The following is a 72,089-nucleotide window of genomic DNA, read 5'->3' as shown; positions in this document are numbered from 1 at the left end:
AGGAAGAACAGAGCAGACGAGGTATACAAATTCAGTCAAAGGAACAGCAACCCATCATCGATATCACATGTTTTGAGATAAAAATTCACTTTCCTTGCTCGAAAGAGCAAGCGACGCAACACTGATACACTTTTCACCACGTTCCAGAATTTCCTGAGCTTCTATGATTTCGCGCGCTATCCTCTTTTTGTTTCTCGCGAGCACACGTGTGTGATTGAAAAGCGGCCGGCACCCACAGCGCTGTGTGTCTCTTCTTTGCTCGTCCTCGTTGTATGCGCTGTGAAACCTTTGGATTATGCTGCACCAACTAGCCCAACGCTCAACCTTAGTAAATTGAGTATGAAGGCAACGCGACGCGCATTCTCGCCAAGCTCATAAGCCGTCGGAATTGCATTTCAAGCACACCAGCAACACAGGGTTCGGGGTCGGGGCCGGCTACCCATCTGATCGCTACACTATCAGAGAGGACGGGAGCCAAGCTGCCAAAGCTCACGATCGCGCCCTTTTCTGGGGATGTGTGTAAATGGACGGAGTTCTGGGAGCAGTTTCTCCAGATTGTCCACAACAACGTCACCCTGACTACGACGGAGAAATTCCACTATCTGTGACAGTTTTTAAAAGGAGACGCTGCCTCAGCGGTGGCCGGTCTTCCAACGACTGAAGCATGCTACAAGGACGCTGTAGACCTACTACAGAAGCGCTTCGGGGACAAGACCCGCCAAGAGCAGGAATACTTTGCAAGATTGCGTCAGCGGACTCCTGTTCCAGCATCTGGTAATACAAGAGCGCTCCAACAACACTACGACCACGTGCTCGTAAATATCCGAGGGCTGGAGTCACTGGGGGTGCAGCGGTCTTCATTTTCGTCGATGCTCTGCGACGTCATGCTTAGGGCATTACCCAGAGACGTCGTGGTCCTGTATCGCCGTACCTGTGCCGCACAAGCTGAGAATGATGCCGTGGACAGCGAAGGGCTGGACGGTCTCCTGAAGCTCCTTTCACTCGAACTGGAGAGTTTGGAAAAAAGCGACTCTAAGGATAGCAGAGGACGAGACAGCGGGGCGCAACATGTGGCGACCCAGCCAGCCCGTAGTCGGCCTTGGAAGCAGCCTACGTCATCTATTCTCCATACGAAATCGACTCGTGATTATCAGCACTACAACGAGATATGTGCGTTCTGTTCATCAAAGCATCACTCCACGGAAGCGTGTCCTACCGACATGTCTCTGACGCAAAAGAAGCAAGAGCTGTCGAGTGACAAAATGTGCTTCCGATGTACCACGAAAGGCCACAGGGTCCGCGACTGCAAGCGGAGGATCTCGTGCCCGAAGTGCAAAGGCCGACATGCCTCGAGTATGTGTGACCCAGACAGGATTCCACAGGACTCGCAACAAGCCGCCCGGACTGACAGTGCAAGTGCGACAGTTTGCTCATCACTAGGGAGACGACGGCGAAGCAGCGATGGATACAATGCGTGCGTCTTCCTCCAAACATTCCGAGCCTGGGTGGTAAGCGATCACAACTGCCGCTACGTGCGAGGTGTATTCGACGGTGGCAGTCAGCGTACCTTTGTCACCGAGGAGTTGTCACGACACATGGGCTTTAAATGCCTCGGATCCATAAACATGGCTCTCAACACCTTCGCCAGTGTCTCAAACCAAGCGGCCGAAAATCGACGAATAGTGGAGCTTCGCTTACGAAGTCAGTTTTCTGACATGGAGGTTTCGCTAAGTGCCACTGAGATTCCGCACATCTGCCAAGACATGGACGAAACAAGAATAGAAATCTCATTCGTCGCTTCTTTTAAGAAATTGGGAAGGGATGTAGCCGATGAACTCGCACACGCATCAGTCGTCACACAAAGTGGAATCAGCGTGCTGATCGGCTCTGATAAAATGTGGCGAGTTCTGACCGGTGAAGTCCTACGGTGTGAGGACAATGATTCACTGATTGCCATGAACTCCAAGCTTGGTTGGACGTTTCAAGGACGCACTACCTTCTTGACATCATAGTGTGCCACAGCGAGAATGATGGTTTGCGCCTTGAAGACTCAAGTAGTCGAGTCAGATGAGTTTCTACGGACGTTCTGGGAACTGGAACACCTTGGCATATCCGACTCAGTTGAAACACCTAATGAAGTCAGCAAGGTCATGCAACACTTCGAAAGCACCATACCATACTGCGACGGAAGGTATGAAGTGGCGCTACCTCGGAAGGAGGGATGCGAGCTTTTCGACAACAAGCAAGTTGCTGTGAGAAGGCTCCATAAGCTGCTTACTCGTCTAGCGAAGCAAAAGGGGCATACGATGACACCATACGCGAGTACGTGCGAGCGGGACACGCCGAAATTCTTGATGACGTACCTCCGGAGCCAGACAAGTTGTACTACATGTCACACAAGGAAGTCATCAGAGAGCGGGCGTTGACTACGAAAGCACGGGTGGTTTTCGACGCATCCTCTCATGACAAGGGATGCAAGTCTCTCAATGAGTGCCTTGAGAAGGGAGGCAACCTCTACAAAGACCTTGGGAAGATACTTCTGCGTTTCAGGACACATCCTATAGCGGTAATCGCCGACATAGAGAAGGCATTTCTACAAATATCCATACGGAAACAAGACAGAGACGCTTTTAGGTTCCTCTGGTTTGCCTAAGGTGACTTAATGGGCAGTCAGCTCCAAGAATGGAGGATGACTGGTGTACCCTTTGGAGCTACATGCAGCCCATTCCTCCTCACGGCGACCATCCTTCACCATGTGAGGAGAACGCAAGGTGTCAAAGAGAAAACAGCAACCATACTGGGCGAGTCCTTTTACGTAGATGACCTGGTTACGGGTGCCGACACGGAAGACGAAGCTGAAGAATTTTGTCGTGGAGCGAAACAAACCATGAAAGCAGCGGGAATGGTCCTACGCAAATGGACCACAAACTCACCTAACCTAATGGTGGCACTGGAACGACAGAATGAGTCTTTCAGTGAAGAACTGGTAGTGCTTCATGAGCAATCTGTTATGTTCTTGGCGCTGCTTGGAATCCCGTTGAGGACGAGTTCACTTTCTCGGTCGACCAACTGCTAGACTTTATGAAAGAGAAACTTGACACTAAACGGTTCGTCGTACAGGCGACGTCGAGAATATTTGACCCACTCGGAATGGTTGGACCGTACACCATTGCCATACGGATACTATTAAAAAAACGCCAGGCCTGCGCTAAAACCACAGCACAGTCACAGCGAAAGCTGGAAGAGCGGCGTTTCCAGAGCCCGTTAAGCTCTCTTGGGGCTACATACAAGTACACTAGAAAGGTACCCACTACGCCATAAATCACAATTTTTGTGAAGTTTGGAAGCACCTACTAAGCCATTATTCGTCATTCTGCGGAGAAGCGAGGCACCAGCTACACGTCTGTAAGGCATTATGTGCACTTTGTTGACGCGACGACTGATGACGATGAAGAATTATGGCTCAGCCCTTTGTAATGGGTTGGAATCTTTAAACGGCCCACCAGTTATGTAATTTGCATTGGGTGACGTCCGGTCGCTATTTCCCTCTCCCGTCATACTGTATCACATACGTTGACGTGGGAGAGAGACGGGGGGGGAGAACTTTAGTGAGACCCCGAGGAAATGGATCATGCGCTTATGGGCTTCCTTGGCAACCAACACAAGTGCACTTGCGAGGAACCCACTACGCTATAAATCATTGTAATTTTACTGAGACCCCGAGGAAGTGGATCATGGGCTTCCTTGTAAACCAATACAAGTGCACTTGCGAGGAACCCACTATGCTATAAATTATTGTAATTTTAGAGAAGTAGGGCAGCAGGCACTGTGCCATTTTTCGTCATTCTACGGAGAGCGTTGGTACCTGCTAAACCCATGCAAGTCATTATGCGCACTTTGTTGATGCTGTGCCTGATGACGATGAAGAATTATGGCAGAGTCCTTTGTAATGGGTTGGAAGCATTCAACAACCTAATCGTTGCGCAATTCGCATTGTGTGACGCCTGGTTACAGAATTCGCGTTGTGCGACACTTGGTGCTTATTTTACTCTTCTACAACGCTATTTTCCATATGCTAATGTGGTTCCTTCCCGACATAGAGCCTGTATAGGACCTTTTTGCAAAGCAGTTACAAGCACCGGCATGGCTCAGAGGTTGAACACTGGGCTCCCACGCAGAGGGCCCAGGTTTGAACCTCGTTCCATCCTGGAATTTTTTTCTTATTTCGTTTTTCTTATTTCGAGCGATACTGGTTACGGACACCGGCGGCGGGGGCGGCGGCTGACAACTACGGCGCCAAGAACGGCCGGTGAAATGATCTCATAACAGCTTTCGCTGTAAAACTGTGGACACGTGGAATAAGCTGGGATGACCCACTACCTGATGACCTGCGAGACGAATGGCAAAACCTAGTACGGCAGCTTCCACAACTGCAGGAAATATCGATTCCTCGCTATCTGGGCGGAAGGAGGAAGTTGCCAAGTGAAATGCATCTGCATGTCTTCTGCGACGCCAGCCCAGCAGCGTACGGAGCCGTAATATACGCCGTTACTACCGTGGCCGAACGACCCATCTTGCTGATCTACAAGGCACGTGTGGCTCCCATTAAGAAAGCGACGCTACCACGCCTGGAGCTTTTGGGTGCACTGGTTGGCGCTAGACTGCTGACATACGTGTGTAGTGCACTCAACGACATTCATATTGAGTACACTATGTGGACTGACTCCACGATTGTACTGTCATGGATACGAAGAGACTGCACGAGGCGGAAGCAATTCGTTGCTAATCGTATCACGGACATCAAGTGCAGAACAGAACCATCCCGATGGCGATATTGCCCAGGATTGGAGAATCCGTCTGATTTACTAACGGAAGTTGTGACGTTAGACAAAGATCCAGCTCAGTGTTGTGGCATGGTCCTGACTGGCTACACGGTTCAGCGGGCAAGTGGCCTCTCCAACCAACCATTTCACCGGACATGGGTGAAGCTGCCAGAAGCGAGATAGCAGCAATTCTAGTAGTGACGGCAACGGAGATGTTTAGTCCAGTTATAGACATTGAGCGTTTCAGCAAGCTTCAGCACTTGCTGCGAATCACAGCTTGGGTGTTTCGATTTACAGACCACTGCCGACACAATACAGAAGAAACTAGCCACCTGACTGCGACAGAAGTCCTGCGGGCCGAGCATTACTGGAATAAATACGTCCGAAACCAAGAATTCCATGCAGAAGTCAACTGCCTAACACATGGACGGACACTGGAACACACGTCCTGCATTGCTACCCTTCACCCGTTTATAGATGCTGACGGAATTCTCAAAGTCGGTGGACGCTTTTCGCTCCTGAAGTCACCGCTAACAGTCAAGCATTCAATACTTCTCCCAGCAAAGCATCATTACTCCGCTCTGGTTGTCATCAGAGCACATCAGCAAGTCCTACACAACGGTGTACGAGAGACGCTCACCCAGCTCAGAGAGCACTACTAGATTTGTCGCGGGCGCGTCTTGGTGAAAAACGTTATAGGCAGTTGCAAAGTGTGCAAACGATTCGCCGCCATACCAGGAAGTGCTCCAATAGCACCTTTGCCAAGTCACCGGATAGAGCCAACAAACCCTTTCGAGGTTGTTGGTGTAGATTTCGCAGGCCCGTTCTTAGCACGCACGCAAGACGGCGACGCAAAGTGCCACGTACCACTTTTCACCTGTGCTGTTTCGCGAGCAATTAACCTTGAGCTCATCTCTAACATGACAGCTGAAATATTCATATTATGCTTGCGACGGTTTGTCAGCCGGAGGGGACTGCCCCGCGTTATGTATTCAGACAACGCGAGGACCTTTCAAGAGACGTCAGCGGATTTAAAGCGCCTATGTCAAATGTTCAAAGAAGAGGACGTCGCGAACCATGTCACCGTCAACGGCATTCTCTGGAAGTTTATAGTACCCAATGCACCATGGTGGGGTGGATGGTTGGAGCGTCGATAAGATCGGTGAAGATTTCGCTGCGTAAGATTCTCCGCAGAGCAGTGCTGCCAGAAGTGTTGACAGAAGTGTTGACAGAAATCGAAGCAGTAATCAACTCTAGGCCTCTAACCTTTGTCGAGACAGACGAAGCGGAACCGTGCACTTTCCAGCCGATCTACTGCTTGGACGTCGAGTAACTGCTATGTCATAGGACACGGTCGACGTTGACGCCAACTCGAAACGATCGGATGTCATTCGTCGACATGCCTACAGAAGGCTTCTAACCAAGAATTTTTGGAAGCTACGGAGAAAAGAATATTTGTTGCAGCTCAGGTTTGCACATTTCGCAGGCAATCAACGAGCCACGGACTTAAGGGAAGGTGACATCGTTATTGTACATTCAGAGGCGTCACCTAGACAACTATGAAAACTTGCAAGAATCCTTCAGGTTGTAGAAGTTCAGATGGGCATGTCCGATCGTGCAAGGTTAAACAGCAAGGAGGTCTGATTGTGACAAGGTCCATACAAAAGCTATACCCACTGGAACTCTGTAATTAACTTAATTTGCGCGGCCGGGAATGTTGTTTCCATTGCGAGCACCAGCGAGCCGACAGAAGAGGACAAGGGAGTACCAGTGAGCACGAGGAAAAAAACGGGGACATAGAACGACTAGCAGAGTCTGAATGGTCTCACTCAGTGTCAAATAAAGCCCTCTTTTAATCAACTCGAGGCTATCGAGTTCTTCAACGGCTTCTCGACGCCATATCCCAAACAGCACTGTTTGGCAGCCAAAATCTTTTATGTCTTGGGGTTATGCAGCAATTGTCTGTGTCGAAAAATGCATTCTTATTGATCGTCCTGCTCTTCTGCGTGACGCCTACTTTTCCTTGGGGTCTCACTGCACCGTTGTAGAACACTTGTAGAAATTTGGGTACCCTTGCATCATTGTACTTTTCAGGACATGACCTGCAAAGATTGTGTTTCTTTTAGATGGTGGTGTGCGGCGTGACCACCCTCACTGCGCATGCGCATACCCTCTCCACATACCTTCTCTCTACTCCCCCTCTCCCATCCCCCTCTCCACTTTCCCTCTCCCATCCCCCTGTCCACTCTTCCTCTGAAACGCGGGCTAGACATGCCGAAATTCTCTCCTGCACAACGCCGCGATGAGCTCGAGCGCATGCGCGTCCCCTCCCCTTCTCTCTCCTCTCCTACGCTGCCCCCCTCTCACACGCCTGTCGACCGCGTTCCCCGCTCGCCCTGTGAGAATTAACGGCCAGGCTAGATGGAAGACACGACGCGCGTAGCGTCCCTCTTCGCGTTCCACGACACGAGGTCGGTAGCATGCCCAACGAACGCCAAAGGAACGCGATCGTGCAAGTGCTCCGGCTTCGCATCGCCTCATGGTCCCCTTTAGCGAGAGATGGTGTAATTTTTTACTATAGTCGCAGCGTCATCCTCATTTATTCTGGAAACAACAAACGCGCGAGTCTACAAACACACTGACTGTTCTTTGCCCAGCTGTATTCGTCACAATGAAACACGTTTTTTTCGGCAGGGCACATAAGTATTATGGCGAATGCCCCAAGCGACCACGATTGCGAAGTCGCCTACAACGCAAACTTTTAGTTTGTTAAAACGTAAAGCGATGCAAACAGCGGCATCATTGTGCTCTAGGCAAGAATTACGAGGTAACAAAAAATCCGTAAACAGGGGGTGGGTGCTCGAGCCAACGTTTCGACAAGTGGACTTGGCTTCTTCAAGGCTGGAAGTTCCAGCTTTGAAGAAGACAAATCCACTTGTCGAAACGTTGGCTCGAGCATCCACCCCCTGTTTACGGATTTTTTCATCGCAGCTTCCATCTTCCACTTCCTGCCGTTTCTTGGAGGTAACAAAAGCAAATTATAAGGAGAACACGGAAACACAGTCACGAAATTATTAATATACATGGGGACGGGCGCAGAGAGGATAGAAGACTTATGGGGAAGAACCACTACTCTGCGCAGCAACCGAACAGAATCAAAACAAATTACTGGGCCGGCACAACAGCGCGAGCAGGCAATGCAGGTTAAATTGTAGATTAATTATTGCACACTTTCACATAACTTTGGCACCACGCATCGTACTGTTGGGCTAATTCCACAATCGATGGTTCACATTCTTCGCCGCCCCCGCTTGCCACAGGCTTCGAAGATCTCATGTTCGGAATATGCGCGAGCAAAAGCGATGGGCCGTGCCGGCGTGCACGCGATAACTCGCACCTATTACACAACACCAATGGCGTTGACAACACCAAGCCCAGCGCACACAAAATCGGCGTACGAAACAGCGGCGCGGTCGGTAGCCGCTGTCGTCCACTGCCATTACTTTGATATGACATCAGAGCGTCCTGTGTTGGAAGCAGCCAATCGCGTGCTGGCCTGGTTGCTCGCTCTGCCTCCACTAGATCCTCGATATACGCTTCCCGGCAATGGGGCAGCGCGGTGGTGGCTGGTCATAAAACACTTTTCACTTGACGGCTGCTCCGCCCACGACGGTTCAGCGGCGGTTCCGTACTTTCAATGCCTTTGAAAACGTAGAGGGGGAGGGGGCGAGTTGGCGGGAGACCATGAGACCTCGGAGGATGCTTACGCCTTTCGGCCCCATCTGGCCGGCGGCTACGTTTTGTCAGTCAGAGCCCCTCGTTCGGGCTCCCGGCATCGGCGGGCGCGCGCCCTTCAGTATTCAGTGAGGAGTCATTGGGAAAAACGGAGTCGGATACCTAGACAGGATGACATTCTATGGCGATGCCACATTGAGAAATCAGCTGCCCTGTGCTTCTTCGGACCTGATTAATTTGACTTTAGCGAGTCATCCGCCGATGAGCGCCGCTGTGTTGTGACAACTCGTAAACTTTCCAATGGATTTATGTGTTCGTATAGCGTTCAGTAAGTCGTCTCTTTTCTTTTTCGCATGTTACTTTCCGTGCTTTTCGTATGTAAAATATGTGCTGCGCTAAAACTGTCGACATTATCACGCATTTTCTTTAGTTTATTGGTTTGTGAATACCCATAAGTTGGGCTTTGTAGTGCGCTTTGAAGTAGATTAGGTGCTCGCCCTTAGCGATGTCAGCATTTGCGTGCGTTATTTTAAAGACGATAGTCTTTCTTGGGGAACATAAACGCAGCAATTTTGGTCTGTCTGCCTGTTTGTCTGTATGTAACCCGATTCAGCCACCCGGCCAAAGTTGAACCACTCGCCCAAGGGCCAGCCATTTTGAACTGGTGTATAGGTTCACACTTGTGAACATTGTCGATCAAAAAGCAAACATTACGCATATCTGAGGCGCAACCTCACTACGTAAGTATTAGGTGGTGTGTTCCTTTACCAGAAAATACATAAATGCGTATTTCTAAAGAACCTAGTTCCTAAGCTGGGCTGAAAATCCCACGCTATGACGGCGACGAACGCCCTCTGCCACGGAGGAAGGAAACACTATGCACAAGCTCATGTTTCCCGACGTATGCCAGACGGCGCTCATATCTCACGCAGCGCTCGTATATTCTCCTTCGGCGGGATTTGCTGCGTAGCACGCAGACACGCGGCCATTTTTTGTTCTTTTGTCCCGTTGTCGTGTGCCAGCTAAACATGTGTTTTGCATTTCTCCTTCGCCGCCCGTTCTGCGCAACGATATCATGGATTTGTAACACACACATTTTTATTAGTTGTGAAGTTGTCGATTTCTGTCAAGTTCTAGCCGCAGTCGCCATTTAATAAAAAACTAGACCATAAACTTTCTGGTAGTCCAAGGTGGTTATGGGTTTCGGCTGTATCGAATGTCTGTTGAAGTGTAGATGTTAATTTATATTTGTATCAGGCTTCGCTTTTCACTCAATTCCTTTAGAACGTTCGGTGAACTGACAACTAAAATAAGCGCATTGTAAAATAGTCAGCACACACAAGACAGAACACAAGAATGGAAGGACACAGAACGAGCGCTGTACAGCGCTCGTCCATTCCCGCGCGTCCTTCCAAGAATGGAATGACGCGTCCAGCACGCGTCCTTCAATTCTTGTGATCTGTCTTCTTTGCGTTGACATTTTTACAATATGAGTCAATTTCAACTCGCCCACCTCTCTACCTTACTCAAATAAGCGATAAGAGATACACATTTTGGTTCTGTGTGTTTGTGAGTGGTGCCTTTTCTGCAATTCGTAATATAGCGGTAAGCAGAACAAAGCGCGAAAAGCGAAAATATTTTCAAAACTTGCAATATGTTTGCCCATATGTATACATGCAGAATAAACCTGTATTTACTTTCAACCTTCCTACGCTGATTATTCCTGCTGCTTGCGCAAAAGAAAAACCGTGGGCAACATGCATTTATTTACAGGCACAAAAATCTACCTGATGTTAAACTACACATCCAGTGGAAATCATAGTAAAGATATTGGCACTGACAACAAAAACTTTGGCAAGAACCGGCGTTAAACGCTAGAAAAGAAAGAACGATGGCACAGCCAGCAATGAAGGCTGGCAAAGAATAGTGGAGCTGCCGATATATATATTGTAGCGAAGCGTTGGAAGTTTGTAATGGGTCGCCCTCTCGAGCGCTTTCTAGTGGGTCGTCCCCTTCGGCTCTTCTCTGACAGCACGCTCCTCGCGCTCAGAGTCCGCGCTCTGTCTTGACTGTCGCCGTTGTGCTTCGTCGACTAGTGCCGTCAATAAACGCCTTTATAATTTGGTGGAGAGTGCTGCGCCGTCCAACCAGCTTCGGTCCGTTCGATGCCCCTGGCGCTTCGATCCCGTACCGTGCCCTCTACCATGCCTCAAGACGCCGCCCAGCAAACGCTTCCCCCTGTACCGACACCATGCTCCGGTTCCCCCCGCATCCGCGACCCTCCTATATTCACCGGCACGGATGGCACTGACGTGGAGGACTGGCTCGCGATATACGAGCGCGTGAGCGTACCCAACAAATGGGACGAGGCAGGAAAGCTGAGCAACCTGGTTTTCTACCTCGCGGGTGTGGCCAGCCTGTGGTACAACAACCACGCAACCGACTTCCTCATGTGGTCTGATTTCAAGACCGCCATCATCAACGTGTTTGGCCGACCTGCCGTACGTAAACTGCAAGCCGAACAGCGTTTACGTGAACGAGCTCAGCAGACTGGTGAGTCGTTTACCAGCTACATCGAAGACATCCTCGACTTGTGCAAGAAGGCCGATGTAACCATGTCTGAGTCTGACAAGATCCGACACGTTATGAAAGGCATCGACGACGATGCCTTCACCATGCTGCTCGCCAAGAACCCTCGTACCGTGACAGAGGTGATCACGCTCTGCCAAAGCTACGAGGAGCTGCGCCGGCAACGGTTGCTGACCCGTCGACCTCCATCACGCGACGCCGACCTCGCTGGCTTGTCGGCCATTTCTGATCACTCGGGCTTGCTCGCCGAGGTCAAGTCATTCGTGCGCGAGGAAATTGCCCGCCAGTTTTCTCTACTGACCTTGCCGCAGTCGCAGCATGTTGAACAGCCGTCGACCACACTGCTGCCTCCCTTACGCCGCGCTATTCAACAGGAAATCGCGGAGGTCATGCCGGAATACCACCAGCCACCTCCGGCGCTTGCGCCACTCAGTTACGCGCAAGTTGTAGCCAGGCCACCCCCAGCGTTCCATGTGTCTGCCCCACATCCTTACGCCGAAGTCGTCGCCAGACCACAGGCCTTCCAGGCGAGTGTGCCGGCTGCGTACGCCGACGTCATTCCTAGGCCACGACTGCAGCCCACCATGCAGTCTTATCAGCCGCCACCCCGTCCACCGCGTCTTGGGCCATGGATGGGACACACCCCGGCGAATCGATGGCGCACTTCCGACAACCGCCCCATCTGCTTTGCGTGCGGTTGCGCCGGTCACGTCGCCCGCTATTGCAATCGCGTGCAGTCGCCTCAAGTCGCCTCAACCATGCCAAGCCAGTCGAGCAGCCCGTATTACGATTCACCGCAGCCTATGTCACCGCCGTCTCGCCCAGCGCCCTCTACCCGCCGTTCACCGTCACCACGACGCCGCTCGCTGTCCCCGATGCGGCCACGTCTGGTCCCACGCGACCAGGAAAACTAGTCGTCGCAGTCCACGAGGCAAGGGCTGCGACGCGATCGAACTGCGAAAGCCCTCAGCGAAGCCCATCGAACGTGATAGACGTGTTTGTAGACGGTGTTCGTGCATCTGCCCTTATCGACACTGGAGCCGCTGTATCCGTTATGGACGCAAAGCTTAGCCGAATACTGCGCAAAGTGACGACGCCACTTTCCGGGCTCTCCCTCCGTACAGCCAGCGCCCAACGTATTCACCATACAGCGGTGTGCACAGCCCGCGTCATGATTAAGGACGCTATGTACGCCGTCGAACTGATCATAATTCCTGCCTGCTCTCACGACGTCATCCTCGGATGGGATTTTCTCTCCCGCCACGACGCCGTCATTCATTGCGCACTAGCCGAAATAGAGCTGTCACCATTCTCTAATTTGACGCCGGAAGACAGTCCATCGGCTGCGAGCAAGGTACTCGTCAAAGACGACATCAAATTGCCTGCAAACTCGTCAACGGCGGTGTCCATCTACTGCGCCAGTCTATCCGACACCGTTGCACTGCTCTCGCCATTCGACCGTATTTGCACGAGGAAAGGCTTGCTGGTGCCTTTCGCGACCGTTCAAATCACTCAGGGAAGCACCTCTATTTTTGTAATCAACCCCTCCCCGTACAGTGTTACGTTGGTGCGAGGGGAATGTCTCGGCAGCGTGGAACCCCTCGAAGACGCACAAGTTATGGACGAACCCGATGACATGCTCGGCCGCAGTTCCAGTACGCTCAGTGCTGTTTCGATGTCTGGTTCATCACCCGCTGACGTGTTTGGTTTCACCATAGCTGACAACCTTACGCAGGTCCAGCGTTCCCAGCTTCTGGACCTGTTGGAAGAATTTCGCTCTTCTTTCGATGTCGCTCAAACGTCTCTCGGCCGCACGTCGGCCGTTACGCACGGCATCGATACTGGCGCCCACCTGCCACTGCGGCAACGTCCATATCGCGTATCTCCCACAGAACGCCGTGTAATCACCGAGCAAGTCGACGACATGCTTCGACGCGATGTTATTCGACCCTCCAACAGCCCTTGGGCGTCTCCTGTCGTTCTTGTTGCGAAGAAGGACGGTTCTGTGCGGTTCTGTGTCGACTACAGACGACTCAACAAGATCACTCGTAAGGACGTGTATGCACTGCCACGAATAGACGATGCGATTGACAGCCTGCAAGGCGCCGAATTCTTTTCATCTCTCGATTTGCGCTCAGGGTACTGGCAAGTACCTATGGCTGACGACGCTCGACCGAAGACCGCCTTTGTCACGCCCGACGGCCTGTACGAATTCAACGTCATGCCGTTTGGGCTGTGTAATGCGCCCGCCACCTTTGAGCGCATGATGGATACCGTTCTGCGCAACCTGAAATGGCACACGTGCTTGTGCTACCTCGACGACGTCGTCGTTTTTGCTCCGGACTTTTCCACCCATCTTCATCGCCTACGGCATGTTTTGACGCGTTTGAGCGACGCCGGTCTGCAACTGAATCTAAAGAAGTGCCGATTTGCAGCACGGCAGCTGACAATCATCGGCTACGTAGTGTCCAAGGACGGAATTCTCCCCGATCCAGGCAAACTTCGCGCCGTGACCGAGTTCCCGAAACCTACGTCCGTCAAAGAACTGCGCAGTTTCGTAGGACTGTGTTCCTACTTTCGGCGCTTCATTCGAAATTTCGCGACTATGATATCGCCTCTGACGAAGCTCCTCGGAAGTAACGGGCCCCTCCATTCATGGTCGTCCGAGTGCGACGACGCTTTCGAAAAGCTCCGCCGTTTGTTGACGTCGCCTCCCATACTACGCCACTACGACCCTACGGCTCCTACAGAGGTACACACAGACGCTAGCGGTGTTGGCCTTGGCGCTGTCCTTGCGCAGCGCAAACCAGGGTTCCCTGAATATGTCGTGGCATATGCAAGTCGTACGCTTACTAAAGCCGAGACCAATTACACCGTCACCGAAAAGGAATGCCTGGCGATCATCTGGGCCCTTACGAAATTCCGACCTTATTTGTACGGCCGCCCATTTGATGTGATCACCGACCATCATGCACTATGCTGGTTGTCGTCACTGAAGGATCCCTCAGGTCGCCTCGCCCGCTGGGCACTTCGCCTACAGGACTACGATATCCGCGTGCTGTACCGCAATGGACGCCAGCATGCTGACGCCGACGCACTCTCGCGCTCCCCCTTGCCTGACGACAATACCCATAGCTCAGTGTCTCACAATGCCGTTTCTTCTATCGACATTCACACCATCGCTACTGAACAGCGCAAGGATCACTGGATCGCCTCATTGATAGACTTGCTGACTGATCCATCGGCAACACCATCCACTCGCGCGTTGCGTCGTCAAGCCCACCATTTCGCCGTTCGCGACGACCTCCTCCACCGACGCAATTACGGCGACGGCCGCCAGTGGCTACTCGTAATACCCCGCAGTCTGCGTTCTGACATATGCGAATCGTTCCACTCTGATCCGCAGTGCGCACACTCTGGGGTATCGAAAACCTACCACCGCATTCGCCAACGGTACTTTTGGCGAGGGATGTACCGCTACGTGCAGAAGTTCGTTCGCTCCTGCATCGATTGTCAGCGCCGCAAAACATCAACGCACCTGTCGCCGGCAGTTTTGCAACCTCTGCCTTGCCCTGACCGGCCGTTCGGGCGCGTTGGCATAGACTTCTATGGACCACTTCCTCTAACGTCGGCTGGTAACCGCTGGGCCATCGTCGCTGTTGACCACCTTACGCGATACGCCGAAACTGCCGCCCTCCCAGCGGCTACAGCGCGCGACATTGCTTCCTTCCTGCTGCACCGATTCATGCTGCGCCACGGTCCACCCCAGGAGCTGCTCAGCGATCGAGGTCGTGTCTTCTTGTCGGAAGTCGTCGAAGCCATCCTGAAAGAGTGCAACGTTGTTCACCGGAAAACTACTGCTTACCACCCGCAGACGAATGGCCTCACCGAACGCTTTAACCGCACGCTCGGCGACATGCTCTCGATGTACGTCGCCGCCGATCACACCAATTGGGATGCCATTCTGCCTTTCGTCACCTACGCCTATATTACCGCCCCTCAGAGCACTACTGGTTTCTCCCCCTTTTTCTTATTGTACGGCAGACACCCGTCGCACACAATCGACACAATCCTTCCATACAAGCCGGATCCGTCTGAGTGTGTGCCTATTTCTGCCACAGCCAGACTTGCTGAGGAGTGTCGGGAGCTTGCCAAGACGTTTACTACGCATGACCAAGAGCGGCAAAAGAGCATTCGCGGTGACACCACCACTTCTGCGCCCACGTTCCGCCCTGGAGCACTCGTATGGCTCTCAGTCCCTACCACTGCACCTGGCCTCTCTTCCAAACTGCTGCCCAAGTACAACGGCCCCTACCGTGTAGTCGAACGCACATCCCCGGTCAACTACCTGATCGAGCCCATCGAACCACCTTCGGACATGCGCCGTCGAGGGCGCGACATTGTCAACGTGGAGCGCCTGAAGCCCTATCATGACCCCCTCATAGTGACAAGCAGTTAGGTCGCCGGCGGCTCCCTTTTTCGTACCCGGTGTAATTGCAGCGAAGCGTTGGAAGTTTGTAATGGGTCGCCCTCTCGAGCGCTTTCTAGTGGGTCGTCCCCTTCGGCTCTTCTCTGACAGCACGCTCCTCGCGCTCAGAGTCCGCGCTCTGTCTTGACTGTCGCCGTTGTGCTTCGTCGACTAGTGCCGTCAATAAACGCCTTTATAATATATATATATATATATATATATATATATATATATATATATATATATATATATATATATATATAATGTTGCCGATACGTAAGACAGACAATGTTGGTTACAGCCATCTTTGCCATTATTTGCGATATGGTGGACGGACAATATCAGCTGGAGCCATCATTGGTTTCCGATTTGGACCAATGCACATTTACCCAGGCAGCACGCCGCCATTGGACCGATCTTGGCCCAACGTTGGCAAATGGCGGCAGCAATATTGGCCCCACGTCGGCAAACCACGCTCGCGCTACTTTCACTCGCATCGGCCCGACGTCGGCTAGCCGGCGTTGGGCCGATGCGGGCTTGCCGGCTTCGGGCCGACGTGGGCTAGACGCCGTTGGGCCGATGCGGGCTTGCCGGCTTAGGGCCGACGCGGGCTAGCCAGCGTCGGTCCGAGACGGGCATGCCGTTATTGGGCCGATGATGGCAAGCCGTCATTGGGCCTATGTATGCTAGCCGATGCTGGCATGGTGTCGGCCCCGCCGACGTCGGGTAGCCGCCGGCGTGACCGTTTACACCCGTTTTTATGTTTTAGCAGTGGTGGCTTACCATGCGTTAAGTACGGTAGTACTGTACCGTCGTGGTCTGCACCTAGTTTATATGGGGACACCGGCAGTAGTTGCTCGATGCGTAAAGTAACTTGATCAGGCAGGCTGATACACGTGTTATAAAGTAAAATGGCTGCGTGCCGACCACGGCAGCTCGGTATTACTGTGGTTACTGTACTGTAAATCAGCAGCGCTAAAATAGACTATTCGCGGCCCAACGGCATTCATCGACTACCATTGGTGCCATATTCGAAAAATGCTGCCTAATTAGAACGACTGCTCCACTGATGTCTTAGTGTGCGATTAAGACCCACAATTCTGTCGGACCGTGCAAGGCCGAGAACGAAAGTCAATATTGTCTCTAACACAACTAAATTGATGAAAGGCCTGCTGAACCAACAAATTTATTCACAGATCTGACACACGCCAGCAGTTCCGGAATAATTATGCCATAAAGGAATATCTAAACATCTACAGATACCATAGCCAACATCTAAAACAACCCCACAGCCACCGTATTCCTCAAAAAAAGCAGGACACTCCTAATCGAGAATGGGGTGAGGCGCAAAATCATATGCGTGAGCAGGGTTCCTCTTCACAGGGGGGAGGGGGGGGATGTTGATCGCGGCGCCCCCCCTCCCTATTAAGTCAATGTGTTTGGCAGACCTTGCGCCCACCTCTTCTTAGGTGACTACGGGGGCCGGCCGCCCCCCCTGCCCCACTGAGCGCACGCCTATGCGAAGAGATACAATCTCATCAACGTTATGCGCGGTACATTCACTATAAATATTGAAAGAACTAGAACGCGGAAAAATAGGAATAAGGATTAACGAAGAATATCTTAGCTACTTGCGTTTTGCGGACGATATCGCGCTTTTCAGTAACGACGGTGCCGAATCACGAAAAAAATTCTGGAGGTGTAAACGAAAGCAGCATCAAAGTAGGATTAAAGACGGGCCCGAAGAAAAGAAAGATAATGTTAGGCGGCTTGCCGGAAAAGCGAGATTAAGAGTGGCAACTAGACTAGAAGATTGTGCAACGCGTGAGCTAATTAGGAGCAGAGGAGCACCCCCCCCCCACCTTTATTAAATTCACCAAGGAACGGTAAGCATTCGCAACATATTACTGGCAATTAAATTAGCGTTATCCTATAAGCGGAAATTGCAATTTTTCAGTGATAACTTAAGGGCCAAAAAGATGAATAAACTGCTGCACGCGACGCGAAAAACATTGCGAGCGGTACCACAAGATCCCATGAACTCTACGTCTAAACAAGACAGACACGCACACATTCCTAATCTAAAGGTAAGATTGCAACAGAAAGGAATCGTGCATAAAAACCACTCACGTGTGCCCGTTCGATCGCTAAAAACACGAGCGACTAAAAAATGCAAGCGCACCATATCAGAATACACAAAATACGATGGTCAATAGAAAATACGCGATAAGAAGAGAACAAAAATCTGATGACACGTAACAGTAGTGAACACGTGGCATTATATGAGGTGAGCGAGTTCAACATGGAAGCAGGGGGCCACTGGTTTCTCGCTGCGGTGATCTCTGCCGAAAACAATGCCGGAATCCTGCCGCGTATCCGTCTCGTGCACGATTTTGACTTTCCACCACACATGTCCACACACCGCACTTTTTGAAGAATTCTGCTGGTCGGAGTGAAAAAAACTTGCTCCAGCAGCTACGGTTGTCCCTCCGTCGGGACGGCAACCCTACCCTGCCTGGTCAAGCGAGTTTCGCGACAATGACCCTGAACGAGGGGAAGGGAGGGAGGGTGAGGGGGGGGGAGTAGAGGTTGAAGAAGACGAAAAAAAAAAAGTCGAATTCTCCCTTCTTGAAAGCACGGCTCAGCCTACCACAATGGTGTGCGATCCCCCCAGCATGTCTATGGGCATGCCGTTTGTGAAAGGCGTTCGTCGAATTTTCGATGCATCACTTGTTGCCACATGTCGCTACATGAAAACGTACACCACGTTGTGAGAATGGCAGACTGGGCTTGTTGGTTACACATATTTGAAGTTTTAAGGCGCGAATAAGACACGGACGAAGAATAGGAACACACACACGGGCGCTCCGTGTGTGTGTTCCTATTCTTCGTCCGTGTCTTATTCGCGCCTTAAAACTTCAAATACACTACGTTGGAGCCGCATTTTTCATCGTATTTCACGTGCAATAATAATAATTTTATTCGACTGTTTCTGAAAGCACGTGGGAAGCAATCGTTGAGCGAGATTTTTACTTGAAAAAGATATGTGTCACAAAATGGACGGCAACGAAGTGCAAATACGAACTGACAAACGCGTGGCAAACACGTGTTTGTCAGTTCGTTAAAGTTGGTCAGCGGGCTAGTTGATTTGGGAACATTCAAACGACAAAACGTGTCTTCACTTCGTCCGGTCTTTTTTGCACCATACCTATTTTTCTCAAGCAATGAACCAACTAGCCCAGCAACACGCCTTGCTGAGCTTTTTACTATTTTCATAAAGTAAAATTATGTGACATCACTGAAGCAAATGCGCTTGTTACGCTTGACCCAAACACGCGCGTGAGTAAATATGTGTAAACACAGAGATCGGAAACTGTCCGTGTAGTATATGAGCGCTCGCGCCACACATTCAGCGGCTGAAAGGATATAGCGCTATAAATATGATGACAGGCTCGAGTTATGCAGAGAATTAGTATTCACATAAAACTTCTTCCGCTAAAAGCATTCGTGCGGTAATGTTTGGGTGAATTTTGATGCTGGATACATTAGTCAAGTCGGCCGACCAGTGGCAAACACATTTACAAAACAAAAGTACTTCGAATTTGGCCCATGAAGTTAATGGTATGTGTTATAACGTTTCAACATTTTTTGATAGCGTTGAACAGCTGGTCAACGAAGTGGCCATCTAATTTGAGTCAGTTATTCTTCTAAAGACCACCTTTTTTGGTAGAAAAATGACTGTGCTAGTGATAGTTGTTAGTCATTGTCATAGCAGAAACTAATAAGAGAATGCAAGCTATTCAGTCGGTGATACTTCGCGCCCCGAGTCGTACGTGCGGCATTAGCACGGTACAATATTTGAACTTTGTTATTTGCGCTAGTACAGCAATTCATGTAGCGGCATTCTGCAGCTTAAGCTACAAATATTCAAGCGCCTAATGCTCTATTGCATTACGATTGTATCCTAGGCGGGTGAGCTGCCGGGCTTCTTCGGCGGGCTGAAGGTAGAGCGCAACGTCGAGCTTATTCTCGTCACTGACGGCCGGCAACACGGCGTCCAGCGTCGTTGAGAGGCCTCCGTGTACTACTTTGAACGGCGTGATATGTGCGCCGTTTCTTACACTGCCTTGTTAACTTCAGGTTATGTGCGGAAGATATTATGGCGTCCCATGTCATGTGTTCGACGTACAGTACATTGCCAGCATGTCGGCGAGGGTTTCATTTAGCCGCTCGGTGAGGCCATTCGCCTACGGGTGATGTCCGTCGGTGACTTGCGTAGCTCTATTTCAAGATGGTTTGCGTTAGCTCTGCCGTATCCGTACCTCTGTCGGTGACGAGCACTTTTGGAGCGCCGCGACGCAGGAGGACGTTCTCAACAGGGCATGTATAACTGTCTGAAGGGAGACAAGAAAGTTCCAACATTGTCGATAAGCCATCGGCTCCGCCGATGTCAGCTGAAGCACGGCAGAATGACGGCATGCTCGGCCTGATGTTGCCGGTGAAAACCATCGGCTCGGCCGATGTCGGCGAAAGTACGGCAAAACGCCGGCAAACACGGCCCAATGTTGCCGGTGAAAGAAATCGGCTAAGCCGATATCGGCGGAAGGACGGCAGAACGCCGGAAAACGTGGGCCAATGTTGCCGGTGAAAGCCCAACATCAGATGAAAGGCGGCAAAATCGGCCCAATTTTGCCGGCGAAAGTCAACGGCTCCGCCGATATCGGCGCCAGGCTGGCAACGCTGGCCCGAGGTGGGGCCGCGCACAGCCGCCGTAAAACCAATATCGGCCCGACGTTGTGTGCTGCCTGGGTAGCTGTAGCAAAACCCCAAAAGCCAATGTAGGAGCAATAGTTCTGCCAATGTTTTCCATACTTGGGCCGAGATCGCTCCTATGCCGGCGTGCCGCAGGTGTCGCTATCTGCACAGCATCTTCTGACAGATCACGCTGACATGCACTTTAGCCCCGTTTGGCAACAGCGTGCGTGCTCCGTTTTACATTTGAGGAACCTGCATATTCTCCGCACGCTCTCGTGAAAGACCTCGAAATAGGCGCTCTGCTCACAGAACTTGGCGTTATCCTAAACCTGGAACATTGAGGTGACCGCAATCGTAAATTCTAATGTGTCGTCCACAGCTTGCGGCTTCATTGCAGGTGCGGTGGCGTGGGACACATAAGAACACGGCGATGCGCAATATCAACGTAGTTTGCAGCCCACTTCGCCGACACGCCGAACACACGGAAAAAGCAACAGAATCAGCGAAGTCTGCGTAGTTCACATCACTTACAATAACAAAGACATTGCACTGACCACCACCTACGTGAAAACTGTCAAGAACCCCTCACACGCATGCACACGGGTTCGTGAAACGTGCATGCGCTCGCCATCATAACCAACATGTATAGGCACTACATATCGGCATACCGCGTCTGGTGTTGGTAATGCCTATGTTGCGGTTGGCATCGTTACGTAACTGTAAACAAATGATTTATAACACACGTGCGACTCTTAAACACATGTGTGTGCTCATACCATTTGCGCCTATCTTCAGCGCCATTTCGTAACGTCTCCCTCAATGTGAAAAATTTGCCAGCCTCGCCTTCCCGCTGCATGCTTCGCATTACATCGATTCCCAGGGCACGTGAGATCTGCCGCATTTTTTTTTATTCGAGTCACTACTCGTTACGTTCTGCTACGTTGGCTTTAGTCAAGCGACTAGTTGCCACGTGCTGTTACATGATGTTAAGTCATGTGACTAAATTTCACGTTATGTCACGTGATTTTAGGGACGTGACTACAAGTTGCGGGATGTTAGATGATATTTAGTCATGTGATGTTAAACGATCTTCAGTGAAGTGAGTGTTTCTACATGGTGTTATGTGATATTTAGTCCTGTGACTAGTTACGGATGTTACGTGATTTTAGTCCCGTGATTAGGTGTTACGTGATGTTGCATTCTTTTTAGTGACGTAACAGATTCGCCCATCGTAGTTGTTGCATTCCACGCAGGTGGAATCGGCGCAGGTGCTGAGCGAGCATAGCATAAGTTGAAGAGAACGAAACGAGCACGTAGAGTTCATGATGATGATAATTATTGTTCGTACTCCCGGCTTTACGAACACCTTAAAGAGCTCCGTTCTTAAATACATCCCCTTAAGAAAGTCAATTGTAAGGGTAATGCATCATCCATACTCTGATTTCTATCCTGAAAACACGCGGTTCAACATGCCGGTTGGTTGAACCAGCTAGTGCCAAGCATGTAAATGTGCTTAACAGAGGCAAACAGTCAAAAATATTGGGCTGCATGCATCTCGTCGTGTGTGTTACCTCTCTTTGGTAAATTTATACGTTTTTGTAGGCTCGAATAGTCATGTTCATTGCACATCCAGTGAGGGCTGGCAACGGGACATTTAGGGTAATATCAAGTAGTAATCAACATAACTTCCCAAAGCACTCATTTCATAGCTGGCAGGTGGAAAGTGGCACAGGGGTTACAGGTATGTTTAGCCAGAAAAGAGCAAAGTAATAAGAATACGTGCTAGGTTCTGCGTTGGCATTAGCAAGGCTTTAGGTTTATTGCACAGTAACGTATTAAAGCTGTCCACTGTGGAATCCCAAATATGTTACACAAACCTTTGTTTTGTTACATCTAGCCCCAGCTTTAATTATTCTTTTTGGCAGAACTTGCAGCAAGCTTTCAGAATAAACGAATCACTTTTTTCTTAAATGAGAGAAAACAATCATCAACAACCATTGATAAAACAATCATCAACAGCACAGGCTATTCATCGTAGCTTGTTTTCTATGTGTTAAGACATGGTAAAAACATGAGCAAGCTAACCTGGACTGTTTTTCTCTGCCATATTTCTCTACACGTTGCAAGGATAGCAGTGTATACTGCGCATTGCACATGAAGTGCGAAATTCAGAATGAAATATTTCGGAAGCCGCATGTCCATTTTGCATTGATATTGCATTTTTTGAAAAAAATCTGGAGTAAAAGTCAAGCCAGAGTACGCAGTGAACGTGCAATGTTACGTATGTAAAGCAGTCGCTTGGGCGAGTCCGTACGACATACTTCGCGAAAAAAACTGCGAAGATGTCCTTCTTTTACTGGTCCTCCGTCTTTTCGCAATGTTTTTCACTGTAAAGCAAACATTGAATGTTATGAATTCAGAAAGCGTAATGGACTTCTGTATTTGACAATGCAGCTGTCCGTGTAGCAAAATTTTTTGTGTGCGAAGGGAATTCAAATAAAGGTTGAGTGGGAATCAAGTCGAATAATTTTCGCATATTTCGAAATGAAATTTCAGAAAAAGGTTACAGAAGATCTCCAAGCACGTTCTTAATTATAGCATAAATATATAGCTCCGTAACGGCGACAACGCAATCGGGTGCAACCTGGTACAACTGGTGCAGGCTTTTCTCATTAGCTTATAGTATATTGCCACGCGCGCCTCTTTTTCTCATTTTTATGTAACTAGCCCATTTCACGCGTAGCCGCCGCCTTGCGCGATCCGCGCCCTTATGTCTGGGGACCTTCCAGATTATCCTAGAATCTTCCTATGCCTTGATCGCGCAAATGCGAACAGTTGAGATTATTCTCGAACTAAAGCGGCCACCAGCGATAAGCCTCGAATGTTCCATGCTGCATGTATAAATGCCGACGCCCTGTTCGCCGCTATCAGTGTACAGCGCGTATTGCTGTAGTTTGAGTTTTCATTTCTTGGCGACAAGTTCGGCCAAATAATGAGTTTCATCTTGAACACGCCGACTGCTGCCTTCGTCGACGTCACGACCCCGTGACATCTGGTGGAGGTGCTTCTCGCTCATGTTTCTGACGCCCCCCTCAAACCGTGAACCCAGTCCACATCGCGAAAAAGAGGCCGACATCATCAGCGACAGTCGAGCCAGCCGCAGACTGAAAGGACTACCCCCAATACGGACCCCTACCGGAAGAGACCAGGATCATAACAAAGAACACAACAGCCACAATGACAGTCGCTGTCGCGCCTAAAACGGTCGTCATGCATGAACCGAGGGAGCCGCCGACATTCCGCTGTCACCATGCGGGGATCCAGAATGCTTGCTGGAGGCATACGACCGCGTCTCCACGTACAAGAACTGGAACTGCGACGAGAAGCTACGCCATGCCTACTTCGCCATTGAAGATGGCGCCAGGACTTGGTTCGAGAATCGGGAGGCCATGCTAACATCATGGGACCTCCTGGGCACCAGATTTCTGAGCACCTTCACGAGCGTCATCCGGAAAGAAATGGCTGAAACCCTTCTGGAGACCCGTGTACAGATCCCCAACGAGAACACTGGGCTTTGTATATCGAAGAAAGGACTGGCTTATTTCGCCACGCTGACCCCACCATATCCGAAGAAAAGAAAGTTCGCTTCCTGATGAGGGGTGTGAAGGAAGAACCTTTCGCCGGACTTGTGCGCAACCCACCGCAGATGACCCCTGAATTTGTTTCGGAGGCCACCACAATCAAAAAGGCACTAGAAATCTGCAATAAACAATATAACCGCCGCATGCCCACGTCGAGCTACGGTATGTTCAAGTGCACGGAACCAACGACCTCAGCGAGACGATTCGAGCGGTCGTGCGTCAGGAGCTGCAGAAGATGTTCCCCAGATCGCAACCTTAGGTGGATTCGATAGCCGAGATCGTTCGTGAAGAAATTCAGCAGTCACTTGGGGTCCCTCAGCCACGATAGCCTCAGCGACAAACCTTGAGCTACGCTGCTGCGGGCCGACACACCGCCCCCCTCTCCACGCCCACGACAACTCACCGCACAGCCGCAGTACCGTCGCCAGACGCCGCCGCCATCACCGACACCATACCGCCCGCCTGTCGGTCAACGCTACAACGCCGAGGAAAATCGACGTTTTGCGTGCCCCCGACAACCGACCGCTCTGCTATCACTGCGGGGAAGCCGGCCACATCTACCGCAGCTGCCAGTACCGCCAGACGGGATTACGAGGCTTCGCCGTCGACGCACCGCCTCCACAGCGTTTTGAGCTGCCCCGCGACGTCGCCGACTACTTGGGCACAACTGAATGGGCTCCTGGACGTACGTCGCGTTCGCCGTCGCAAGGACGCTACCGATCTCCTCAGCGACGTCAGCAGTAAAGCGGCTCTAACAGGGGCCGTTCCGCAAGCCCATGTACGACGAACTACCGAAGATCCTCCGCCGACGACGACGACACCACAACAAAGCCTTCAGAAGACGACACGAACCAGAAAGACTTCTGTTGGCAATACCTCGCGCACCGAAGATCTGACGACATGATATGGAAGCAGCGGAACAAACCGACGCTGCTGTGATGCGACGCCACGAATTAACCGCAACGCAAGACTACGAAATAGCGAACTCGACGTTCTTATCGACGGCAACAGCGTCACAGTTTTCGTCGATACAGGAGCCGACTGTTCCGTCGTCAGTGGGCCCTTCGCCGCGAAGTTGAAGAGAGTTAAGACTGCTTGGGAAGGCTTCGAAATCCGTACCGCTGGAGGCCATCTAATAGCGCCGTATTTAGGCTGCACAGCAAGAGTCACAATCAATAATCGCACGTATCCTGCGAGTATCGTAATCTTGCAACACTGCTCCAGGGATGTCATACTTGGCATCGACTTCTTAAACCATCAAGGCGCCGTCATCGACTTAAGAACCAAGTCGATAACTATATCGTCGGACAAAGCGACACCGCCGGATACGAACCCATGTCAACATGCCCTGAACGTAATCGAGGATCAAGTCACCATTCCTCCTAGATCCCGCGTCATAATTACCGTCAGAACCGAAAAAGGTGAAGACATCGAAGGTGTCATCGAGAGCGATCAGCGTTTCCTGATAGACCGTGACATTTGCGTCGCAAGTGGTATTGCTCGGTTGCATGAAGGAAACAGAAGCGTGATGCTAACGAGCTTCAGCCAAGAATACAGACACCTTAGCAGGGGCACGACGATTGCGTACGTCGAAGAAATGTTGGCCGCCAGCGATGCGTTTGCCTTTTCAGGTTCTGACAAAGTTACGACGACGGCACCAATACCTGAGCCACCATAAGACGTAAACGCAAGCCTACCCGCTCGCCAACAGCAACAGCTTTGACGCCTTCTGCAGGAATACAAGGACTGTTGCTTGTCGTCATCACGGGTTCGACAGAAGCCCCTTGCTTGGCACTGTATTATAACAGAATAAAATGCTCGACCTCTCCGTCAGAATCCCTACCGGGTTTCGACGCGGGAACGGGAGGCCATTAAGAAACAAGACGACGCAGTGCTACGCGACATCTTCCAGCCGTCTAAGAATCCGTGGGCGTCTGCCATGGTGTTATAGAAGAAGAAAGATGGGACCCAGCGCCCGTCCTTGTGTCACTTTCCTTCGTCCTGTCTTTGCGCTGTCTCTCAAGTTTTAAGTTATGTACCAACTAGCCCGCCTTTCGCCGCTTCTCCAGTTTGTGACCCTACGTTTCAGCGTCGATTATCGTCGCCTGAACAGTATCACAAAGAAGGACGTGTACCCTCTCCCACGGATAGACGACGCCCTGGATCGACTTCACAACGCGATGTACATATTGTCCATGAACCTCAAGACCGGCGACTGCCAAATCGAAGTCGACGAGAGGGACCGAGAAAAGGCTGCATTTATAACACCGGACGGCCTGTTCGAGTTCAAGGTCATGCCTTTTGGTCTTTTCTCGGCATCTGCGACTATCCAACGCGTTATGGATACAGTGCTGGCTGGCTTGAAGTGGCAGACGTGCCTTCTTTACTTGGACGACGTCGTACTTGTCGGAAACTTCGACGAACACCCCCGGCGCCTTGAAGCTGTACTTCCAGCAATAAAGACGTCCGGACTCGTCATGAAGCCTGAAAAATGCGCTTCACGGACGAGGAGCTCCTGTTCTTGGGCCACGTCATTAGCAAATGTGGAGTTCGCCCCGACCCTCGGAAAACAGCTGCCGTCGCTGCCTTCCCGCCGCCCACCGATAAGAAGGCCGTACGTTGATTTCTCGGATAGTGCGCCTATTACAGACAGCTCCGTAACGGCGACAACGCAATGGGGCGCAACCTGGTATAACTGGTCCAGGCTTTTCTCATGAACCGTATAGTATATTACCCCGCGCGCTTCTTTTTGTCGTTTTTATGTAATTAGACCGTTGCATGCGCGCCGCCGCCTTGCTTAAGCCGCGGCCCTATGTTCGGGAACCTTCCAGAATCTCTTGGAATCTTATTATGGCTTGAGCGCGCGAACTCGAACACTAGACATTATTTTCAAACTGACGTGACCACCAGCGATAAGGCTCGAATGTTCGATGCTGCATGTGTAAATGCCGACGCGCCTTACCGCACAGCAGTTTTATCGACGGCCGGCGCCCTGTTCGCCGTGTACAGCGTGTATTGCTGTGGTTTCACGTTCTGATTTCGTGGCCACAAGTTCGGCCAAATAAAGAGTTTCATCTTGAACACGCCGACTGCTCTCTTCGTCGACGTCAGGAACCCGTGACAAAATTATAGAAGACAGAGAGACTGACGTCCCTTTCGCATGCGGTTTATTGATTGAACTCCACTTCATCTTCCTTTTCTCTAGCGGCGCTGTCCCACGCCCGTGCCCACGCGCTCTGCCGCGCATCGTCCTCCAGTTTTCATCACATATCTCGCTCCCTGCCTAAAATTCCAGGTATCGAAAAAGGCAAACACCGAAGGCATCTTTTGGCGGTCATACAACGAAGTCATTGAATAGCATATAAATACGTCGAATAAGAGGCTTGTAGCCTTAGGCGTCCAAATTATGTTCGAATAGCTTATATGAGACAATACAATACCGCAATGCGCTAGACTCACGCAAACGTACTCACGCAAATGACTCATCACAGTACGGCACTTAGGTGGAAATTGCCCATCACAAAAGGAAGCAGCTTATTACCCCACCGCTGCCCAAAAATGTGCATCCTGGACATACATCCCGTGTCCAACCCCGGTGAAGTATATTCGGTTTAATGCGCTTTAATTCACCTTAATTCACAGAACACTATTCGGCGAAGACGTAGCAAGCTGCTTTCTGTGCGAGCTTCCGCAGTGGGGTGAACGATTTAGCTCCGTGGTCAGTTGAGTGTGCAATCTAGCTATATTGGCTTTTTTTTTCATTTTGACAGGGAGAGTGAATTATTTCGAATGAAAGTAAAAGAACTGGATGGGCCAATCACGTCGGAAACTATGGGCGATGCGCAGACAGTAACAACGCACCTGTGACGATGTTCTTCGTACTTCTTAGGGAGAGCATTAAGTCGCCTTTTTTACACAGTAGAACCAATTCAGAAAGGGTAAAGGCCTTCACGACAAGGACCATTGCCATGACTTAACAAAGTCCAATGTAAATCCCTTTATAGTTTCTTGTAAATCCCTTTGCAGTTTCCTTTAAAAAATTGAAGCACCGACAATTCTACGACCTCTCACAATCCACGACAACCGAAGCACGTCATTCACTTTATAATCCGCACAGCTCCTACTTAACACTCTTATAGCGATGGCTAATCCGGCCTTGGACACACCCACTCACGCAATGATTCGAGAGTTGTTGGTTATTTGTTCCACACTCGCCGTACAGGATCAACCATTTTTGAAAATTGTGATCGCTCATGCAGTCACTCTAAGCAATCCGCGTGCGGCCGGGGGACAGTCCGTCCCACCACTTTTTTTTATTAAATCACTCTTCGATGACCACACTGACATTTTTTAATTCTGCCACCAGCATTGATTCAAAAGTGGGCTACTTTGTTGGAAAATAGGCAAAACAATATTCATAAATAAAAAAAGGCTGGCCCCCCAACTTGTAATCTTCTTACCAAATTCACTTTCGGGAAGATTCATGAATCTTTCATGAATTCACTTCTCGGGAAAATACTTCAACGCTTGCTCACATCACACCTCCACTTTTTTGTCGTTGATACGGTTCATTCCAGAGTAATAAATTTGGCTTCACGCAATCAGCCAGTGCGTGCCTAGATCTTGGTAACTATCAGCGCTAATTGGCATTATTGAACAGTACGAAAAAGCCAACCATATTATTATATCTTGATTTTACCGAAGATTTGAACATTGTATAACATGATGCTGTAATACAGTCTAAAAGCAGAGCTGCCCGAACAACCTAGTTTACTTAAATACAATCTTTTTTTTTATCAGACCGAATGTACTTTTGCCGTGCTTGATCGGCTTCAGCCAATTCTACTATTGCCGTTCTGAAGGGTTGCCCTAGTAAGATGTTTCTTATAAGCAAGAAAAAGTGGAAGCGAATAACAGGAAGCGAGCGCACGGGATAGACACGAACGTGAAGCTCGTGAGCTTCGGAACGCCGACAGGCTGAGCGAGCGTGGTCAGCTAGCCAGTAGCAACACGTTCGACCTGAGGAACCAGACGGACCGCGCTGGTGCCACCAGACCAGCTCGGAAGAGCTTGGCGTCTCCCTGAGGCAAACGCGTGTTCCGGAGCGGGCCTGTGGTAGATGAGTGTGCGGGCCAGGGCGAGCAGCTGATCCTGTGGAAGGTGAGGTGGCCGTGACCAAACCGCTGCCGAAGTCGTGTCCATAGTGCTGCGTCTTTTCGCGCGAACACAACCGAGAGCTGAGGGCGTGGTCACGACACTGCATGTGTTCCAGTCAGTCAGAACATATTGCTGATGACGTGGCCTCTGGTGCAGCATAGACCTGCACGTTCCTGAGCGAGCAGTTCATGGTGTTGTCGTGCCTCTTGAACGACTTCATCGTGTCCTCTCCTGTTGCAAGCTTGGGTCCCCTGCACCTCTCGGTACCGTGAGTGACGTCCGACTGACTTCATTGGCTGGAGTCAGGTAGTGGTGATGCGCCGGTTACTCGCGTGGGCATAGGTGTGGACAGCAAGGAATAAACGTTATAGGCGAAGTTATTGTTTGGATATTGAAAGTGTGCGTCTTTGTTTCTTCGTGATGCCGATGAATGGTTCCTTGTCCCTGACTTGGCTGTCGGTGTCTGAGGCCCAAGAACCACTACAGTCGCCTAAAGCCCCCTTTTGTGGAATATTGTCATATGCCATTTGCTAAACTTGCACTCGAAGAAAGCGACTGAAACGTTGAAATAAGAATAAACTGAGGCAGTAACATAGACATTGACACAGAGCTGGCTACAGGCAACTAACATTTATTATCAAAATGTATCCTCCTAAGTCTGTACAGAACATGCAAAATATCACCCTAATAAACCACTGCGCCAATGTTATCCATATGAATCATCAATGTTGAATAAAGCGCCAATTTTTCTTCGTGAAAAATAGAGGAGCGCTTACACGTTTTCAGCGCCAAGTTTCCAATTACGGCACGCCTCTATGAATTCTCCTTTAAGCTTGGCCTTACGCTTACGCACAATTTATGCATTTTTAAACATGGGTATACAAACACACTGCTTCCAATAACCAGTGCGAGAGGGTAAAGGATTCGCATGTTCCCGCACACGAACATTATACATCAGCCAACTTGGCCAATGTATTCGCTGTTACAAGTAAGCGGAGTACTACACACAATATATTTGTTACGCGTACAGTATTTCTTGACATGTTTGCTGTCGCATGTTTGTCTTTTTGTAGCGAGCTGCGAAACCCTATTACAGAGATTTGCAAGTTTGCTTGGTGCAGAAACACTATGTCGGCTATTATTTTCGAAGCAACCTTTTTCAACCCGTGTAAAATACCATGTATATACGGCATAACCGCCAGGTTCTTTTTCTTTTGGTTCCGAACATCTCAATCAGTTCTGTGTTTCAATTTCAAACGCTTAAACAAAGATTCAGCCACGGCCGTGATCAAAGTTTGAGGATAGCCTGCCGATAGCAGCGTATTTTCCTGCTCAACAGCGCCATCTAGCATTTCGTTGTTGCAGTTCTTAGCGACGACATTTGACAGGCATAGATTGGCAATAGCGGTCCCTAATATTTTTGAGTGGAAGGATTGATCGGGTAATCGCCTCTTTTTAGCCCTTGAACTATATATCAAGCAACCATGAACATGAGCACGACAAGTGAGATTCAAGTATTGAAGCCTAATGGAATTATATTGAGGCGCTTCGCGACTGAAACTGAAATGTGGACAACATGACTGAAACACTGCCATGGTGCTACCAATGACGTCATAGATACAATCACTCCTAGTATTAAAACAACCAGAAACACATTAACATATCTGAACACATTGCTTGCTGGGTCATCAATGAGGTTGTCCTATAAGATTCTGTCAAAATTAGATAAGAAAATACAGCAAAGTACCGGTGCAACACCTTCGGCAGTGGTCAGCAAGATGGCCAGCGGCGGCACTGCCGAAGGTGCGCGTGCACTGCCGAAGGTGCCGAAGGTGCGCGTGCAAAGCACAGTTTCACTGCGCTCGTGTGCTCAGGCGGTTGCGAGGGCAATCAGACAAAGAGATCTACGAGGCCTTCTGCATAAAAAAGCGGGTGATCGGTGTGTAAGCGCACCATCGCTGGCCCTCAACAATAAGGAGTGCGCATACTTGGACCGTAATCTGCGCATAGAACCGTTGGATTAGTTATCACACGATTCATCAACTTAGGGCATGTGAAAGGAAAATAATGTAGTGACGTTTATGGGGGCGTTTTTTGGTTGTTTTCTTCAGTGTGGCGCAGCCTCCTGCGCAGCTTGTGATTTCTTGTGTCTTGTGGAAGTAAAAGATCAGTTGAAGTTTAGCGCTGCGTCCAGTCTGCTGTCTTTACCTCGTCCTTCGTGTTTTTAGCGCTAGTAGATATGTCCACAGTTAATACGCACCAACTAACCCAACTCGCTTCTCTAATACATACAATATGCTTACGACAAATATACGTGGCATCCCAGCGTCTTATATACTTCACGTTGCAAGGAACTTACCGCCAAGGTTGCTCAACGCATGTCTTTACGACACGCAATTCACTTGTACACAATAGGACGCACGCGTGTTCTGGTTCCGGCGCCTCATTTGTTCATTTCGATGAGTAAGAAAAATAAGGAAGGTTGCAAAGTTCAGATTCAACAACGCTACCGCATTGTATTCTTCGGAAATCGTTGCTTACAACGAGGCTGTGAAATACATACACCCTATCAAACCACCGTGAAAATAACGTGTATACCGATTGCTTGTCTTCACTGCGCACCATTGCTACCAATAAACTTTCCGACTACAGGATTACAAATAGACCATTTTCAAGCAATCCCAGAACCCCCCGCGGGCGCGCGAAGCACTGTGGGAAAAGTGTGTACGGCGAGCCCGCCGGCTGTTCCGTCGCTCGCTGCTCGTTGGCGCCGTGGGAGCACCAAACGAAAAAAACGCGTCGCTCATGGCTGACTATTACTAAATCCTAAATACTACACGTCTGAACGCACCTGCACGTATCTCTACGCATGAAATGCGAAAAGAATGATACAGTCAGTGTAGGTGTTGCCGAGCGGATGTACACCGGATGTAGCAGTTAAGCGGCATGCAAGTTATCACGTGCTGATACATGCAGTCAAAACGTGCTATTGTGAGCAATGTGAGCGGTAACACCGAATTCGTATTTATGCAATGATTACTTGTTCACAAGCCGCTATGGCATTTAATGGCATTGCGGCTTGTGACCGTTTTTAACCAAACTGTAGAGGTGTTACGGTGTTCAGATATAAGATGATTATTTGATTTTAATTGACAAGTCACGCGATGCACAAAGAAGTGAGCACATTCTAAACGTGTTTAAAGAAAAAAAAAAGGGAAGGGACTAGAATTCACTTGCGAGATGCTTTACTCTGATAATTGGCAGTTTCTTAATTCATGCCTCTAAGTTTCACTGCGGATCATGTCTGCTGGCAGTATAGTCCGCGTTCAGCGAAATCGGCGTTTAATTTAGCGTCGTCGCATTAGAATATTGTTAAACGAGGAGTCATGATGTCATGGTTACGCACTGTATTGGAAAAAGCTTGCGCACATAAGATGAGCAATAGTTTCGAGCTGCAAAGTGATCGCCTTAAAGAGGCAGGATATCCTGCGTATCGTTGCATCCGTTTGCGAAAATCGGTTCTTATGGCAAAGAAAGATTAATACGGACGTCCTCCATCCGTGAATAATGAAGAAACTATAAATATTGCAGTTATTCCACATATTTATAAGAAGTCGCATGGCCTGAAGAATTTAGGGAAGCAATGTGGCGGTGAAGGTTGTGTTTGCCGCCCCAAATAAGCTTAGTCGCAATTATGCCGCCAGGGTTCTGCAGGGGGCAAAGAAAAATGCGGTCAGAGGCATGCCAATTGTTTTGTCAATTGTGTAGGAGTTCACCACAAATTTCTCTTTCTTGTGTCCACATGTACATTGACCAGACTGGTCGATGTATTAACATGCGCCTCAGCAAGCGTCGAAATTCATTTATTGGAGCCGTGTCATCTTACATTGCTATGTCAGTCATGCAAATGTAATCCCATCTACGAAAGCACAGTAATTTTGTACCATTAACGTAATCAGACAACGCGAGAAATTTTGGAGGCATATCATGTCACAAATAACGCGACACGATGTGTCAGTCAACCATCTCAGTCATTAAAACACAAGGAATTCAACTTTATTAATCGACCGTGAACACGCGCCTTGGTTCTTTGACTGTTTGTGCCTCATTATGGAATGGGCAATGCACCCCCATTTTTGTATATATGCTTTTTTAAAATAAACTTTCAGCTGTGGGTGAGTGCTAGATGGTTTGAGCGTTTTCTTCCTTGTACTGATTTTTATTTCTTTGTTCTAAGTATTATTCCAACTTGTAGTTATAGAGCAACGAAGGTTAGTAGGCAGTTATTGTTGTTTACATATATGGTGCGAGCGACGCAGGGAATGTATCTCATTTCCACAAATGCCGACTACACGATGTCGATAGAAGTTGATTCCAATTAAACGCATCTTCGAATCATACACCGCTCCTGCACTTCACAGGCAACCGAGTTGTGCTTTTTTTTCATTTATGCCGTAAGGAGCAACGGCGCAAAAAAATAAGAAAAATGTGCCGATGCTGAGCCGCTCAGCTGGTCCAATAATGGGACAGATGGAAATCGTCGAGAGGCCGTCGCGGCTAAACACTGAAGTTCGTGATTGAACTGCGCAGTCACATGTTGCACCCTGCCAAATTTACTGCGTCTAAGATGTCCTGGCACGGCGCAAGCGCAAAGCGAGAGCGCGAGGCCCGCGCGCTCGTCGCGGCGGCTGCTGCGGCGTACACACTTTTCCCATGAGCGCTTGCGCGTCCGTTGGTGGCGCTCGTGTGCTTGAAAATGGTCTATTAAGAATTGCAGGCTGGCCCAACACCTGCAAATACCAAATTGACTTGTACCATAGTCCTGTGTATAGTGGTGCTTATGGTGACGAGCTGGCTGATCTCACCGCTTCTTCTGTCACTACAACAGGCTCCCCAAAAACGGTGCAATCTACTTATTCCTTCATAGCTCAAAACTACGACAACTTACAAATGATAAAATGACATTCCTATTGCCAACAAACAGGCGCTCGAACTGAATTATTTAAGAATATTCTTTGTGTATTCAGCATTCCAAGTTGGTTCCTATCAAACAAGCATATCACTCCATGCTGACTAGAAGTACTATGTATATCTTCAATATTGCTGCAGCGAATTGCTGTCATTGTGTTATTTACGCATGTAGTGACCATTATTTCAACGTCAGTCCATTAACGCGCAGCATAGTCACAAAACTCTAGATTAATAATCTCCAGGCGTACTAACGCCTGAATACGCGGCATTCTAAACAACCCGAAAAAGCGGGAAGGGATTCAAGAACATGCTTCAGGTATTAAAAGGGAAACAACCATACTTTCATCTCCGAACCATGACCCCAATGCCTATTAGCATAATGCGACAATACATTCACTACACAAATATGACTTCCTCCTTTACCTTTCCCATGCTGCACGTTAACTGACTGGTGCGTTGTTTATGCAAACTGTGACGATGCTGTCCTCACAAAAGTTTTTGACTGGAGTATGCTGTCCCCACATTAACACACTCACACTAACTTTTATCATTTCCCTGGCTCACCATGCCACTTATCTTTTTTCGGACTATTACAAGCGCTTCTTTTCTTCTAATAGTGCACATCTACTCCCAGCCACCTGGATAAAAATTCTGTCATTTTTCTTGTTTTGAATACTTTTGATCCCAATAAACTTTCTAAGATTTCAGTAATACAGGTTCAAAAGTGCCTCATCGGCACCTGCCGGGCCGTACTTCATCGGCATGAAGCATTGTCCTACCAGGTTAATTGCAAGGTTTTTGGTACTACTTCGCCTCTGTGTCGTCACCTACTTATTTCTTTGACCTTTATCAGTAATATATCGGCGAAATCTATAACATCTTTAATTCGGGACTACGTTCACTACATCAAACCTCAATTCGCCCATTCATAAATGGCAAAGGACTGTTATTTTGACCATTTTGGTACAAACATTGCCTGCAAGCTTCCGGAGTTATTTTATATTGCAAATTGTCTTTCACTAAAAATAACTTTTGAGTATCCCTACCTCTTCTTTTTATTTTCATGATTCGCGCCCAACGGTCGCGGGTTCGATCCTTGCCTGAGCGGTTGCGTTTCAATGGAGACGAAATGCTAGAGGCTCTGGTTCTGTGCGATGTCAGCGCGCGTTAAAGAACACCAGATGGTCAAAATTTCCGGAGCCCTCCACTATGGCCTGTCCCATAATCATATTGGCGTTTTGGAACGTACAACCCGTGATAATAATATTATTTCACGATTGGGTATATGCCACTTGAATTGGATTGTACCTTCGGGTGGTACGGTTTTCTCTCCTATTATTTTTTTTTCCTTTGTGCAAGAGAATCACACTCAGCCATAAAGGTAGAGGCGAAAGGCTGGCGCAGCCCACATGAAGGCAAGGCACCCCTTTTCGTTTGTGAAAAAAGCTCCCGCATTGCATAGCGGCCGTTAGCATAACTGATAACCCTTTCTAGTCCATCAGGCATTTGCTCTAGCAAGGCGCCGAGTCCTACGCTGCATGCGTCGCAGTGGATTTCTGTATCGGCATATTCGTCGAAGTGTGCAAGTATCAGAAGCATCTGCAGGCGACGTTTCAGCTCATGAAATGCCTCGACTTGCGATTTTTCCATATGAATTCCTTTGCAGAAGGACAGACTGCTGGCGGAATTGGTAACTTATCCTAAAGCGGATGTATGTGCGCAAAAAACAATAACTGGAAAAAGGAACACGAACACAGCGCGAACTATAAACTATGAATTTTCTAATAGCATTCCAGTCATTTCTCGATAGTATGACGCGCTTGCGTAGACGTGACATTGTCCATGTTACCCGCCGCCGCCCTGGTCATGAGCCTCTGCCTCAAACGTATTAGGTCGCCAGGATGGCTCCTTCTGAGCCAGGGTATCAAGAATAAGGCGTGCCTCCGACCGTCATTATCAGCAATGCTCTATTTACACTGCTCGTGCGTCAGGTCGCTCTGCCTTCTAGACGGTGCCTCACGATAAAAATCCTCTGATAAAGACACCGATCTTGCACAGCCAATGAGCTTCTCTACAATATTAATGTTGCAGCTATTATTATTTTCTATATCTTGCACACCATCTAACCTTTTCTGAAAATTTCTCTTGGACCTTGGTCATCGTGTAGTCGTGGATATGTCTTTACTGACACAAACTGCATGGTCAGCGACATGTTCGTTCGTCTAAACATTTTCTCTGCCAAGATAATTTGATAGCACTCATCGACGTGCCGCTGGAGCTCCGTGTTTGCGAAAGGAAGCGGCACGTTATATGCGATGTTTATTGCTTTAGAAGAGCTTGAATTGTTTCCGAAACTTCAATTTCACGCGGCACAATGTGGTGGTGCTGAAATTTTACTGTGATATATGCCCTCTTGAAGTCGGGCCTACGAAATATTACGGAGGTGTGCTTTAAGCAAATTGAACGTCTAATTATTACGTGTCCATTTCCATAATGAATAGGCATCACCTAACTAGGTTCTTGTATGTTTCTTGTATCACACAATAATATATGCTAAAAATAATGCAATAACAAACTCAGTATTTACGGGTTCCGTGACGCATTCCAACGTCACTTTTATCGATGAATGGTTCATTGTGTTTATTAAATTTTTAGTTGATTAGTATTTATCAATTTTTTCAAGCGATTCGAAACCAACAAAACAGCACTCTTTAGCTTTGTAGAGTACAGCTAAATTGCGTATGTCACCGATATATTCTTCTAGGCTTAGATGATTATACGGTCGCGGATCAATATTTCTCTTGAAGTCCATTGTTGCTTTTCCTTTATCAATGGCGCAAAAGCGGCTGTCGTAAAACATCATCGTATTCGGTACAAAAGGCCAGTCATACACACGGGGATAATGAGTATACCTAGTATAGTAAGGAGCACATTCTGGAAAGACACACGCACCAAAATTTAGACATGAACAATACGCAAGCATATTCTTTTTATTTCATTTTGCTGCACGGTTTGTTCATATATACATGATCAGCTTAGAAAACATAAAATATTTCACTTTTGAAGCCTAAGTATTGTCAAGGAGTAATAAAAATGAAACGCTCAATCAGCGAAATGTGATTTTGTTTACGCGTAGTTTACGTGATGATTACTTAGGCTATTTTTTACCATAGCAATTTATACCATAAATCACCATGAGTTCTTCCAATTAAATGGGCTTGATTCTTTCGATAATATTTGCATAGTTGATAAGATGGAAGGTAATGTTTTGTAGTAGCTGTGGTTCTAATTTTAACGCCTTCAACAGTTTTATAACGTACCCTATTCGCTACATGTGTTCATGCTCGTAAATATGATTTTCTAAGCAAATTCCGTTATAAGAAACTGAGCAATGTCATTGAGATCTGGAACCTTCATCTCTCAGAGCGCCCTTTTTCAACGTTCTAAGACAAAAAAACGCCAGGCCTGCGTTGACACCGCAGCACTGTCACAGCGAAAGCTGGAAGAGCGGCGTTTCTAGAGCCCGTTGTAAGCTCTCTTAGGGCTGCAATACAAGTACACGAGAAAGGTACCAACTACGCCATAAATCACAATTTTTGTGAAGTTGGGAAGCGCCTACTAAGCCATTATTCGTCATTCTGCGGAGAAGCGAGGCACCAGTTACACGTCTGTAAGGCATTATGTGCACTTTGTTGACGCGAAGACTGACGACGATGAAGAATTATGGCTCAGGCCTTTGTAATGGGTTGGAATCTTTAAACGGCCCACAATTATGTAATTTGCATTGGGTGACGGCCGGTCGCTATTTCTCTCTCCCGTCATGCTGTATAACATACGCTGACATGGGAGAGAGACGGGGGGGGGGTGGCGGTGAATTTTACTGAGACCCCGAGGAAATGAATCATGCGCTTATGGGCTTCCTTGGCAACCAATACAGGTGCACTTGCGAGGAACTCACTGCGCTATAAATCATTGTAATTTTACTGAGACCCCGAGGAAATGGATCATGCGCTTATGGGCTTCCTTGGCAACCAATACAAGTGCACTTACGAGGAACCCGCTACGCTATAAATCATTGTAATGTTTTAGAAGTAGGGCAGCACGCACTGTGCCATTTTTCGTCATTCTGCGTTGGTACCTGCAAAACGCATGTAAGGCATTATGCGCACTTTGTTGATGCTGTGCCTGATGACGATGAAGAATTATGGCAGAGTCCTTTGTAATGGGTTGGAAGCATTCAACAAGCTACTCGTTGCGCAATTCGCATTGTGTGACGCCTGGTTACAGAATTCGGGTTGTCCGACGCTTGGTGCTTATTTTACTCTTCTACCACGCTATATTGCATATGCTAATGTGGGTCCTTCCTGACATGAAGCCTGCATAGGACCTTTTTGCAAAGCAGTTTCAAGCACCGGCATGGCTCATCATATGCCTGACTTCTTTGTATCGTCAGAGAGGGGGGAACGATACTCCTTGTCGCCATTCTTCCGCGAAGTTGTGTTGTCCTATCGATTCCTAAGAGCAAGGTTTCCTATGGATTACTTATCTAACGTGAAAAGAAAGCGCCTTATGAAGGACCTAATTCAAAATGTATTCCCTGTCCCCGTTTATCGGTTAATGTTTAAAAAAGCACACGGCCAAGACGTTCTAAAACGAGTTAAAAACATGTGGATACCGCCTAACGTAAAAACCTTCTTCTTCAAGCTTCATACAGGAACCTTGCCATTGAAAACGTGGCTGGAGGATAGAGGGATTTTTGTACCATGGGGAAGCATGTGTTTCCTCTGTAATCGGCCTGAAACTATTGAACATGTATTCATTGACTGTAATAATGCCATATTCTTTTGGGACATAATGCAGAGGACCTTAAAGATAGAACTACCTCTTAATCGACACGGAATTCGCTTTTTGCCCTTTGAATACTCTGTTCCGCATTTGGATGTTATCTTTTTACTGGGTCTCCATTCGGTTTGGCGCAGCATGTTAGCGTAGACAATGTGATGTTAAAGTTCAATCTTTTCATGAGTGTTTCGTGGAAATTGTTGTCAAAGTTCGTGAGGTGTAAAAGACGACTGACTGTGATGAAGATATGATAGCTCTGTTTGATGCATTAACGCACATGAAACGGATATGATGTGTGCTTGTTAGACGATCTTGACCTGTAGTCAAGAAGGCAATAAGGAAAAAAAAAACCGGCATGGCTCAGAGGTTGAATACTGGGCTCCCACGCAGAGGGCCCAGGTTCGAACCTCGTTCCATCCAGGAATTTTTTTATTCCGTTTTTTTTTTCTTATTTCAAGCGATACTGGTTACGGACACCGGAGGCGGCGGCGGCGCGTGGCGCGCCTGCCTAGTCCTTACCACACAATATTTTGCAAATAACGTTTCCTTTTTCACAAGGAAGTGTGAGCGAAAGTTATGTTATTTTTATTCGGGGGTCATTTAAGAAACATTTAAAGCAGAGGAAGCTAGAATTAGCGTTTATTGGGGGTGTCCTTGCGATTTATTCATAATGTTCCCATTTAGAGACGGCCATTTTAAGCTTTGAAAAATTCAATTTATGAGGGATGTTTTTGTTTTGCGCTTGTGGTTCAAGAACCGGTGCAGAGCTCGCACGCATGCTTTCGGAGCTGGGAATCAAAGTGGCACGAACGTCATTTTCTCGCTCGCCCACTTCTTTCCGTGGACAAACTACACGCCGCCCAAAGACAAAGCGCAGGGGCTGGAACATTTCATTCCATGTGTGGACTGCGAATACGACTTGAGAAATGAAATAATGCGACAGCGTTCCCAGGAAAACTCCTCTTGTTTGTAAAAGAGATATATAGTTTTTGTGATATCTAGCTTCCTCACCGACGTAGACCTCCACGAGTCTTTCGTCGGGATCGAGGTGAGGCCGAGGTGAAGCGCCGGGTGGAGGTGAGGCCAGCTTCAAAGCCACGCACCCAAGAATTATTCCAGTACACCACCGCGATTATAAGCCGGCTTCTTGGAAATATTTGCCAAGATGGCCATACAGCTGAGCAGCGCTGTTCGTGTTAACTTTTCGAAGGACCACGTATATACACGTGTTTCGCACCGTCGTTCGAGTCCGTTTGAATTTCGCGTTTGAACGCGCCACACGCTCCTCCCACGCACCGGCTGGCTTGGCGTTCGAAGTTCCCGGTGACTTGCATGTCCGGAATGGTTTCGCAGCTCTTTCATATTCTTTCCCGGTTTGTTTCGTTTCGAGACAAAGAATTCGACAGAAAGAATGCTGCCGAATTCTTTGTGTCGTTTTTGCATTTATTCTGTGTTTTTTTTTCTCTTTATCATTCTTTCTATGTATTTTTGCTCTCTATATATCTATCTCTTTCTGTATAGTTGGTAACTCACCTTCTATGTGTTATACGTTTCTTCCACTGCTTACTTTTACCCCATTTATATCTCTCTATCTTTCTCGCTGTATAGTCGGTCTCTCGCGTACCATCAAATTCTCTGATACTTCCCTTTCTATTTTACTTACCTCTCTATTTCTCTGTAGTTGGTATCTCACGTTCTGTCTTTCTTTTTGTCTCTTTCTATGTTTCTATCTCAATCTATCTTTCTCTATACTCGTTCACACAACCTCCTTTTCCTAATTGCATGCTGTGACATCACTCCTCCTGACCCTCACTTCCATTTTCCACTGTGATGGGATTGTCGTGAATAGAGTAGTAATGCAGGAGTGCCTTGTGCTGTTGTAAGCAACGTTCTCCGACACAGGTGGCGAGGTCGTTTATTCTTTTCCATGTATTGACGAACATAAAACGTCCATCAAGTGACGCTATACGGGAAAAGGATGCTTTAGGGCATATAGAAAACCACTAAAAAAGAACACACAAGCTTAGTCTGAACAATTGATGTTACATACGCCTTCCTGGAGGGGGCATCGGCACGACAGCGCAGTTGTCGCACAGGCAGGGCGAGGAATGCTACAGCGCATGATCGGATGCTGCCATGGGATCGAGAGATGAGGGAAACAGCTGACAGCGGGCCCGGAAATCGTGCATAGCGTCGCGCGTCGTCTTGATTGTCTAAATAAACTATAGGAAGACTCGAGACTACACTTGACCGTGTTATGGATGGACCCTGCAGCTGCCCCGGAGATCCACGGTGTCGACGTCAACACTTGAAGCCAAGCGAAGCAGTGCACTCCGACCCTTCGCATCCGCCGTACACTCGGTACTTAGCAAAACCGTGATGCAGGCTTCGTCATTCTTCAATGGGCTCCAAAAAGGAACACTGGGGAATACGCCCGCTTGTGTCTCTAACAGCGGAGATCTTCTGTCGCTCCCGAAACAGCTTAAGTTGAGCGATGAGGCCATGCGAAGGCGAGATGGGAGCGGTTCGACATTTCTGCCACTGTGAATGATTCCAGCGAGCTGCTATGACAAATCGTGAGGATTTATGACTTCGCTGTAGATGTGCATATCCAACCACACCTGTCTGCTGTTTCGTAAAAAATGTAAATCTGGTCTTTCCAAGCACAAACAACATGCAGCGCCCGCTGCATGGACCGTCGAAGTTATCGAAAACTGCGGCGCATTGTAAGCATATTCACTCTGACGAATGCCGGCACCCGCCACATGACTTAATAATTTATGAGTTGTTTTTATTTGTTGCGAACGTGCGAATGTTCATTTGCGAATATATCTTCCCGTTTAGCGAGAAAGAATACTTCTTCCAACCATAGATATATGTTGTAAAGGTGTTTATTCAGCGGTACTTGTCGACGATGCACAACGGCGACAGTCAAGAGGGAGCACCGACTCCCAGCGCGAGCGGCATTTGCTCAGAAATGAGCTGACGAGGAGGACCCAGTAGAAGCAGCTAGAGAGGACGACCCATTAAAGAGTTCCAACGCTCCGCTACAAGTACCCCGGGTGCGAAATGGGAGCCGCACGGCGACCTCATAGCTTGTCAGTGTGAGCGGGTCATCGTAGGCCTTGAGACACTCCACATTGACAATGTCGCCCCCTAAACAGAGAGTCTCCGAAGACGGTTCAATTGGTTCGATCACGTAGCTGACCGGGAATGTAAGTTGGACGACATGGCAGGAGACTTCGTATCTGGGGAACAGTTTTGAAGGGCGCCCGTTGCAATGATTGGGACCGAAAGTCATACGAACAATCCAGGGAAGAACGTGGGCGCCAGAGTGTTGGTGTCACCGCGAATGCTCTTCCGCCGCCCTTGGTCATGCGTAGTAAAGGTCTTAGCAAGTTCGCGTCATCTTCAGCAAATCTACCTGTATCAGAAACAGGGGCACACTCAGATCAATCAGGCTTGTATGGAAGGTTTGCGTCGACTGTGCACGACGGGTGCCTGCCATACAATAAGAAAAAGTTTGAAAACTAGTGGTATTGTAGGCGGAGGTGACGAAGGGCAGAATGGCATCCCAACTTCTGTAATCGGCGGCGACGTACATGGAGAGCATGACACCGAGCGTACGGTAAAGCGTTCGTTGAGGCCATTCGTCTTCGGGTGTTAAGGAGGAGTTTCGCGGTGAACATGGCACGCATTGAGAATGACTTCGGTGATTTCCGACAAAAAGGCAGGGCCTCGATCGCTGGGCATCTCCGGGGGTAGACCATGACGCAGCATGAATCGGTAAGGCCGGAACGAGGTAACATCGCATGCTTTAGCTGGGAGGGCGGCGGTTTCGGCTTGCCGCGTAAGGTTGTACAGCGACATTGGCCCAGTGGGTGCCAGTCGACATCAGAGGAAGTGGCCCATACACATCAATGCTAACACGCCCAAACGGCCTGTCAGGGCAAGGTAAAGGTTGCAGAGCTGCTGGCAACAGGTGCGTTTTGTTTTGCGTCGCTGGCTGCCGATGCAGGAGCGAACGAACTTCTGCACGTAGCGGTATATCCCTCGCCCAAAGTACCGTTGGCGAATGCGGTGGTAAGTTTTCGATACCCTAGTGTGCGCACACTGCGGATCAGCGTGGAAGAACTCACAGACGTCAGAACGCAGATTGTGGGCTATTATAGTAGTCGCTGGCGGCCGCTGGTGTTGTAATTGCGTCAGTGAAGGAGGTCGCCGCGAATGGCGAAATTCTGGGCTTGACAACGCGTGCGCGAGTAAATATGCCAGTATCGCGATCGCAAAAAGAGAGATGAAAAGACTTCTGCCCTTTCGCGTCGTCAATTCGCGGTAGTGGATAATTGTCCATACGAGTGATCTTGTTGAGTCATCGCTAGTTCAAACAGAACAGCGTAGAATCGTCCTTATTCGCAACAAGGACGACAGGATGCGCCCACGGGTTGTAGAGGGTCGAATAACATTGCGTCGAAGCATGTCGTCGACTTGCTCGTTTATTACACTGCCTCTGTGGGAGATACACGATATCAACCTTGCCGCAGTGACGGTTCGTGTCAGCGTCTATACGATGCGTGACATCGGACGTGCGTCCGAGGGAAGTTTGTCCGACATCGAAAAGAACGAAATTCTTTCAACAGGCAAGAAGCTGGGAGCGCTGCAGTGGCGTGAGTCTCAGCAATGGAAGAACCGAAAGCACTGGACAGCTGCTGATATGACTCCATGGTTGGCTACAGTCGGGACTTATCGATGACGTCAGCGTACGCAGCCGGCACACTCGCTTCGAAAACCTGAGGTCTGGTGACGCGTTCGGCGCAAGTAAGTGGGGTAGCCACTGGGATCGCTTCGGGCGGGCTGGGTACAACTTGCACGTAACGGAGCGACGCAGGCTCCGGAGGGGTGGGGTGGTATTCCGGCATCACCTACGCAATTTGATGCTGAATAGCTCGGCGTAAGGGAGGGATCATGTGATCGACGGTTGTTCAATATGCTGCGGGTGAGGGTAGGCAAGTAGAGAGGACTGGCAAGCAACATACTCAGGCACAAATGACTTGATCTCCGCGAGTAACGCGGAGTGATCAGGAACGGCCGACAAGCCAGCGAGATCGGCGTCGCATTATGGAGGTCGACGGGTCAGCAACCGCTGCCGGCGAAGCTCCTGCTAGCTTCGACAGAGCATGATCACCTCTACCAGCGTACAAGGGTTTTTGGCGACCTGCATATGGGTGAACGCATCGTCGTCGATGCTTCTCACAGTATTCCGGATCTTCTCAGGCTCAAACGTGATCGTGTCGTTTTTCTTGCAAAAAATCGAGGATCTCTGTCTTCGACGAAGCTCCAATAAAGTTTCCGTTCTTCTTCTTCTTCGACGAAACTCGTGAAAGACTCACCGGTCTATGGAGCTCGTTCACGTAAATATTGTTCGGCTTGCAGCTTACGAACGGCTAGGCGGCAGACAACGTTGACGATGGTGGTCTTGAAAGCGCACCAGGTACGAAAATCAGATGCGCGGTTCTTGTACCACTGCCTCGCCCCACCTGCGTCGAGAAAACCAGGCTGCACATGTTGCTTGCCGCGTCCCACTTATGTTTAAAGAACAAAGCTTTTAAGCGCACATAAAACGAGGACTGAAGGTTTAGGAACTTGACAGAGCAGCGGTCCTCGTTTTATGTGCGTTTAAAAGCTTTGTGCTTTAAACATGAATGATCACTAACTAGCCCATCTCATCGTCTTGCTGCGTCCCATTTACTGAGTACGCTCACGCGCTCGTAAATCGCGAGCCAGTCCTCCACGTCGCGCCATACATGCCGGTGAAGACAACAGGGTCATGGATGCGGGGGCACTGGGGAATGCTCGCCGTGCAAGAGGAGCCGTTTGCTGGGTGGGGTATTGGGTCGTGGCAGATGGCACGGTACGGGATCGTAGCGCCAGGGGCATCAACGGGGACCGAATTTTTTTAGGAGCTGGCTGGCCAGGTTCTAAAACTGGGGCATAGTCCCGCGCCCTAGGCGTAATCTCAGTTCCAGAGGCGACCTCTACAGGCGCAGTCCGCGCGAAAGAGAAGTCTTCTTCCTTTTGTTCTTCGAGCGCCTTGATAATAATATTAACGCTCGCAAAACTACATATAGCATAGCTAACTGTAACATACGCACGCTCACGCGAGAGAGAAATCTTGTTCTTGTTCTTCGAGAGCCTTGATGATGATTATAACGCAGAAAAAACCATATATGGCATAGCCAACTGTAAAATGTGGCGCTCGCTCCACTACAGCAGTGCGCTTTGTACTAAAAAATTGGGGGGCCCTTAAGCTTCGCCTTTAAGAGTTGAACGCAATAGCGAAATCCGGCCGCTAGTGCGCACTTCAGCCATTAAGTGCATACTTATTAATGTGTATTGTTACACACACACGCACACAGACACACACACGCGCGCGCGCGAGAATGGCACATACAGGTTTTTGATCTAAAGCAAAAGTCGCATGGCCTCCAAGATACACGCCGAGCGCTTGCCGTCTCGGAGGCCATGAAGTCTCACAATGCCTCACAGATGGCAGCACATTATCTAGCGCTTTTTGTTTGCTTGATTAACGCCTCCTCTGGAAAGGCGACATTGGTTTGATATGTTTTCCGCTAGATGGACATAGTTGTCCATTTTTAGAGCTGTTTGAAAGTTCGTGTGTTTTAGCGGCGATGGCTGCACTATCCCGGCCTTTTTCGACGTAGTTTTATGGCCTCCCAAATGCGCCTACAAATCGCCGAATGGGCTCGTTTTCGTCCTGACACCTGTCGAACAAAATGCGTTAAGGAGACTCCTTCCACTACATGGCATTTATGTAGTGTTTTTTTTTTCCGAAGCAGCTGCAAGTAACATCGTGGCTTTGTGATAGGACACCTGCTTACCACGCGAACGGCCAGGGTTCGATCCTCAATGGGACCGAAAATTTTATTCTCTATTTTATTTGCTTCTTTTTCGATTTTTCGGTCACGGACGATTTTTCGCTCACAATCAACGGTCCCGACGCCGACGGCGGAATTTCTGCGACACGAGCTCTCTAACTCTATCGCGTTAATAACATGAACAAAGATGACTAGGCGGCGGAACGGACGGCTCGCAAGGCAGCAGCACCACAGGCTCGCCGCCAAGACCCTGCAGTGAGAGCTCGCGAGGGAGCAGAGAGACGTCAGCGTCGTGTGGACCCCAAGATAAATGTCCGCGAAGCCAAAGCAGCGCGGAAGCGGTGGCAAGAGAACCTCGAAGAGGTACGGACGCGGAATACAGCGACCAAGCGCCGAAAGTGAGCGGTCGCTAACTGAAGTTGCTGGCGCCGACGCGCGCTTCAAGTGCGATTTCCTCGACCACACGTTCGGCCACAGCTGCAAGGTGTGAGACCGCTTGTGGTTCGACAACCTGACCACAGTCGCTACTATAACAACATGTGACGTCTTTATATGACAGTAGAGGAATTGTACGGAGCATTGATGGTTTAGCCGATTATCTCCGAGCCAGCTCCTCAATCGTCATTCAGTTCGTGGATATGGCGTGAGTTTTTTGGCGGCACAACACGCTCCACGAGATTGTAAATGCGTTCGTAGGACGGCGCTCGGCGACGATGCTCAACGTTGACAGTCGAGACGGAGCACGGACAAGCGGTGTTCTCTCAAAAGACAGCCGAAGAGGGCGATTACAGAGTTCCAACAGGCCGCAACAAATATATATATATATATATATATATATATATATATATATATATATATATATATATATATATATATATATATATATATATATATATATATATATATATATATTGCAATGCAGAGAAACAAGAGACAACGCCCGTTCGCTGGGCCTGCTGTTCTTATTCTACCTCGTCTTTCTCTTCTACTCACAAGCCGATCGCGCGCCCGTGCCCTGTGCCGTTCATCATTACACTCGGCCACGCTTCAAGTATGGCATCCTGTCAACAATGTCATGTCTGTAGCCATCCTGGACACTTCACCGTCATTTGCAGCACTACTGTCTGGTGGTCTGCACTGGCTGCACCTCAGTGGTCGGTCTTTCCAACGCTGCAGCCTGTCTGGGCGTTCTCTCAAAGACAACTCAGGGGGCGGCATTGGCTGTACCGCAGTGGTCGCTGCACGCTCAGTTGACAATTTTGTTGCAGCAGTTTGGGGCGCTGGTCTCCATCTCCGTTTGCGCGCTGGGCAGGCAAATACTTGCACAGCGAAGAATGCGTACAAGCTTGGACAAACTGCGGAGCGTGGTCGTGACTCGACGTAGCAGCGTCTGTGTTGCTGTCCCTGCAATCGTTAGTTCTGTGGTAACAAGGACAAAAGGTGGTCTCTGGTGTCTCCGAACCGCGTCCGTACACGTGAACGCCCCCGTAGCTTCGTTCACGTCGAAATTCTTCAAGTTTTCCGAAGGCATCTCGCTATATTGTTCGAGCTGGTCGCCGTTCGACCGGCCAGTGGTGGATCCCATGAAGGCTTCGTTTTGATCGGCGCGGCGCTCAGGTGGTATGCCAGGTGTCAGAGTGGAGCACTTGCTGTCGTCAGCAGACTCGCACGTGGGACTGCCGGAAAGGTCGATACTGGCTCCATCGGCCTGGAGCGCAAGGCTTCCGGAATGGCCGATGCCGGCTACGGCTGCTCGGGTCGATCGATGGTCTCCGTATTGGCATCCTTGAGCGAAGCGTTTGCACCCTCAGCCACTGACTAATCGTGAATCCAGCAGATGTTTGTCCGACTGGTCACAGAAGGTGCTTTTGGTATCAGCAGCCACTTCGGGTTCTGGTCTGTCGACTTGGGACCTTTGGGGCGATGCGGTACTTGGAGTCAAGAGGCTGAGGTTCACTCCAGAAGAATTTACAGTGAGGCGAACTTCGCCAGAGAGGAGGTAGTCAGCCCCTAGAATCATATCAGCAGGCAAGTCCTTGAAGACGGGAACGCCGGCAAGGAACTTGCTCCCGCCTTCGGTTTGGAGGTACAGGTCTAGCGACCCGACAGGGAATGCGCAACCATCGAGGCCACGCAGGGGTGCCTCAGGCCATGGTTCGAGGTTCGCAGGGGCATGGCGTCGGTGCAGCTCCGTGCGCGGAGCGCCAGTATTCACAAGAGCCGTAAGCTCGCCGATTCCGAGGACGTGGACCTGTACGCTTAGAAGCGGCCGCGTTTGTTGGTGTTTGGCGTGAGGTGGTGGATCTGGTGATGTAACGTCGATCCGCCCACCGATATTCGGCGGCAGGTCCTTTCTATGGAATGGCGATGAGAAGAAGCGGAGTCCGGTGCTATAGCCACCAGGCGGTCTATAGTCACCGAAGGCGGTCTATAGCCACCAGCCATTTCTGGTTGCCGTGCCAGGCATGGCGAGAGACGAAAGAATTGATGGCTTCAATCCACAGGACAGCGTCATCGTGGAATCCTAGGAACCCCAGCACTGCCCAGCCAGCCGATGAGTAAGCGGTAGATATCACATCCGCGGAGTACGCGGCGGTCGCAGTACTCACGCCGGCGAGATCCACGGCCAAGGGAGCGTGGACGGCGTCTCTTGGCGGCTCAGATGTTGCTAGTCTTTGCTACTCGATCCACGCCTTTGGAATCGTGAATAGCTTTCCCAGAAAAGAGCCCGTGCGCCGTGAGGTCGTGAACTGGTAGCGCGGCGTATGTAAACTGAAGAGGCATGGAGGCCGTCCCCAGACGGTGCTATCAGCGCCGGCAGGTTGACAGGGACCGAGGAGGCATGGACGCCGTCCCGGAAATGCGCTTGGTGTGGCGGCAGGTAGCCGGGCTCCATGGCCACCGAAGACGCACGAGAACAGGCGGTGTGGGCCTTAATGATTCATTTTCGACGACTGCGCCATTGTAAACGAAGAGAACAGAGCCACCGCCCTTGCTGCCGGCCGGCGGTTCTTATTCTCTACTTCATCTTTCTCTACTTCGTCCTAGCCCCCCGCGCGCCGGAGCCTCGGTGGTGGCGCTTTTCGTCATCAATATATATATATATATATATATATACATATTTAAGAAGCCTACTGCCCGAAAGCAATAGCTTCATTTCAATAGTACTCACCTTAAACATGGCAAATCAAGCATCCCATACAGTCAAGCAGTCCGTTTTCAACGTATTCTCTCTCAGCAAGCAAACTTCAGCGCCAGCTAAGATACACCACGTGTTTTCCTTCTAAAACAGAAGTACCCCACTCAAATTATCGATGTCGCAGTGGCACACGCTGACAAGCTTGACCGTAAACCCCTTCTCAACACAGAGGAACATCTCCATGGCCTCAATAGCGCTAACCTTGTACTCACGCATAGCGCGCCAGCACCTAATGTAGCAGCAATTCTGAAGAAAAATTACGTGTTGACTCTAAGCGAGTACCAAAGGCGAGATGCGGCGCTAAATGTCAACTTTTGAACTGCAGCACTGTTTTAACGCGATAGAGTTAAAGAGCTCGTATCGCAGAAATTCCGCCGTCGGCGTCGGGGCCGTTGGTTGTGAGCGAAAAATCATCATCTTGTACGTGACCGAAAAATCGAAAAAGCTGCAAATAAAATAAATAATGAAAATGTTGGGTCCGAGTGAGATTCGAACGCAGGCCGTCTGCGTGGCAAGCAGGTGTTCTACCACACAGCCACGCCTCTGCTTGGAGCTGCACTGAAAGTAACTTTCATGCTTCCCAAAAATACGCGTCCTGTATCCAGGTGTCACAGTACGAGATGTAATATCGCGGTAATATTGCGTGGTACAAGCGTACATTGCCATCGGGCGTCAGATCATGTCAATATCATAACGACTTGGTGGTTTAAAGACAGCCACCCATTACAAAAGGCACACACATTACTGCGCGTATTCCCTTAAGACCACGTAGTGGGTGCATCGCAACTTCGAAAAAGTTTCTCGCGCATAATTGCTCCCGGTTTAAAGCATGCTACCCATTACATAAGGCACACACCTTAGGGCGCGCATTCTGTTAAACACTCGTAGTGTTGGAACTGCGCACTAGGAACAGAATATCGCGATCGCGTTCAACTCTCAAAGGCGAAGCTTAAGCGTCCTCCAATTTGTTTGATGCAAATTTCAGGGATAGCTCTCTGTCTCGATGTTACGACATATTTCAATTTTCAGCACCGTAGCATGAATACAAAAAACCTACCGCTGTTATAATTGTTATAAAGCACATACATGGCTTTGTCACACTTGGAGGAACTGGACGACTTTGAAACAGAAAAAGAAACACACAGGGTGAAGCGAACAAGTCATGTATTCGGACCAACTATCTCCTATAGCAGCTTTACTTATAAAGCACGACACTCAATCAACGAAACATCTGTGGCACTTTGTTCCACATCAGCATGGATTACGGCAAACCCGAGTTGCTTCGTAGTGCGAGCGTCACGAGCCGAACACGCAGCCGGGCGAGCCGCGCTCCTTCCTGATGATGATGATTGCAGTCTCCAATGCCACAGCTACTTTCCGAAACGTATGTGATTAATAAAAGTGTTTCCACGTACGTCGTACTTTTCGCTTCCGTTTTACTATGGAGCCAGTGTGCTTCTTTCACCGCCACGTCTATATATACATATATATATATATGTATATATATATATATATATATAGTTGAAGGAGTGGTTGCCGTATAAGTATAAGTATAAGAGGTGGCACTTCAAGAAAACTTCATTTATTACGTCGACGTTTCGGTCAGAGCCTGACCTTTCTCAAGACGAAATGTTCGTGCATATTTCCGTGTTTATATGGACATCAAATGAGAGGGGAAGGAGGTGACAGAGAGAGAGAAGGAGCGGGAGGGAGAAAAAGTTTGCTTAGGGCCCATCAGGAGCGAGGAGTACCACGCCACCGCCGACAGCGGAGTGCTTCGCGACAGAGCTTATACTTATGCGGCGGCTATTACTCATCGTTAAAATTCGTCGCTCTATTCTGTCCCGTAGGGCTGGACGAAGAGCCGGCTCGAGTTAAAAACAGCCGGTGTGCGATTCAAACAGGCTGACCGGAGATAAAAAAAAAGAAGCAAAAAAAGGGGGGGGGGTTAAGTGGGTGTCGGTGAGCACTGTTGACGCCGCCGCGTATTGTACTTTTGGGCCATGCCGAAGGAGTCTTGTATACCATCTGACTTGTTGCCGAGCCTGCTCGTTTGTCTGATAAACGACGCCCGCTTCCAAAGCGAGAAAGAACACGTTGAGTGACATTAGCGACTTCCGGTCAAGGATCTACAGAACGGGGGAAAAGGAAAAAAAAAAAGAGGTAGGGGCAAGAAGGAAGAGGGAGGGCGGGCTTCCACTTAGATTGATCGATAGCTGCTCTTTCCAAGCGCTGTACAATACAAAGCAGGGGAAGGTAAAAGCCGGCACACATAAAAGGGTGAAAAACACTGCAGGTACGATCACCGAAGGCATTGGCTTACACATGCATCTTTGCTGCGTATTTTGTTGGGTTGATGTTAGTTTCATTTAAAGTACTATTTGCGCTTTAAGGCACGTAAAACAGGAAGAGCACCCGGATGTTCATTTATTCCATGTTCAACGGTGTTGAATTTGTGTATTAAGTATGCTTCACGCTGTTCACGTTCTCTCTGAGAGCGGAAAGTTCCTTGGAGTAGTGTTACTTTAATGGAATCGAAACTGTGACCTTCTGATTTAATATGTTTGGAAAAGGGAAGGTTCGGTAGTGTGTTCACATGCGAGCGGTGGTTGTTGAATCTGATTCGAAAAGGTGTATCAGTTTGTCCAACGTATTGTTTAGCGCAGATTCCACATTCTAACAGGTAGACAACGTTTGGGGAGTCGCAGTTAAGGTCACCATGTATGGTGTGTGTAAAATTACCATGCGTACTTTCAGCTATCGTCGTTGTTTGCATGTGCTTGCACACCTGACATCTACTTTTCCCGCAGGGATGGCAGCCAACTTGTCCTGTTCTTTTTGTTTTAGAGTGTACTACATAGTCCCTCACATTTTTCGGGCGTCTGTATACCACCCGCGGCGGGACAGTGAAGAGCTTTTTGAGGCGGTCGCTTTGTTCAATGATATTGAAATGCTTTTTGAGAATTTTGTTAACATTCGGCGCGTTACTAGTGAATGTAAGAATTAGGTTGCTTCGTTCCCCTTTACTTTCTTTGTTCTGATTGTGTAGGATTTGGTGGCGGTTCAGATTCGCTGCTTTTTGTATTGCGTCGTCGATGATTGGAGGTGGATAATGCTGCTTTATAAGGACGTTACGTAGACGGTCCGTGTTCTCTTTGAAGTCCTTTGTCTCAGAGCATATTCTCCTAAATTGGTGTGCCTGGGAGTATGGGATGCTGGTTTTGCAATGCCACGGATGACAGCTCTTGAAGTGGAGGTATTGTTGCGCGTCTGTAGGCTTCCTGTAAACACTAGTTACCAGTTTACCCCCTTCCACCCTTACGTTAACATCAAGAAAGTTAATTTCAGTTCTAGAGTAAGTATGCGTGAAAGAAATGTTTTTATGAACGTTGTAAAATGCATCAATAAATTTAATTAGTTGTTCTTCAGTGCCCGTCCAAATAAGAAAGATGTCATCGAGGTACCGCTTATAGAAGGCGGGGCTCGTGGGATATGTTGACAGAAAACTGGATTCGATCTCGTGCATAAATATATTGGCATAGTTCGGCGCCATTCTTGTTCCCATCGCCGTTCCATTTATTTGAAGAAAATATTGGTTGTCAAATTCGAAGCTGTTTAATTCGAGGGAGATCTTGGCTAGAGTTTCAAGGACAATCGGGCGTGGAGAAGAGGCCGGTGCATTTTCCCTGTAGGATTTCACAAGAGCCTGAATGCCATCATCATGTGGTATGTTTGTGTATAGTGACGTGACGTCTAGTGTGACGAGAAAAGCACCTTCCATTATTGTAAGATTTTCAATTTCTCTCAAGAAGTGGTTTGTGTCAAGCAGGTACGATGGATGCCGAGGCGGAAAGTCCCTAATCAAGAAATCAATGTAGCTAGATATTGGTTCAGTAAGTGTCCCCGTTCCTGATATTATAGGTCTTCCAGGGTTGCCTTTTTTGTGTATTTTTGGTAGCATATAGAAACGTCCAGGTGTGGCGCGAGCGGGAATGAGTGATTGGCAGAGCTTGATGTCTATTGCACCCTGTTTTACGAGGTCCTGGAGGGTCGCAGTAATGAATTCTTTGTGCTGTTTTGTTGGGTCATAATCAAGGGGTTTATAGAATTTCCTGTCCTGCAATTGCCGTACGCCTTCTTTGATGTAGTCCTCCTTGTTGAGAACGACTATTCCACCGCCCTTATCAGCTGGTTTTATAACAATATCCTCACGATTGCCTAGCGCTAAAAGTGATTCCTGCTCCTTTCTAGACAAGTTAGAGGTGCCGGGTTTACTAGCCTTATAAGCTTCTATAATATCCCTTTGTACCGCTTCAATGTATATATCTAAGTGTTTGTCTCTCTGGGCGTCCGGAGTCCACTGTCTCCCTGTGGCGTGATGGAATTCTGGTTTTCTATTCTGTGATTGGTTGGAGAAGAATTCTGCTAAGCGTAAATTTCGTGCAAAATTATCAAGGTCCCTTAATAGTGCAAATTGTGCGTATCTTCCATTATTTGGACAGAATGTAAGTCCGCGAGACAATACTGAGCGCTCATCCGTGGTGAGTTCGGTGTCGGATAAGTTGATGATGTTTTCGCCCACATTCTTATAATCTTTTTGATGTCTGGGTGAGTTTGGTTTTTTATTGTGGCAGCCTAATGCTGGCACAGGTGGCGTGTCTGTGTGAGTTGATGCCCTGTGTGAATATATATATATATATATATATATATATATATATATATATATGTTGAGAGAGAGAGAGAAAGCAAAGCCTCGGTACTCTATAAAGGGGTCGTCCTCTACACCGTCTCATCGTGCCGTACAATCACCGTTGTTACAAATTGGTGGATAATGCTGTGCCTTCAAAACGACTTCGATTCCTACTGACGCCCGCGGAATATCTGTCCTGATCACTGCTATATGTAATGAAAGTGGTCAGGATGCCGCCCAGGAAACGCCTCCTCCAACAATGACCAAATGTCCCGGTGTCTCGTATCCGCGATCCACTTGTCTTCACTGGCACCGAGTGCTCGGACGTGGAGTACTCGCTCGCAATTTACATGAGCGTACCTAAGAAAGCGGACGAGGCAGCCATGTTCAGCAACTTGGTATTCTACCTCGCGGGTGTTGCCAGCTACCGGTACAACAACCACGCATCAGATTTTTTGATGTGGCCAGATTTTAAGGCCGAATCATCAACGTTTTTGGCCACCCTGCCGATCGTAAGCTGCAAGCAGAACAGCGTTTACGCGAACGAGCTCAGCAAGCCGGTGAATTTTTCTTGAGTTGTCTCGAAGATGCCTTCGACTTGTGTAAGAAAGCCAATAGAACCACGCCTTAGTCTGCCAAGATCTGGAACGTTATAAAAGTCATCCATGACGATGCCGTGGTCATGCTGCTTGCCAAAATTACTTACAATGTGGCCGAGTACGTAACGCTGTGCTAAAGCTACGAGGAGCTGCGGCGGCACGTTCTATGACGCGTCACTCTCCATCCAGTGACGCAAGCGCACTGTCTTGTCTTCCACTTATGGCAGAAGTGAAGTCAATCGTGCGCGAGGAAATTGAACGCCAGTTCTCTCTCCTAGCCTTTGCTCACCCGGCGCACGTTCAACAGCCATCGACCACACTTCTTCCTCCCCTGCGCCGAGTGAATGAGCCGGAAATTGTGGAGGTCATGCCTGGTACCACCAGCAAGTTCCAGCTCCTGTGCAATTGAGTTACGTTCGAGCTGTTCCCAGGAAGATCCAAGCAATTCCTGCGTCTGCCCCACTGGGTGACGCCGAAGCCGCCGCTAGGCCACCGTCCTTTGAAGCAGCTGTGCCGGGTGCATGTGCTGACATCATCCCTGGGCGCCGACTGCAGCCCACCATGCAGTCATTTCAGCATTCGTCCCGTCAATTACGTCCTGCAACATGCGTGGGACCTGCCCCGGGGAAACGATGGCGCATACCCGACAGCCGGCCCATCTGGTTTGCATGCGGTTATGCTGATTACGTCGCACGTTATTGCAATCTCGTGGAGCTGCCTCGAGTCGCTCAACCGTCACCAGCCAGTCCAGCCACCCATTCTACGACTCGCCCCCGCGTATGTCACTGACGTCACGCGCAGCCCCGTTTACTCACCACTCTCCGTCTCCCCGACGTCGCTCAATGTCAATGATGCAGCTATGTCCGGTCGCATGAGACCAGGAAAACTGCTCGTAGCAGTCCACGAGGGAAGAGATGCGAAGTTATCGAACTACGAAGGCCTCAGCGAAGCCCATCGAACGTAATAGACGTGTTTGTGGAGGGTGTTCGCTCATCTGCCTTTGTTGACACTGGCTTGGTCGTATTCATTATGGACGCTAAACTGAGCCGTTTTGAACGAAAGCAAAGACACCACTTTCTGGGACGTCGCTTCGTACAGCTAGTGCCCTAAGTATTCATTCTACGGCAGTATGCACAGCTCAGGGCATCATTCCTGATGCTATATATGACGCCGACTTCATCATAATTGCTGCATGCTCTCACGACCGTATCCTGCGACGGAATTTTCTATCCCGCCACGACGCGGTGATTCATTGCGCACCGGCCGAAATAGAACTCTCACGTTCTCAGAACTCTCAGTTGACGCCGGCAGTCGGTTCATCGGCTTCCAGGAAAATGCTCGTCAAGGACGATACCGAAGTTCCTCCAAACATGTCAACGGCTGTGCCAGAATTCTGCGCTGGTGTCTCAGACACCGTTGCACTCATTTAGCCGTCTGACCGTGTTTGCACTAAAAAGGCTTGCTGGTACCATATGCGACCGCGCAAGACACTCAGGGCAGTACCGCTATTTTTGTTTCTAACCCATTTCCGTAAGTTATTAGACTGCAGCGCGGGGAGTGTCACGGCAGAGATCCGCAAGTAAGGCATGCACCCGATGACACGTCTGATTCGTCGCCCGCTGATGCATTTAGTTCCTCCGTTGTTTACAACCTTGCGTCACTCCAGCATTCCAAGTTTACAGTCTGTTGGGAGAGTTCTTACGATGTCGCGCGGACTTCTCTCGGCTGCACGTCTCTGCACGTGTCGTGCATCGCATCGACACTGGCGCCCAAACACCACTGCCTCAACGTCCAATCGCATATCTTGCGCAGAACGTCGGTTAATTAACGAGCAAGACCGCACATGATTCAAGGCGATGTTTTTCGACACTGAAACAGCCCGTTGGCATGTCCTGTCGCTCTCGTAATGAAGCAGCATGCTTCTGTGTGGAATACCAACGACTAAATAAGGTCACCCGCAAGGACGTTTATCCGCTACCTTGTATAAATGACACCACTGTCAGCCTGCAGGGAGGTGAATTCTTTTCATATTTTTAATTGCGCTCGTGGTAAGTGCGAGCGTCCTCAGCTCATGGCTGATGGCGCTCGACCGACCATAGTCTCCGTCACGCAGACGGCTTGTACGAATTCAACCACATGCCGTTTCGACTGTGTAATTCGCCCGCAGCCCCTGAGGGCATAATGAATACCGTTCCGCGCAACTTAAAATGACACACATGGTTGTGCTATCTCCATGACGTCATCATTTTCGCTGCGAACTTTTCAGCACATCTTCAACGCCTGCGGCATGCTTTGACGCATTTGAGTAAGGCAGGTCATAACTGATCCTAAAAAATCACGCCATCTCCCGCTAAAGGGGACCATGAGGCGATGCGAAGCAGTGTTTCGGCATGTCGAGACCGCGTTTCAGGGGGGGAGTGGAGAGGGTGATAGGGGAAGTGGAGAGGGCGATATGGCGAGTTGAGAGGAGGAGGTGGAGTGGAGAGGGGGAGCGTTATGGCCCTTACAGAGATGCACACAAACGCCAGCGGTGTAGGCCTCGGTGCTGTCTTCGAGCAGCTGAAAGAATACTTCTCTGAATATGTCGTGGTACAGGCAAGTCGCATGCTTAGCAAAGCCGAGAGTAATTACACTGTCAGAGAAAAAATTGGCCGCGTATCTGCGTGCTTCGCTGCAAATGCCGTGTAAAGACGATAGAAGAGGCGCTGTGTGAGATATGGACGCCATCTGGCAATACGTCGGGAAACATGAGTGTTGTGTTGCGTGCTGGTAGTCCCGGCGCAGCAGCAGGCGAAGACCGGCGGTGACCAACGCGACCGGCGGGGACGCCAGCCAGCCTGAAAACGCGGTTTGGCGCGAAGCGCTGAAGCAGAGAAACGTCCGCCCTCAACGAGTACTCTCCACACACTCTTTTATTTACACGTCGCCTGGGTAAAACAGGAACGCCAGAGCGGCGCCCACAACCGGCAGCCTGAAGGCCGCCCACAACGCTGCTTTTTCATTTTTTAAATATTTTTTTTCACCTTCTTGGCCTTCTCAAAACTAAAGTTTTTCAACACCAACCCATTGCATTCGTACAGTGCAATACGGAACCGAAACCGAAACACAACAATGAGCTCGTGCGAAGGGCACGGAGGAAGGCAAATTTCAGCGCAGTCGCATTTTCAGCTTTGTTGAAACAGCGCTGACTAGACGACGACAAAGTAAAAGAAGGCACAGGACAGGCAGCGCCTGTCCTGTGCCTTCTTTTACTTCGTCGTCGTCTAGTGAGCGCTGTTTCAACAAAGATGAACGCATACCAGGCTCGCTCAAGCTTCAATTCTTATGCATTTTCAGCGCAGTTTAAGAAACTAGGGTCCTTAAAATTACGTATGTATGCATTTTCTATTAAAGGAACACGCCACCTAATACTTACCTAGTGATGTTGCACCTCAGATATGCTTGATATTTACTTTTTGATCGACAACGTTCACAAGTATGAACAGCCATACCAGTTCAAGACGGCTGGCCCTTGGGCAAGTGGTTCAACTTTGGCCGAGTGGCTGAATCGAGGGACGTGCCGACAAACAGAAAGACAGAAAGACAGACCAAAATTTCTGCGTTTAGGTTCCCCAAGAAAGACTATCGTCTTTAAAACAATGCCTCGCGATCGCCTACGTCCTTAGGAAGTACCGAGCTAATAGTATGGTCGCTCATTTGCTGTCGTCACCTACCATCATGCACTATCCCAGATGTCATCCTTGAAGGATCCCTCAGGCCGTCTCGACCACTGGGGACTTCGCCTGCTGACGGCAGCACCCTCTCGCGCCTCCCCTTTGCTTTGCTTAACGGCAAGGCGAGTATCTGACCTTGCTGTTATTGCCACGGACATTCACACCATTGCTACCGAACAGCGAAAGCATCAATGGATTGGTTTGCTGATAGACTTGCTGACTCATTCGTGGGCAACACGAACCACTAGGGCGTGACATTGTCAAGCCGATCATTTCGCCATTTGTGACTACCTACTTCCCCGACGCAATTGCAACGCCGACGACTGGCAGTCGCTTCTAGAAGCACCCCGCAGTCTGCGTTCTGAAATATTTGAGTCATTCCACTGTTATCTGACTTCCTGATCGAACCCATCGAAGCATCTTCGCACATGCGCCGCAAAGGGCGCGACATTCTGAACGTGGAGCCCCTCAGGACCTACGATGACCCGCTCATAGTTACAAGATGTTGGGTCGCTGGGCTGCTCGCTTGCGTAACCGGGGTAACTGTGCGAAGCATTGGAAATCTGTAATGTGCGGTCCTCTCCAGGGCCTTCTTGTTGGTCGTCCTCTCTGACTCCTTCCTAATACGCCTGTCACACGGGCAAGCGTGAACTCCGTTTAACTCCCTCGTCTTTTCCTCGAGGGAGATGGGGTTCATGTCACACTGTCACCATTTCGCTGAGGAAGTTAAATGGAGCTTTTGGTGGAGGGAGTTCGGTAATGACAATTTCGGCTCGATGGAGTACACTCGTTCCCAGCCAGCTACTGCTACGCTGAAAGCCGCACTAGCAAACTCTTCCTAATGAGCTCAATTACAATTTTGCTCTTTTTTGCGTAGCATTTCACGCCCCGTAGTGGATCTTTTAGTTGTATTTTTTCGGACATCAGCGCTTGTACTCTCCACACCAACGCCCCACCAAGCCGCCGCTGTGAAGCGCCGCGCCATATTTGTTTCTGCACGTGTGAGGCGCACGCACAAGCACTGTGACAGCAACGGTAATTCCGAGCACTTCATCAACATACAAAAACACGTTTTTGTTGCTCTAAAGGCGACTACACAGGCAAAAAATTGGATGTTTCGACGAGCGCAGCAGCGCTGTTTCTGCCCCATGCGGCAACCGTCGAAAGCTTGCACCGAGCCGTGTAGCACGGCCACAACTCCATTCTGGTTAAGCTCCATTAAAGAGTTCAATGCGGAACGGAGATAAACGGAGTTCGGTGGTGGCCGTGTGACAGGGGTACAAGGCAACACCGCTCGGGCTGGGAGTGTGTGCTCCGCCATGACTGTCACCATTGCGCATGATCTCCGAACGCCGAGCAATAAACACCTTTATACTAGTCTGCAATAAACGCATTTATACTAGTCTGCAATAAACGTATTTATACTAGTCTGCAATAAACGCCTTTATAGTAGTTAGCGCATGCCTTGAGGCCGATGAGCATGCGAGTGCAAGACCCCTGTTAGCATGCAGAGTGATTAAGTGCCTAAGGGCGTAGTTTTTAGCCATAAGCAATGGAGAGCAAGCAGTTCTCACATTCAGGCATTGGCACATACGGAAACGACAAAGCCTCGCACGTTTCCAGAACTTCTTGCAGATGCAAGCGAGTGGCACATGCTGTAGCCCCAGTGCCTTCGAAGTGTGTTGTCCTATTCCCGTGTGAAATCATACTAGCTCACGTTAAGTGTGCAACAATTTGGAACAGTGGCGCTCTCTCGAAGTTAAACATCAATTGCCTAGGCTACGGGCTTCGACATTTCCCTCATCATCCCTCATCTGCTACAAGGCAAGAGTTCGCTCTGAGAAGAGAGGAGAGCGCATGGTCTCTTGCGACACACTATATTCTCCGAGGCGTTTAAGTATTCATACGTTCAGCTCTACACACACTTTGCCGTTGTCATCAATGCTGGCCAACACGATCAATTATTTAGACAATCTTTATGCTGTTGTCATCTGCTGAAATAAGGTCAAAATTAAATTGCCTTTTCAAAAGGGTCCTACGGATATCACATATTCAACCTCGAAGCAAATTTGAAGAATGCGAATCCAATGGGTCATTTCGCAAATATTTTCGGACAGAAATAGTGCAACTTAGTGAAGTTTCCCAATTTTTTTCCGCCAACCAGGCGCGCAAATACGTTCCTTGTAAAGTAAGGAGTGTACAAGAAAGTTGTGCATTGTAGAACCCTGTTGCTTTCGCGCTATCGCACATACGAGGTTTTTTAATGCTGTCATGAAGAGTGAGCAGTTGCACAGTAAGTTCGGGAAGCAGCGACACTATCGTAGATCTCATTATTCAAGACAACGAAAACAGCCACTCACTAGACGCACGATACTGCTGTGTGAATGTTCTCCACAAGGCTTAACACTGCAATCATGCTTTTTCGAATGGAAGTAAAAGAGAAACCTTATCGCAACGTTGTTCATTGGACCCGCTTTCTCATGAGATACCAGGTGATAAATTTGGGTTTCCTGATTTGTAGACTATTTCTTTTGCTTTGTAATGGGTGCTCATATGTTTCAGCAGTTTTCTTCAATATATTTTCCATACTGTCGCATGAGCGTGCTCCGCCTCATACACAATGCGACGCTGTGGTTTCTACACTTAAATACAGCCGCAATATCTGCAGATGCCCATCAGTGAGGCGGGGGGGGGGTGGAAGGGTAATGTGTAATCTGAAAGTAATTTCTCTATTTGTGCAAGTTACGGCAAGTTTAACACAGGCATGAAATTATTCCTGCACATTTATTAATTGCTATAAAGTTTTGTGGTCTTCGAACATTTACTGTAGTTAAACTGTCTTGCGAGCCTTACCGTATACCTTAATATTCGAATCGAATATTCGAAGTTTCGAACATTCGCAGGCCCTTATTTAGTACAGTAAAACAGTCTTGCGAGTCTAACTGTATACAGAACTATGCGAATCGAATATTCGATGTTTCGAATATTCGTAGGCTCTTATTTATTATATGGAGAACTTTACTGTAGCCTGTGATCCTGCATAGACCGATAAAGATAACAGAGGTCGACCTGGGCCGTGCCAAGTTACTTTGCTGTACCATATCAGAAGAGTGGCCGAATTGGAGTGGCGGCAGCTGCGGTGTTCAGTTCGGCCGAGTAACAGAACATTCTGATGTTTTCTCTTTATTTCATCTGCTTCGCCTGCACCTAGAGAGATGTTGTAGGATACGTTATTATAAAAACAAAGCTACCTTACCATATTCAGTCAAGTTGATGTTATCTCGGTGAAAGTCAATATAGTCATCAGCATCGATGCGATTCTGCAATTCTAATAATCCAAGAACCTTCAGTATTTCTCTGTATAACTGAAATTCAGTAATATTGGGTTGTATATAAACCACATTAAATGGTCCATTAGGCCTTCCAAATCTCCGATTATACGTTATGTTGTTCCTGTATAGATTGAATATTATTTGGGCTGGTATTTACACGAAGGTCGGTAAATATGTAATCAAAACATTTTCAGACTGTCCAAACCATGGTTTCCCTCACTAATAATATTCGATCTTTCTCAATTACTTCATGTACCTCTCATCATCTAGGAATATCTTATTTTACAGCTAACCAGCTCATCAATCGGCTGTGAAGTAAGCAGCGATCATCAACAAAACTTGGTTGAACAACCACGGTGAACACCTTTACTGCTGGTCACATTTTGCTGCTTAACGCAGTAAGCATACATCGAGCAGCGATGGCTGCACTACGCTATACAGTTATTCTTATCTTACTTACAAAGTTGACACTTGTGACGCGCTGTCTAAACACAATGAATGACACACAAAAACACACACATAGCATATAGGATGAGCGTGAAAACTCTTATTTGATGAAAAAATGGCAAATATACACAAGGTGAGAGAAAGAACAGCGGTGATGTGCGCAAAGCACACAGCAAGTGAAGAACCACCCACGTCCAACCTCAAGTTTGCCCATGATTTATGCACAAAGCTCCTAGTAAAAATAACACATCATTAGTCAAATGTATCAATGGCGCTCTAACACACAAATCATTGCCTGTGTTGCGCATCGTGAAGACTTCGATGATCACCTTTCTCTTGTATCTCTAGATCGCGATGCAAATGCGGTGCTTTCAAGATCTGGCTGACATTGCCATCTGCTGCGACGGGTAGCTAGGTTATCAGGATGGCAAATGTGTTTATTGTTGTAATTATGCTCACGTTACCGTGTGTTATTGCACCTACCAGTTTGTCCAACCTACGCTTTCGCATGACGTCACGCTCGCGTTGTGTACTACGTGTGTGTTTTTTGTGCGCGTTTCTTCGCGTTCAGAGAGCGCGTCACAAGTATCGCCTATGCGCAACCAACCAGCCCCTACTCTGGCCTTTCTTACAAAAAAAAATGAGCAACCTTTCATTCAACATTTTATGTTTGAATGTGTTTGGAATGAACAAAATATCTCTAACATCGTCAATATCGTTCTGCTTCGTCAGAAATCAGCTTCCTTGAATCTGTCCGCTGCTGTATGAAAGCGTGAAATTCGAACCCAAGTTGAAATGATATCATCATCACCAGCAGCAGCAGCAGCATGACGATGCCACTGCAGCGCAAAGGCATATCCGATGTTCCAACAATTAACCCGATGCTGTGCGTGCTACTGCCACATTATACCCGCAAGCATCATAATCTGCTCAGCCTACCGAACTTTCTGTCTCCCCCTAGCGAGTTTGCCTTCTTATGGAATCCAGTCAGTTACCCTTAGTGACCAACGATTACCTTGCCTACGCGCTACATGCCCTGCCTATGTCCATTTCTTCCTGATTTACACACCGGTTCCTTCCCTGACCCACACTGCTCTCTTGTCTTCTCTTAAGGTAACACGTATCATTTTCCTTTCCAATCCTCGCTCTGTCCTCCTGAATTTAGGTTGAGCCCTATTTGTAAGCCTACAGACTTCTCCGTTGGAAAGCACCGGTAATATGCAGCTGTTATATACGTCCTACTGAGGGATAGTAAAAACTATCATTCATGATTTCAGAATGCTTCGAAAATGTGATCCATCCCAGGGTCCTTATTGTCACGGGTTGGTGACGTCGACAAACGCAGCAGTCGGCATGTCCAAGATGAAACCCTTTGTTTGGCCGGACTTGTGGTCCGGAAACGGAAAGTCAAACTGCAGCGATACACACTGTACACTGATAGCAGCGAACAGAGCGTCGGTCGCCAAAAAACTGATCATGGCTGGGACGCACCGTATTTTATACATCATGCATCGAACTTTCCAGTCTTATCACTAGTGGCCGCGCAAGCTCTGCAATAATCTAGATTATTCGCGAGCTGCGCGCAATCTTAGCAAAATGATCGACTACAATCGCAATGCTTCTCAAACGATGCGCCGCGGTGCGCGTCCAGCGTTGCTAACCGTCCTTGCGTGTCAAAGCCGTATACATAAACATAAAACAAGAAGCGGGCGTGGCAGTGCCCCCCCCCCCCCTCTGAAGAAGCATCATCCCAATGCCCAATACAAAAGCGGAAAGTACAAAATGCGTGTAACTTGAAAGAGCAACAATGAAGCAAGCAAAATCAGTCCTCAGGTTCCTCAACGCGCGTAAAGCGACCTGAGGCGCACGACTTGAACGACTTCAGTTCGTGCACTGCGGCGCTGAGAGTTTGTGACGTCGTCCGGAACAACCTCGTAGTTCAGTGCACCGAGACGCCGTAGCCCCTTGTATGGACCGAAGTATCGCCGAAGAAGCTTTTCACTGAGTCCACGTCGGTGTATCGGTGACCAGACCCACACACGGTCACCGGGCTAATATTCCATGTGGCGTCGTCGAAGATTATAGTGACGGTTGTCGATCCTCTGCTGGTTCTTGATACATAGGCGGGCGAGCTGTCCGGCTTCTGCGGCACGTTGCAAATAAGTGGCACTGTCGATATTGTCTTCGTCGGTGGTAGCTGGCAGCATTGCGTCGAGTGCCGTTGCTGTGCTCCTTTCGTAGACCAACACGTAACTCGTACGGCAACAGCTGCGTTGTTTCTTGTACTGCCGTGTTGTATGCGAAGGTCATGTACGTAACAATGGTATCGCGTACATGGCCAGCATGTCGGCGATGATTTTGTTAGGCGCGTGGTGAGGCCATTGGTGAGAGGCCGGTAGGCGGTGGTCCGGCGGTGGCTTGTCAAACTGTATCTCAAGATCGCCTGAGTTAGCGCAAGTATAAGGACATCGCATTCGCGAGTGGGGGGGCTGGCGTCACTCACTATTTCCGCCGTTTATATATATATATATATATATATATATATATATATATATATATATATATATATTATAAAGGAGATTTATTGGACGTCGAGCTTATCGTTGGTCGCGTAATGCACCGAGCACAGTCCGCTAGCGCGAGGCTCTGCTGCACACTCGATGCTGCTGCTTCTGCGCCGGAGTACTTCGTCTTCGTTACAATGGCCCCGGGGAAAAAATCACAGCATATCCACGGAGTGAATGATGATGAGTGGGCGAAGCTGCGGAGGTTCATCGGTAAACCGTGAATCTTCCGTGAATTCTGCCCAGTACATCATCACCGACGTGAGATCGGGCGCGTTTATACTAAAGGTTCGATGAGTTATGACGACTTGCAGCGCACTTTAATTTTACATGTACGCTGTGAATTTTCATTGTTTAGAAAACCATTGCTTAGAAAACATCTGGCGTCTTTCGTTAAGCAGCTGGCGTCTTTTCGTTTTGCTTTAGAAACATCTGGCGTTCTTTCGTTTTGCTTTTACAAAACATCTGGCGTCTTTTGTTGGTTTATTTCATCAATCAACGGCGTTTTGAACAAAATTTTTATTGGTTAATCACGCACAGGAGAAATCTCACCAGGCACTACCTAGGAGGTAAACAATGGCTGCTAATGGGAATGAGAGACAGAAGCTAACGCTGCGAATTTTTTATTGTTCAACAACGCACAGGAAAAATCTCCCACCGGCACCACCTTGCAGGTCAAAGCGTAAGACTGGTTACATACTACGCTACGAGGGACGAACGGGTGCCGCTATAAGGAGCTTCGCCCCTAAAAGGAGCCATCCTGGCGACTTAGTCGTCTGGAGGGACCGTAGAATCATGATAGGGTTTGAGTCTTTGGACGTGTACAACCTCGCGATTACGGCGCCGCAGGTCAGACGGCGGCGTGAGAGGTTCAATAAGGTAGTTGACTGGAGAAGTCTCTTCGAGAACGCGGTATGGCCCATCGTACTTGGGAAGAAATTTAGAAGAGAGCCCTGGTGTGCGATGCGGCACTGACAGCCACACAAGGGCACCCGGGAGAAAGACGGGAGTCGAGTTCTGGGCATTGTGGATGGCTTTTTGGCGGTTCTGGTCATCGGAGGCAAAGTGGCGGGCCAGCTGGCGACATTCTTCTGCGTGTCTGGCGGATTCCAAGATCGGCGGGCACTCGGACGCGTCCGGTCAATAGGGCAGAATGGTGTCAATGGTGTGGGAAGGGTGACGGCCATAAACGAGGTAAAAAGGGGAGAAACCAGTTGTAGCTTGCGTCGAGGTATTGTAGGCGTAGGATACGAACGGAAGAACTAGGTCCCAATTCGAGTGATCAGGTGTGACGTACATAGCGAGCATGTCACCAAGAGTGCGATTAAAGCGCTCTGTTGTGCCATTGGTCTGCGGATGGTAAGAGGTGCATGTGCGGTGTACAATAGCACATTCAGCGAGCAATTTTTCAACGACCTCTGATAAGAAGACGCGGCCACGGTCGCTGAGTATTTCTTGAGGACCTCCATGACGCAGCACAAAACGGTGCAGTATGAAAGAGGCGACCTCTTGTGCTGTGACAGTTTGAAGAGCAGCAGTCTCGGTATAGCGTCTTAAGTGGTCGACTGCAACTATTATCCACCTGTTGCCGGTAGGAGTCAATGGAAGCGGCCCATAGAGGTCTATACCCACCCTCTCGAAGGGTCGGGAAGGGCATGGCAAAGGTAATAGTTCACCGGCGATGTGCGGTGGAGATTTTCGGCGCTGACATTCACGGCAAGAGCGGACGAAGTTGCGGACGAAAGTATACATGCCACGCCAGTAGTAACGGTGTCTAAGTCTCTCGTACGTTTTGAAAACTCCTGCGTGGCCACACTGTGGGTCAGCCTGGAAACAGGAACAGATCTCCGACCTCTAGGCTCGCGGTATGACGAGCAACCACGTGCGTCCCTCTGGTGCATAGTTGCGTCGATAGAGGAGCTTGTCTCGAATCGCAAAGTGCGGGACTTGGCGCCGGAGCATTCGCGACGCTGGGACTTGAGAAGGGTCGGAGAGGAGGTCTAGCAGAGACGCAGTCCACGGGTCATTGCGCTGTTCGGCAGCAATGCTGTCAAAGTCGAGAGATGATAATGTGCTCTCACACGTGGAATCAGCAGTGACTTCCAGAGAGAGAGGGGAACGGGAAAGCGCGTCAGCGTCAGCGTGCTTCCGTCCTGAGCGATAAACCAAGCGTATATCGTAGTCTTGAATTTTCAACGCCCAGCGAGCAAGGGGGCCGGATGGGTCTTTTAACGTCGAAAGCCAGCACAGCGCGTGGTGGTCAGTCACGATGTCAAAAGAACGGCCATATAAATATGGGTGAAACTTGCCAAGCGCCCACACAATAGCCAAACACTCCTTTTCTGTGACGCTGTAGTTACTCTCTGCCTTGGTGAGCGTGCGACTTGCGTATGCAACGACGTATTCTGTGTGGGCAGGTTGACGCTGTGCAAGCACAGTACCCAGGCCTACACCGCTGGCGTCGGTATGGATATCAGTTGGAGCTTGAGGGTCAAAATGGCGAAGAATGGGTGGCGTCGTGAGAAGCCGTCGCAAGGTGGTGAAAGCCTCGTCGCAGGCAGGCGACCACGATGAAAGATCTTTAGTGTCGCCAAGGAGTTGTGTGAGAGGCGATATATTTGACGCAAAGTTTCGAACAAATCGCCGGAAATAAGAACATAGGCCAATGAAACTGCGAAGTTCTTTGATGCTAGTAGGTCTAGGAAACGCAGTAACAGCGCGCAATTTCTCGGGATCCGGGAGGATGCCATCCCTGGACACAACGTGGCCTAGAATGGTCAGTTGACGCATGGCAAATCGACATTTTTTAAGGTTCAATTGCAAACCCGCGTTGGTCAAGCAACTAAGGACGTGCTGAAGGCGGCGCAAGTGTGTTGCGAAGTCAGGGGCGAAGACCACGATGTCATCGAGGTAGCATAGGCAGATCTTCCATTTAAGGCCACGCAGAACGTTGTCCATCATTCTTTCAAACGTAGCATGCGCGTTGTAAAGTCCGAAAGACATGACGGTGAATTCATACAAGCCGTCTGGCGTGACAAAAGCGGTTTTGGGGCAATCAGCTTCCGCCATCGGCACCTGCCAGTAACCTGACCGCAAGTCTAGCGAGGAAAAGAACTCGACACCCTGTAAAGAGTCCAGATCATCGTTAATGCGCGGCAGTGGATAGACATCCGTCAGCGTGATCTTGTTCAATCGCCGAAAATCGACACAAAAGCGGATGGAACCGTCTTTCTTTGTGACAAGTACCACCGGAGACGCCCATGGGCTCTGTGAAGGCGAATGACACCTCGGCGGAGCATGTCGTCCACCTGGTCGGCGATGACACGGCGTTCTGTAGCGGACACGCGATATGGACGTTGCCGCAGCGGTGAGTGAGAACCAGTGTCGATGTGATGTTCGACTGCTAAGGCACGACCTAGCGATGTTTGAGCAACGTCGAAGAAGGGCGATAGTGCTGAAGCATGGTAAGGAGCTCTGATCACTGCGCAGGTGTCAAATCTTCGGCGATGAACGGTAGGAATACATCTGTAGAAGCTGGGTCAGGCGTGGAGAGGAGACCCAATTCACAAACGGCCGTCGAAGGCACCTCATCGGGGACGGAGATGATTCGTGTGGTGTTGACCGTCTCGACGTGGCGAAGGCACTCGTGACAACGCAATGATAGCGGCGATGAATGATGGTTGTGAATGGGCATTGTGGCGAAACCTGCGACAAGGTCAAGAGCAGCAAAGGGCAACGGAAGGGCTCTTCGGCTAACGAAGATCTGAGAGGGCGTGAAGAAGACCGTCCCATCGGATATGGCGCTGCACGAGACTGGTACGGCTGCCGAAGAGTACGGAGGGATGTAGGTGTCGTCGTTGACGACAGGTTTAGCGGAAGATTGGTGGTCGATGGAGGGTGGGTCATCGAGTGAGCAGAATTCAACTTCAGCACGAGCACAATCGATCACGGCGTTGTGACTCGACAGAAAGTCCCATCCTAAGATAATCGCATGGGAGCACGATGAAAGTACGATGAGCTCTATCGCGTACAGAACGTCCTGAATGGTCACACGTGCTGTACAGACTGCGGCCGGTTGAATGGGCTGAGCACTGGCTGTACGAAGCGACAATCCGGAGAGAGGCGTCGTTACTTTACGAAGTGAGCGGCAAAATCCAGCATCGATAACACAAACAGCAGCAACGGTATCGATAAGAGCGACTGTAGCGACATCTTCGACGAACACATCAATAACGTTAGCAGGCGACGAATGAAGACTTGGACAAACTGAAACTTGCACAGTTCTTGCCTCAGGAACTGCGTCGTCTAGTTTCCCTCTTTGTTAGGTGCCGACCGTCGACGCATAGGGGAAAGCGAGCGGCGGCGCGGAGATGGGGAGCGAAGATGTTCCAACCTCGGGCGGGCGATCAGACTGGTAGCGAGCTGGCGCTGGAGCAGAGGGAACGTAATGCGCGTTTGAGTCTGGCGGGCAGTACGGCTCTCGAGGGCTGTCATCGTTGCCTTGCACCCGTCGGCGGCAATACCTGGTGACGTGTCCGGGGTATTGACATGCGAAGCATATCGGGCGATTGTCGAGCGTGCGCCACGGGTTGGCTGTGGCATTGCTTGGCCAGCGGACAGGAGGTGGAGGATAGCTCGCAGGATGCTGGAAAGCAGGTACGGGTGCTTTGCGAGAGGGCATGGCAGCGACCGCAGCGTATGTAAGTGGAGCAGTCACAAGACTTTGCTCGCGGGCAGCTGGCAGCGCTTCAGCGACCTCTCCTTGAATGACGCCGCGGAGGGACGATGGCAGAGTTGTGGTAGCTTCCTGTGTGAAGGGCACCAGGGAGAGCTGTCGGGCGACTTCTTCACGCACAAAGGCTTTAATTTCGGCTATCAGCGACGCTTGGTCGTGGCCGTTGGTCAGGCTGGACAGTGATGCCAGGTCGTGTGCGGGAGGTCGTCTCGTCAGAGCTCTCTGCTTCCGCAATTCATCATAGCTCTGGCGCAAGCTAATAACGTCATTAACTGTGGTCGGGTTCTTCGCCAGGAGCATTTGGAAAGCGTCATCATCAATTCCTTTCATGACGTGCTTGATTTTCTCACTTTCCGTCATGGCAGCGTCCACGCGTCTGCACAGGTCGACAACGTCTTCTATATAACTGGTGAACGTTTCACCCGTGTCTTGTGCGCGTGCGCGCAAACGCTGCTCGGCTCGCAGTTTTCGGACGGCGGGTCGGTCGAATACTGCCGTGATGGACGTTTTGAACTGCGGCCACGTTTGGACATCTCCCTCGTGGTTCCTGAACCAAAGACTGGCAACACCCGCGAGGTAGAACGATACGCGCGTTAACTTGTCCGCGTCGCTCCATTTGTTTAGAGCGCTCACCCGTTCGTAAGTCGAGAGCCAATCTTCAACGTCGTTGTCGTCTGTTCCGCTGAAGATTGGAGGCTCACGCTGCGGAACACTGCCAGGGCAGGTGGCAGGTGGTGATGGAAGCACCTGCTGGTTGGCGTCCGGCATAGCAGAAGGTAGCCTCCGAGAACGAAGATCCAGAATGGTAGAGGAAACGTTACCCAGCACGGCTCCACCAAATATAAAGGAGATTTATTGGACGTCGAGCTTATCGTTGGTCGCGTAATGCACCGAGCACAGTCCGCTAGCGCGAGGCTCTGCTGCACACTCGATGCTGCTGCTTCTGCGCCGGAGTACTTCGTCTTCGTTACAATATATATATATATATATATATATATATATATATATATATATATATATATATATATATATATATATATATATATATATATATATATATATATATATATATATATTGTGAGACGACGTCAGGTACGACAGAACGATTGTTATATTTACAGCAAAGGCGCGCGAACCAAAAACCGAACACCGACCAGCCAACACGATGATTTGTATGCACAAGTGAAGATGATGAACGGCACAGTCAGCGCTCACACTATTTCCCCCCTTGACGAAAGCGGTCAGCAAGTCGTCCATTTAGGAAGGGTACGAACGCCGGATATAGGGCTTCAGGCGAGACACATGGGTGATCTCGGTACCGCGACGGCGGCGGTCCGAAGCCGAACTAACAGGAGCGACGCGATAGTTCACAGCGGAGGTTCGTTCGAGCACGGTGTAAGGGCCCAGGTATCTGTGAACGAATTTTTCCCACAGCCCCGGTGTACGAATAGGTATCCAGAGGAGCACTTCGTCGCCTGGGTGGAAAGACACAACTCTACGTGTCTCATCGCAACGAACTTTCCTCTTGGCCTGAATGGCAGAGGTGTTGGCGCGGGCAATTACACGGCAGCGGGCGACGCGGGCAGCGAACTCTTCTGGAAGGGACGCTGATGGGACAGAGGGCGCGGACAAGAAGCTGGTGTCCAGAACAAAAGACGGTGCACGGCCATGCACGAGGAAAAACGAGCTGTAGCTTGTAGTGCGCTGTATGGCAGTATTGTAGGCAAACGTGACGAAAGGCAGTATTGTGTCCCAGTTCTTGTGATCGGGCTGAACATACATAGAGATCATGTCTGACAACGTTCGGTGAAAACGCTCGATGAGACCATTTGTCTGCGGGTGATAGGCCGAGGTGGTCTTATGGATGGTGTCAGAGGCCTGTAGGACTTCAGCGAGGACATGAGAAAGAAAGGTCTTGCCACGGTCACTAAGGAGAACTCGAGGGGCGCCGTGGCGCAAGATAATGGCACGCAGGACAAAGTCGGCGACTTCGGAGGCAGCACCTGAAGGAAGAGCGGCCGTCTCAGCGTAGCGAGTTGGTCTACGGCAGTAACGATCCAGCAATGACCGGCGGGTGTAATTGGAAGAGGTCCGTATAAGTCTATGCCCGCGAACTCGAAGGGAGCGGACGGGCACGGTAGAGGTTGTAAAGGGCCGGCGGGAAGAGATGTCGAACGTTTTCGGTGCTGGCATGACGAACAGGACTCGACGTACTTGGAAACACTAGTGGAAAGGCCAGGCCAGAAGCAGCGAGTCTTGATGCGATCGTAGGTTTTATGAAAACCTAAGTGGCCAGCTGTCGGGTCATCGTGAAAGGCTTCTAATACTTGGAGTCAAAGTGAGCGACGGATGACTGGGACCCATCGGTTACCGAGAGGATGGTAAATGTGCCGAAGGAGCGTTCCATCGTGAAGTTTGAAACGCGCGAGCTGTCGCCGTAAGCGGCTGTTGGGAGCACGGGACGAGCCAGTGAGCCGATCGATGATTGTACGGCAGTATGTATCTGTACGTTGGAGCACGGCGAGGTCTGTGGACTGAAGCAAGTTATCCGGCGCAGTAGACTTGATGGGACTAAGGCTGGTCAGCTGCGTGGTCGCGTCGCTGAGAGGTGCCGCACAGGAGGTAGGTGTGTCATGGTTATTTTGCGACAACGGACAACGCGACAAAGCGTCAGCATCTTGGTGTTTCCTACCCGACCTGTATGTGACAATGTAGTCATACTCCTGGAGTCGGAGCACCCAACGGCCGAGGCGTCCTGACAAGTTCTTCAGAGAGGACAACCAACAGAGCGCATGATGGTCTGTGACGATCGTAAAACGGCGGCCGTACAAATAAGGGCGAAACTTTTGCACAGACCACACGATGGCCAGACATTCTTGTTCAGTGATGGTGTAATTCCGTTCAGCTGGAGAGAGAGTGCGACTCGCGTAAGC

This window comes from Rhipicephalus sanguineus, chromosome 9 (assembly GCF_013339695.2).
Source record: "Rhipicephalus sanguineus isolate Rsan-2018 chromosome 9, BIME_Rsan_1.4, whole genome shotgun sequence".
Taxonomy (NCBI): Eukaryota; Metazoa; Arthropoda; class Arachnida; order Ixodida; family Ixodidae; genus Rhipicephalus; species Rhipicephalus sanguineus.
Note: the sequence above shows the minus strand (reverse complement) of the source record.